At 49.0% G+C, this 59977-nt stretch overlaps 2 protein-coding genes and 1 long non-coding RNA gene across 4 annotated transcripts; 2 read left to right on the top strand and 1 right to left on the bottom strand.

The window, feature by feature from the left end:
- The first annotated feature begins 1929 nt into the window (after window positions 1–1929).
- Window positions 1930–4132, top strand: LOC148813789 (uncharacterized). The gene is made up of 2 exons (XR_016086175.1): window positions 1930–2006; window positions 2289–4132. It is a non-coding gene; the product is annotated as an uncharacterized LOC148813789 (long non-coding RNA).
- A 16568-nt stretch (window positions 4133–20700) lies between these two features.
- Window positions 20701–26400, bottom strand: atp5f1d (ATP synthase F1 subunit delta). Of its 2 annotated transcripts, none has more exons than XM_088907790.1 (5): window positions 26115–26400; window positions 24942–25095; window positions 24033–24121; window positions 21555–21696; window positions 20701–20837 (listed from the first exon to the last, which is right to left on the bottom strand). In XM_088907790.1, exons 1-4 carry the CDS (start codon window positions 26232–26234, stop codon window positions 21574–21576), a joined length of 486 nt encoding a protein of 161 aa, XP_088763916.1. In that variant the 5' UTR covers window positions 26235–26400; the 3' UTR covers window positions 20701–20837; window positions 21555–21573. The 2 variants fall into 2 exon arrangements, with proteins under 2 accessions (XP_088763916.1, XP_088763917.1); XM_088907791.1 differs by having other exon boundaries at window positions 21560–21696.
- Window positions 26401–28721: 2321 nt separating this feature from the next.
- cbarpb (CACN subunit beta associated regulatory protein b) lies at window positions 28722–53912 on the top strand. Its single transcript, XM_088907764.1, has 10 exons — window positions 28722–28802; window positions 37751–37823; window positions 42508–42653; window positions 44214–44275; window positions 45241–45403; window positions 46410–46581; window positions 46766–46918; window positions 47092–47338; window positions 49610–49799; window positions 51039–53912. Exons 2-10 carry the CDS (start codon window positions 37776–37778, stop codon window positions 52432–52434), a joined length of 2577 nt encoding a protein of 858 aa, XP_088763890.1. The 5' UTR covers window positions 28722–28802; window positions 37751–37775; the 3' UTR covers window positions 52435–53912.
- Window positions 53913–59977: the final 6065 nt, after the last annotated feature.

Below are 59977 nucleotides of genomic sequence, written 5' to 3'. Positions count from 1 at the left end.
GCATACACACACACACACCGAGACTCGCAGACACGGGCGGGCTGAGGCTCAGGGAGCAACCAGGGAGGGAGGGGACAGGTCGTCGTCGGCGCCCGAGTCATTCCTCACCCGGGAGACGTGTGTTGTGATCGCCCGGGAGGTGAATGAGGTCGGCAGTTCTGCGCGCCAGCATTTGCCACAAGGCACATCGGTACTGAAGCCTGAAAAAATCAATCCTGCAGCGTCCTCTCCCGGCTCCACGTCTTGGGAAAACTGAGATGCCGTCAAGTCAATGAGCGGTCAATGGCGTAATGGCCACAGCAACAGCAATTGGCTAACGTTTCCAAATATAACCTTAGTACCCGAAGGGCTCATTGTTGGCTCCGACAGCTGTAACCTTTCTTATGTCCTGTGTTCTGATGACAGGAGGTCACGTACTCGGATGTCCCTTCTCTCCCAGCTGGAGTGGAAGCCGGGTTCGATTTTGCCAGGTGTGGAAAGTCCAGGAGTGGATTCCGTATCTGAGGGATGAATTCCGATCCCTTGAGTATTCAAGTGATAATAATCAACCTTACATTCGTATGGCGCTGTTCTGGACCCTCCACTCAAAGCGCTGTACAGGTCATGGGGATCCCTCCACCCCCCACACCACACACTCCCCACACACCAGCTCTCAGCGGGGAGGAGAGCAGAGTGATGAAGGCAGTTCAGAGATGGGGCTTATTAGGACACCGGGGTAACAATCCTACTCTTCTCGAGAAACATCCTGGGATTTTTAATGACCACAGAGAGTCAGGACCTCGGGTTTACGTCTCATCCGAAGGACGGCGCCTTTTTACAGTATAGTGTCCCCCGTCACTACACTGGGGCATTAGGACCCACACAGACCGCAGGGTGAGCGCCCCCTGCTGGCCCCACTAACACCTCTTCCAGCAGCAACCTTTATCTTTCCCAGGAGGTAAAGTCTAGTCTGTTGAATTGTTGAATATTAATTTACACTGCCGCCCCTCGCGGTTGTGAGGTCAACAGATCGCCAGAACCTTGTCCATCAGTTCATCAGTTCTGTAAGGGAGGGGAAAATCCGAACTTAAAAACCGGACCAACTCCCCCGGTGCTAATACCCGTGATGGCAGGCCCGCACGCGTGCTGCAGCAGAAAACAGCGAGAAAGCCTGAAACATTACTGATTGACAGGCATCGCATTGCGAAGGCTTTCAGAGTACCCGTGCAGACGTCTGCGCATCTTGACTGCCTGCAAACGAGCTTTCGGTATCATAACAGTAGATGTTATTTTGTCTCAATATGTTCACGCTTACCGATGCTTCTGTTTTCCCAGCACCTAGAGTTCCTAAATGAAAACGCTGCTCGTGTTTTCTGCATAGTGATTGTTTTCTCGGCAGAGAACAATTAAGACAGATCAACATCTCTCTCGTGTGAGGTAGTCACACGGTGCCGGTTTTTTTTTTTACAATATTTTTTTTTTAATTAGATCGCAGCGCAGCTTCGCCCAAAGCAACACCTGAGACAAAGATTTCATGCAATCTCATGCAGAGACCCACAACAAAACAAACAAACGGACAGACACCAGGATTGCTAGGCTAGTCCTGTATATTGGCTTGTGTCCAGAACATGGGTTGAATTCGGCATACGTCCTGTGTGGATTTCATTACACTGACACAAATGTTGCTTTATTTGGTCATAGAAACCAGGCGAAGAGATCCCTGGTGTGACGTCATGAGCGCGCGTTCGTGCGCGAGCTGTGGATTATGTTACCTAGCGCGTCTTGGCACCTCGCTGCCTCTGAAGCCACGCCCCCTGTTCTGTAAGCTTGTTTTGAGAAGGAAATGCCAATTATGAAACTCTCACAGTTCTGGACGGCTGCGCAGGCAGGTTTTTTTTTGCTCTGTTTAAAGGTTCACTCTCAGGCATTGCGCAATGCATTTGCGCTCTCTTTTACACGAGCCTGTCTCAAATATGTAAGCTAATGAAATGAGAAGCAAGTGCACGGCTTAGTCAATATTGCTAAAGGTAAGTTGAAAATGTTTGTTTTTTTGAGAGATGGGAAACCATTTTTTTAAGCGAGAAATCAAGCAATATGTGATTTTCCTATTGTTGTTGTGCTGTGTGGTGCCTGTTGTCCGACTGTGACTGTAATTATTCACTATTTTGTGTTGTACTGTGCAGATTGTGCGGAGTTGCCTGTTGTACTGCGCACATCCTGAGGGAATGGTGCAGATAAGAATCCCAACGTACATGTTCACAGGGCAAATACATTTCTTTCTCTATACAGTCTGTTTCACTTTTTTTCAGGAGGAAAGAACAACAGCTTACAACAACAACATCTTCATCATCATCCTTTGCATTTTGTGCATACATGTGATGCTGTGTTCACTGTAAATCTGCAATACCCCCAACATGGAGGTCTAGTGGGGACATCTGGCTGTTTGCTGAACTCATCTTTAAATGCTTTTGAGATTAAAACAGACTTTTGCATGGCAGGGAGAAAGTCTCTGAGGGCTAGTGTTTTTCAGGGGCCTAGAGACCCAAAGACACATTTTATGAAGAGGAGTCGGGAATCTTGTGTCTGATCTCAAACAGTGCTACAGACTGTTCACCCCCTTCACTTGAAACCAGGGCTGTTCTTAATCTGGAACAAAATAGTGAAACAAGAAGATAATATATCTATTATTCACAGCCTCCTGATAATCCCCATCTCTGAACTGGCTTCATCACTCTGCTCTCCTCCCCACTGAGAGCTGGTGTGTGGGGAGCGGACTGGTGCATCATCCAGGTGGGGGCTGCACACTGGTGGTGGTGGAGGGGATCCCCACGACCTGTAAAGTGCTGTGAGTGGACTGTCCAGAAAAGCGCTATAGAAGTAAGCAATTAATTAATCTATTGACTCCTTCAGAGGAAGACATGTACACTAAGGTATGTTGACTGCAGCTCGTCCTGGCTTTCTCTGGGCTTCACCAGATGGAACGTGACACCTCAAGTACAGCGTGTGCATGTTGTCATCCCCAGTGTGCGTCTGAACAAGTGCCTGCCTGCCTGCGTCTGAGGGCGCCGGAAGTTGGACAGGGCCCTCTCTCTGTCTTGTCTCGATGCGTGTCGGGAACGTGCACGGCCGGGCTTCCTCTGAGTCTGCAGGGGGCTGTGTGTGTCGGGTGCTGCTGTGCGTGAAGAGTGCGTGGCGGGGAAGAGGGTGTGGGCAGTAAGCAGACAACAGCTGCCTGTGCTGTGAGTCCGCTGGCTCCTCCCTCTGCTGATGAGGCTCCAGCTCAGGACATCTGACTCAGCATCACAAACATGGGCCCCGTGTCTGTCCTCAGGGCCTCCTTGTCCATGTGCACATGTCTTTGCTGAATGCCTGCATGTTAGCGATGTGTCCCTGTGTCCTCACTAGCTTCCATGTTAGCAGTGTGTTCCTCTGTCCACAACCTGTATGTCTATCTGTCCTCATTATCCTGTGTGTTAGAGGTTTGTCCATCTGTCCTCATTATCCTTTGTGTAAAAGGTGTGTCCATCTGTCCTCATTATCCTGTGTGTTAGAGGTTTGTCCATCTGTCCTCATTATCCTGTGTGTTAGAGGTGTGTCCCTGTTTGTCCAGTTCATTTCCTCTCTGCAAGTCTGTCTTCTGAATCACCTGTGCTTCCCAGCCTGGCATGTTGGAAAGAATGAACATCTGCATTCGTCTCTAATTGTGTGCGTGTCTCTCTCTTTCTTCTTTCAAAGCTGAAATTCTCCTCTTTGATAAAGGAAGGATGAAAAAGAACGTTTGTTTATTTTCTCACTGCGCCGTCCTCTGATCAGAACCCTCCACCTTGTACGCGGCACAGGAAATCTCAGAAACGCCCTCTGATGGATTAGATATACCGGGCACAAATACTACATAAATGATCATTTAAAGATACCCAATTGAAAAAAATGAAAATAAGCCGATCCGTAACTTGCAAATGGTAATAAATCAAATACGTTTGCTGTGTCTGTTCCAGTGAGTGACAACACAGCAGGGCAGAGTGAAGCACCCAGAAATGAACTGCCTTTTAAGTCGGACAGTAATAATGTCTCGCTCTCCTTACAGATCAATGAGCAGGAGCTTGCAAAAGAGGAACCTCAAACTCTGAAACAATAAAACCCAAGGACAGAAAAATCCAGCGCAATGTGTGCAGAATGGGGGGTGTATGTAGGCGTGTGTATGTGTGTGTCTGCAACACATTCCAGTCCGGCTACATCACTCCCATTCTTCCCTTCCTGTTTTTTTCTCCAAAAAAACAAATAAAAATGGCCCAGCTTGTAAAATCTGGTCTAACACAGTCAACAAACAAGCATTTTTTTACTAATCCTTGACCTGGAGGATTATTATGGCCTAGTCATGGAATACAAGGCGTGCCTCGATGGGCGATGGGTGATGACCCATCGGTGAATCGTGTCTCACAAGCACAACGGCACCCTTGTAGGAGATGAGCTGTTCTGTTTTGATTCATGAGCTGGGAACTCGCTCGGCAGACAGCCTGGGAACTTGATGAGCGACTGTAGCTCCTTCTCTCATGAGCAGGTGTGGTCGTATCATTAAACAACAATGACAAAATTATTTTCGAAGCTTATCGCTCCAGAGCACGCGTTTTTTTTTTCCTTTCTGAACCTGGGACGTGAAGCGTTCAGAAGCGGCAGACGTGGCGAAGGCCGAACAGAACGAGAATATCGTCAGGTCCTTAAAGCAAAGTTTGTTTTTTAAGCAGGAGGTATAAAATGCAACAGGGTCGCAATGTGCTGGTCCAAAATAAGGTTGGAAGAGAGAGCAGAGGTGCCCGGTTTCAAACTCTGCAACCACAGGGAGGCACAGTTGACCTTTGACCTCCATGCTCAAACACCCCTAGACCTTGTATGAAGAAGCCATTGAGCCCTGCAGCGCTGTGACATATGCTCTCACATCTTGCTTCTCTGGATACTGTGGAGGAGTTGTTTTAGGCCTGAGAGTGAAGAAACAAGCCCCAGCTGTCTGTGTGTGATGGATTCGGTTTAGAAACTTGAATCACTTCGCACTTCTAGCGCTGGTAGTTTTACATGAAGTAACCCCCGCTGAGAGACTCTCAAGGTCCCCTTCGGCATGCCTGTAGACATGCACAACAAGAGCTTTGTCACACGGCAGATTTTACAAGTGGGAATTTCCCAGAGCGCCTTTGCTTCCAGGGGCATTGTTGCATGGTGACTTGAAAAAAATGGCGCCTCTCCTGATGGGAGGTTGACGTGACCTTCGCGGGTGTTTGAGTGTAAGCTTGCCACCGTCTGTCCACGCACTGTCGGGGCTCAGTCACCCAGGCCAGTAGAAGGGAAACAGTGAAGTGCAGTTAGCGCAGACTGAAACACACATAATCGCAAACCCACAATGTCATGGTGAGCACTCTGCAATCAGTTGACTTCCTGGGTAGTGCAGAGAGGATTCTGGGAATACGGATCTGGGAGAAGAACTGTAACTAAGATTGTCCTCTTAGCTGAAAACCTGACTCTAGTGGTGCCACCAGGCCACATGGCTCCTGGCAAGGTGATCCTTCCAGCCTGGTGGTGGAGAACTAGATAAGATAAGATCACCTTATTGGTCATATTAAATTTCTTTTATTAGGAATTTGTCTTTTCTCATACCCCTGCTTGTTCTCCATGAGACACTCAGGCACACAGATGGGGAGAAGCTTGGGGTCAGAGCACAGGATCAGCCATTGATACGGCACCCCTGGAGCAGTTAAGGGTTAAGGGCCTTGCTCAGGGGCCCAACAGAGTAGGATTCCTCTGCCGGCCGCGGGATTTGAACCGGCAACCTTCCAGCCACAGGCGCAGATCCTTAGCCACAGTGCCACTGCTCCAGAACTACAACCTCCAGACCATCACTCCAGTTGAAAGACGTCTGAAAGTCTGAAAGACGTCCTGAGCCAACTGGATCAAAAAACATTATGGTCCAAGACTCAAGCCTATTGGGATTTTGGGGAAGAAGAATTGCTCTGATGTTTCCATCTGCTTCCTCTTTACCTCTTAATAAAAACAGAAAGATCCTAGATGGAGAGCAGGCTGTCATGTCTTCATGAGTCCTCAGAAAAACCTCACTGTAGCAGCCCATCCCATCCCTGCCAATGGCTCAGTAATGTCTCCCCAGAATGATTTTCGGACCTTTTTCTCCACTTGCATCTTCGAGTGCACGCCAGGAGGAAACTCTTCGCGCTCTAAGAATGTAAGAGACACTCGCCTTTCAGAATTCTGTTCTGGACAAGCTGGTCAGTTTTGCCCACGTGCAACATTAACGAGCCAGGCGTGTTGGTAATAGCCTGTATGGCGAGAAGCACCATGTGGCGGGTTGACAGATTCTGTCTTTGGAGGCATCTGAGCAGCTCTGGGGAAATTAGCCTGGATGAGTTGGGGGGCGTTGCAAAGAGAGAAAACGGGCGTGTGGGTTTGGGGGTGGCGAGGGTGGGGGCTGAGGAGGAAATGAGAAAGAAGACGAGGCTCAAGGAGATAGGCAGCAGGCTCCTTGAGAAGGGTGTTTTGGGAGGAGATGGGCTCAAAAAGAGAGATGCAAAAATGAGCAACTGTAACGCCATCTCTTCTTGTTACCCTCAGCCCGGGCAGCAAAACACAGGCCTTCCGGTAAAATCCCCTGGAAAAATGACGATTTTCCATTTCCTTTAAACATGCAAAACCAGATAATTGTTAAGTCTAAGTTGCCTTCAACTCCCACATTGGCAACTGTAAGAAATCGCAGTAAAACGATATACGAGGCCCTCCCTCCCATACCTGCTACCACCGAGGTGGAATTTGCAACAAAAGGTGTTGTCCTGGAATTTCCTGACAGAACAGCAAAGACACATCATTCCACTGCGGGCTCTGGCTCCGTGATTTGTGAGGAATGCTTTTCTTGGAACGAGGAAAAGGCTGAGCTGGGCAAGCAAAGGCCTTCTGGGCAGCATTTAAAGTTCCAGGGTTTGGAAAAAGTGAAGTAACCCGAGCTTATCTACACATAATTATGTCGCAGTGAAACACGTGGATTTTCTCTCAAGGACACTGCATCAATAAATAAGTGAAAGAGGAACTAAAGGGCAGTTTACAGATTCATTCTGAAAGGCGGGGTGACACAGCACAGAGAGAGAGAGAAACTAAAGTAGCACAAGCCCTGAACAAAATTCCATAAATAGCCACTCTGCGGGGCCGTCATAAATTCTTTTCCAAAGAACATCCCGACTACTGCGCGGAAGGCGGTGCAGATCTCGGCTTCCGTCAGGAATGAGGTAATGCCGTGTTGTCTGCCCAGGCAACGTCCTCACAGGGCCCGACGATTAGACGGAGCATTGTGCAATTTGGCGCTGAAGAATGATTACAGCTGAGCCGAGCTGTGCAGGGGCTCCGGGGCTTGTAATAACAGGGTGGGCCAGAATGAAGTCACAGCTCACGCTGGCAAAGCTGGCAAAGGGTCTGCCCTTTTTTTCCCCAAGAGCCCCGTTTGAACGGTCACAAATCCCAGCCCTCCGGTCCCACACTCCAAAGCTGTTGGGCTGTATTCCGTTGTGACATGACCAGCCGCCCCCTGCCTGTGTGAGCAAATCAGACACCTGGATCACTTATTCTACCTGGTGCTGCAATTCCTACGCAGAGAAGGCATTATATATAGGGAGGAACTCCTGACGTGGCAACTTAACGTTCAATTTATTCGGTTTGGCAAGTGAATGAAGTTCTAAACCTGAGGAGGGGGGGAGACAAACTGCAATGTAGTTTTTTATTTTTATGTGAATGGTCAGAGGGTGCAGTATTCCAACGCCAAGCGCTGTAGGAGAGTAAAAAGACTCAGTGTCATCTTGAGAAGAGGTTTAAGCTTGTACATTGGACAGAGCTGCCAGACTAAGAGGAACGGATTAAGGCCAGTGAAAATCAGTCAGGCCACGGCACAAACAAGCTGCACAGGTTTTATTATGCGAGAGAGCTTTTCTGTGTGCCCTGTTCACCACCTTTTGCATTATATTCTTCCCCAACACTCCCAATCAATCAACAGCAGATGAATGCAAAACGCACGTCGTCTCAGTGGGTAAACGGCTCAACAGACGTGCACACGCAGGGCCAGCTCGTTCCCCTCTCCTTCCTGGTGAAGATCACGCCCTGCACTTGGGTCTATTCAATGAGAGGCACAGACGTCCATGTGAAGGCAGAGCAGCGACATTTGGCGCTAACACTGCCGCTCCTCTGGCTCCCAGTAATCCAATCGCCAATAAAGAAGGTCAGCACCAGTCACATGGCCGCCACTGTGCACCAGGACTCTCTGCAGGGCTGATCTCAGCCTGTGACGTGCATCTGCCCCCTGTCAGGCGGTAAAAATAACACTCCCTCTTCTCGGCTACGTCATCACTAATTCCACCCTCTGTCCACCTTCCCTGCCTGCGTTCTTCCAACACCTCCCTGCCTTTTTCCTGATAACAGCCCCATGAGTGCAGCAAATCCACAACTGTAGGCTTATCGTGTGCATTATCTAGCTCTGCAGAACACGGTGTCCTCTGAGGTGTGTGTAATTCTAGGAACAGATTTCTTTCACTCCTTATCCTGTCCCAGCGACTGGGTTTCTCAAGATGCCCTTCTGGTTTGCAGATCCTATCCTTTAAGTCGTGATCTTTGCCAAGATAGATATAAATGATGTATGGCGTGCTTTTTTTTCTCCTGGGGGATAAGGTAGATAATAATCAAATCAAAGTGATTTTGGGGTGGAAAAATCTAAAGAAGCAGATTATTGTAAAAAGCTCACCAAAGCTAACCCTGATCCAACCTATGAGTGAAAGCGACCTGAATTGGTGAAGCTGTCTTAGCGACGCCTCATCAAAACCTGTCACTGCAGTGCCCGGCAGAAGGGGCGATCTGCAGACCGTGTATTTCAGGGAAAATGTCTGCGATACCCCTGACCCTGGGCACTGGCATGTAGATTTTAAAATTAGCCAGCGTACTGCCCTCTGATTCTTGTGCAACCTTGTTTACAGGCCTCAGCCCTCATTCTCCTCAGTGGAAACATGCGGGAGGGCCTATTTTCCAGCAGCTCCAGAGACAGGCATGTGATTGGGAAACGGCAGATGCACACATGCCTGCAACTAAAAGTTGTCTGGGGTGGGGGGTATGTCTGTGGTTTCACTTTGTGTCAAGTGAGGGAAGGGAAAAACGATTAAGATTTTTTTTCGTTTTGGTTGGGAGTTTGTTTATTCGGTATGTGCTGGAGGAGGTGGGAAGGTTTCTGGGCTTTGTCCACAGCTCCAGCTCTGTCCAGCTCTTGAGACGGCTCTTAGGGTTTTGTAAGGAGAATAAAAGGCTGTAAGGAGTAAATTAAACCCGAGCTGAAGTCCCCACTCTCTTTCATCAAACCCTTGCTGTATCGGTTTAAAAGAAACCGCACACAGTTCAGGAGATTGTTTCACTGGGACCACCTGCAGGGTCGAGACAGCACCTGACAGCGTGCTAGGTCTTTGTTTGAATTTGTGCATTCCCAGCTGGAACAGAAAGGGACGACTTGTTAGCTCGTGCTGGGGCGGAGCGTGTTTTGAAAGCACAAACCAATTGCCTGCGTGCTGGAGTGAGTGAGTGAGTGAGTGAGTGAGTGAGTGAGTGAGTGAGTGAGTGTGTGTGTGTGTGTGTGTGTGTGTGTGTGCGTGCCCGGGATCGCAATGTGCAGGAGAAAGAGGTGCTGTGTGCTGGAAAATGAGAAAATCAGAAGTGCCTGATCAGGAGGCAGGGAATGGGAATCATCCAGCGTCAGCTCTTTTTTTTTGACATTTTGTGGTCGGGGAGGGAGGGGAGGAGATGTGGAAACCTGAAATCATCTCGTTGAGGAGGGATCAAACACCGGCAGATGATGGAAAAAGGAAAAGGGGGGGCAGCTGGCTGGAAAGTTTAGGAAAGCGAGAGGCATGACGAATGCAGCTGCTTCTTCAGGCATTCTGGGTAGCAGGCCCCGGTCGTACATACAGCCCTGCTGCCTGTACCAGAGCCAGGATAACCCCGCAACAAACTCCCCTTCACTGTGTCAAGACTGATGTCACGCCCTGACACAAGTCCCATGGCGACCGGGCTCACAACACGTGTGAAAAACGAGTTTCAAAAGTTTTTTAAAAAGATCAGCTCACTTTATCCTAAGCGTGAGCCTCCAATTTATTTGGCAGACACCTTCTTAACATACGTTCACAGAAGCATTTATAGGATGCAAAGACTACGCGGTGCTATGTGGCAAAACAATTCGATTTTCAAATAACAATAATCAAACTAGAGTTAGATGATAAAACGACACACCTACCTACACCTTCGTTTCTTGATCACTTGAAGGGGAACTGCGGTCCCGGTTTCTCAGGCGGGTTGATACATTTCTGTAACAAAATAAATTCATTGATGTGAGAGAAAATGTTTAAATATTTTCAAATTAAGCACCAAATCCTGAATTTTATGAAAGTTCAATAAGTCACCATGTTGTTGCAAACCCCTGGTGTCACCGTGGGCGAGGGAGAATTGTCACGACTGGAGATGTGATGTGGCCCTTCCTGCTCACTAGTCACTGTAATGACTAATGTACTTGATGTAGGAGAGAATACTGTAAGTACAGGTTGTGCAGCAGACATTTCACCACAGAAATTTTCCAATGTGATCTGCACGCAGAGATAGCAAGTATTATTTGTCAGCAAAATTGTCTTGAAACCAAGAGCAATATTTCTTTTGCATTGAAAGAGATGTCTTCGCAAAACTGCTTGTTAACAGTGTCACAGGACCACATTACAGCACTGGAAGTTTTGTTTCCTCGTTTTGAATTGCAGAACATGGCGCTGGGCATACCTGGAAATGTTGCCTATTTTTGTGATGCAAATTGGAGGTTTTACACGTTACTGTGTAAACTTTACTGTGGTTTGAAATGCCCTCATCAAAACTGATTCTTTCTAACCCTGAAATATAAAAATAGCATTTCCCCTTTAAATCAGAGGAATTATGGAATCCGGCCAATTTGATACCTGATATGACAGTTAACTATGATTTGTTCAGTGTCACTGTGCTTTACTATTCCATATATATTATATTCCATAAACATATACCATACCATCTGCTATTCTTTACTATGTTAACTTTACTATTATTACTGTACTATTATGTTATTCTTTACTATGTTACTCATGACCTTTATGAGAAGCTCCTTACTTACCTAATCTGGTTTCTGGGGCTGCTCACGGAAGAGTCAGAGAGCTCATGGATGATCCGCTCAGCTGCTTTGCTCCACTTCAGGCTTTGTGGAAAAATGAATGGAGAGAGATTGCAGAAAGCAGGCAGGATGGCCAGTGGCGGGAACGGCCTCCTCGGCACGAGGCGATGGCCAACCTGCATGTGCTTGAACCTGCTTCCCGGATTACCGTGGCAGGGACCCTACTCTCCACGACGCGCAGACGTCATGTGCTTTTTTGTGATCTGCCTCGTCAGCCCTAAGATCCAGCACAACCTTTCGGAACACACATAATTAAAATAGGCACAGCTCTGGCTGGGATCATCTGAAGGCTTGCTTTCCCAAATCATGTGGCGGACACACTATGAGTTGTCGGCAAGACGTTTTGGTCGGATTTCGAACAAACCCAGAAACCACCCAGTGACACACAAAGGTGATGCTGTGTCTCACCCCACAGACGTGCCCTCTAGAGCCCCAGGAAATGCTCTGAGCAACGTGATCACTCACAGTGAGAAATCCTCAACTTCTTCAAACTCAGAACACCTAGGAGGATTTATCAGGAGGATGTGGGGAGGACCGAGAGTTTCTGCACGCTTCTACAATCCTGGATGTAGGATGTATCTGCACAGTGCCCACAGTGCCCACAATGCCCACTGCACGGGCACTTCTATCCCCCGCATGACAAAGGGGAAATTTTCCCAAGCGCCCAGATCTGTTCTCAGTGCGTTATTATTTTCCATGACTAATTTAGGGACAGTGCAAATCTCCTCACGCAGCTCCGGGCTTTTCTCCAGGAGCACGACACTCTCCGGCCGCGGAGAGATCGAAGTTCAAGGCCGATGCGTGAGGAGAAAATATCCCCTGGGCTTTCTAAGTGGCTTAATCTCTAGGACTTGGGGCTGGAAACAGTGATTTTATTTCAATTAAGAAGCCAGGGCATCCTGACTGCAGCCCAGGGGGACTCTGGACTGTCAAAGGGAAATCCACACTTTTCTTTCCTTTACACCCACCCAACTCCTATTGACTTAATTTAACAAATTAATGGTGGAAACCAAGAAACAAAGCTTTGTTTTCTGGCAATCAGCACACAGTGTGTACTGTACACAGTGGTACTACAAAACCTGCATGATTTTATTTACTTAGGATAAAGTGCTTCCAAATACCCTTTCCTGACTAGAGGCTGTTGTTGATGCAGCTGTATGACCTTTGTGCCATATTTTCTATTTATGAATATATTCTCATTTCCCAGTATTATTCATTGTGTGTGACTTGCCTTGCACTAGTCTTTTTTCCATTCCCCAATTCTATTCTGATACACAGTAGCACATTTTTTAACCCAGCACATGACATAAATCACACATAAAAAATGGCCGATATGTATCTCCAGCTTCATTAGAAGACCAGCTTCCTCCTCTGTGAACTGTGAGGGTTTCGGTCCAAGAGGCCATTATTTAAATTAGAATTCCTTACATTTACATACAGTAGTGCTTTTCGGGGCACTCCAATCAACGCACTTTACAGGTAATGGGGACTCCCCTTCTCTAATCTTCAATGTGCAGCCCCCCCCACTTGGATGATGTGACAGCAGCCATAGTGCGCCAGTCCGCCCCCCACACACCAGCTCTCAGTGGGGAGGAGAGCAGAGTGATGAGGCCAGTTCAGAGATGGGGATTATTAGGAGGCCATGATGGGTAAAGGCCAGGGGGAAATTTGTCCAGGGACACCCCTGGGACCCTAGGACACCCCTACTCTTTACTAGAAACACCCTGGGATTTTTAATGACCACAGAGAGTCAGGACCTCAGTTTTACGTCTCATCCGAAGGGCGGCGCCTTTTTACAGTACAGTGTCCCCGTCACTATACTGGGGCTTAAGGACCCACACAGACTGCAGGGTGAGCGCCCCCTGCTGGCCCCACTAACACCTCTTCCAGCAGCAGCCTTAGCTTTCCCAGGAGTCTCCCATCCAGGTACTGGCCAGGCTCGCACTGCTGGGCTCCAGTGGGGCTGCCAGCTGGGAGCTGCAGGGTGAGATGGCTGCTGGCTATTTTTTTAAGTCACATGGGGGTAGGGGAGTCAGGCAGACACACAGGTGCCGTGGTAAGGCCTCTGGCACCGATGTGGAGACCACACCACTCACTTCACACGTGCGCAGTGCCAGACCTGGGTCTCCGGACGTCTCGTCGGGAGGGAAAAGTTAGTGCAGCCAACTCAGCCTCACCGCACGATCTGCTCTTCACAGCCCTCTCGGCTCCCCAATCCCCCTCCAGCGCACCGCGGCTCTCACTCCGCAGGAATGTCACGCCTCTCCCCCCTGGTATGTCAGAACACCGCAAATCTTATTGTCAGCAGGGAGAGGGATCGCCGGGGGTATTTCACACTCAAACTGCAGCCAAATGGGCACCATCACACCCAGTTCCAGGGAGATGAGCTGTTGCCTACACACTGTGCGTGTCATAGTTTAAAAAAAAAAAGAAAAACAAATTTCGAAACATCCTGCTGCCAGGTTTGGTTTTGCATTCGGAAAGCAAAGAAGGAACAGCTCTGATCCCCAAAGAAGGGGGCGTTTTACGTTTTAGCTTCCTTATCAGGATTTTAAAACAGAATCAAGTCAGTGTTCTGGTTTCTTCCCACAGTCTAAAGACATGCCAGTAAGTTAACCGGCCTTGAGGAAAAAACTGGCCCTGGTATCTGTGTCTGGCCCTGCGATGGACTGGCGTCCTGCCCAGGATGTATCCTACCTTGTGCCCAAAGCTTGCTGGGATAGGCTCTGACTCCCCTACAACCCTGAACAGGAAGATGTGGTTAGAAAATTAATGAATGGAATTAATAGTTCACATATATAAACAGATCGCGCCCGTATCTCACAGTAAAATAATGATTGTGTATATGCATGGTACGCTCGGCTGTAGCAAGCAAGGCGAGGAGATGGTTCATGCAAACGAAACAGTTTGAGGGTGGGGGTCGTTTCTGTCCTGTGCAGCGCATGAACACTGAAAGGATTTCATGGAGAAACTGCACTGGCTTTAACCCGAGCTCATCAGGAGGCAGTCCACAAACAAGGAGAGGAGAAGATAAATGACGCACACATGCCCAAACTCACTGAGACCGGTGTCATGTGTGGCGCCTGGATCGCGCTGGAGCACGACAGCAATGCGACAGCCGATTAGCTCTCCACGGTCAGAGTGCTGCCACAGCCTGGCCTGTTTCCTGGAAATGAGCCGGGCTGCTATTCTCAGCCATTACCTGGACGGCATTCCCTCCCTCCGCTGCCAGAGGGGTCACACAAATGGCGCCTCATGGTCCAGTAATTCAGCAGAGGCCGGAGCCCCGACGACACCACCGCACCCTCTTGAGCCTCGAGTTCGCGACCCAGAAAGGCACAGACGGGAAGAGTCCAGCCCTCTGTCTCAAGGGGGAGGCAGTGTTGAGCGGCAGTCGGGCGTTGAGATGACCAGCACAGTTTCTGGGACTGGCGCAGAGCAGGAGTGTGGTCAAACACGTTGTCCCTTTCTCACTCATGGGGAGCATTGTGTCCGTTACTGCTCTGTTGAAAAGAATACTGTTGGACGTGTCAGGTGAAGGGTGGAACGGGGGTGCAGTGGTGAGCATGGCTGCCTCGCAGACCTGGGGTGCTGTCTGCATGGAGTCTGCACGTTCTCCCTGTATTTGCATGAGTTCCCTCCCAAAGCCTAAAGACATTCTGGTAGGTTTAATTGGCTTCTGGGAAAATTGACCCTGGTGTGAGTGTGTATGTGTCCATATGTGCCCCGTGATGGACTGGCGTCCCATCCAGGTGGTATCCTGCCTTGCACCCGTTGCTTGCAGGTTAGGCTCTGGGTCACAAGTGACCCAGAACTGATAAAACAGTTTAGAAAAGGCATGGATGGATGTCTGGTGAAGTTAACACACATCTATTAGTCCCTACACAAACTGCAGGGCTGAAATACAGCCTAAACCAGGTCAGGGGTTAACGACCAGCGGCACCTGTAGACTGTGCTTGAGAAACAGGCAGATCACGCAGGGGCTCGGGTATGAAGGGAGAAACCACTTGTTTCAGAATTTTTGTTTCGTGTTTTTAACCGGGAAACACAAGCGGAAGAAATCGAAGTCTAAAGGAACGTCACGTGACAAAAATTAAAACACTGAAAATGCAGAACGCAATGCATGGGTTATTGAGCAGCAGCACTATCGGAGGACAGAGAAAGAGCTCCAGGCTTAGGACAAGTTACCACTTAGATTGACTGAAGCAGAACTTTCAGATAAAAACTGGGTTGCAGTCAACACAAAGTAACCATAAATGCAGAATTGCATTGAGGAACAACACTTTTTTAGACTTCCATTGGAAAGTTCTCCCTATTCTTTTCACCACAGCACACAATTTATGCAACGGTCTGTTAATATTCAGTTCATATATTCCGGGCAACTTCATAAATGCACAGCTCATCTGGATTTTCTCCACTGTTTCCAAAAGGGTTTTGCTTCCTCGTGTTATCTCCGGAGCTGAGATACAGGGTGGGGTGGGGTGGGGTGGAGGGGGGGATAATGACATCCTGTCAAAACATTTTCAAAAACTCTCCCACCCGTTTTGCAGAAGCTAGCCCGCCAGCAGGTGACCACAAAGCTTGTGCTGCAGTTCTGCAGGCCTGACCTCCACGATAAAGACGCAGGCCCGCCCAGCACTGGCACGGATTGCTTTGATTCTCCCTGCTCCTTCGCAAGGGAAACTGCAGACATGGTATTTCCTTGTGTCTCCTCGTGTGTATGTGTGTTTTTTTTTATTTGTTGATGGGTCAGCCTAGCAACCCAGAGACAAGACAAAGACGGACAGTGAGAGAGAGAGAGAGAGAGAGAGAGAGAACCCCAGTGTGTGGTCATCGTGCTGGGTGTGCCTTCTGGTACAAAGGTTTATCTCCCTAGTCAGGGCGGAAAAAAAGGGAAAATTCACAAAGGAATTCGTGACAAGGCAGGTCGTAAAAAAAAAGTAGGGAAAAAAAAGTAAAAACAAATGTCAAAGCTGATGCCGTATGGAACTTACGAATGTAAGAGGACAGCATTCGTATCTGCCCCAGAGCTGAAATCTCCACTATTGGTTGATCATAGCGGGTGAGCAATCCCAGAAGCCCCCTGGGTGGCGGGTGAGGAACCAGGAATGCCGGGGCATGTGGGACACCGGCATACCAACCCATGAGCTCTGCCAGGTTTCGAGCATGAGCACTCACCTTCTTCCACACACCCTCTGGGGGCGCGAGACGGGTCACCATCACCTCATAACACACCTTTCCTGCACAGTGTCATAGATTCCTGTCCCACCCGGCAGCGAGACAAAGTTAAGATTCCCTTTTGGCGTCGCTGGTAAATATGACGACCGAATTACATTATCCTCTTGCAAAACCTTCTCATGCAACAACATCCTCAAGATTACACAAAACAGCACACTGTGTGACTGCTACAACATTCCTAGATAATAAACCCCCCTTTACCTGTGCCTCCCATTCCAGGGAAGAGGGGATAACTACCTTAAGATCCTATCGCACATAAAAAACCTGGGATTTTGATTCTTTCACTGTCGGCCAAGAGTTACCAGCAACACACCAGAACACCACATGACACTTATCTGTGCCACGCTTGCATTCCACATTTCTGTTGCTTCTTTTTTTCGAGGAGAGGAGGAAAAAAAAACTTCCAAGGCAACTATTATCCATCCTCTGCTTCCCATGGATGCCTTTGCTTGTGATAAAAGAGAAAACAAAGCACACCCCGAGGAAAATCGGCATTCCAGACACTCAGCGAGGCTCTCTCTCTGATTGGCTGCGTGTCCGATGACTCGAGTTTCCCCGGCTCTCAGCAGTTACGGCTTATCATCTTATCTTCCCAGAACTCCACAAAACACTTCCTTCATGTGGATCCACAGCAAACCCCCCCAGGACATGTTAATTTGAACCCACCTCGCTTGCTCGAAAAGTACGCAGCCTTATCTCTCAGATTTCCCTACGGCAGAAACTCCTCCGCCCAGCCACCCCGGTCCATCTGTAACAGGAACACCAGGGCTGCCCAAGCCCCTCGAGCAAAGAAGTGCACAATATTCTGCGAAAAACCCCACTTCTCTCAAACGGTCATACAGTGCCTGTTACAGGCAAGAGCCTCTCTTTGAAAGACCCCCCAGCCCCCCCCAGTTTAAACTCTGAACCTTAGGGATGACTAAGAGGTCGCCACATGTCACTCCTCTTGGCACGTGCCTAGATCTTTCAGATCACGCTCTTTTGCAATCAGAGCAAGTCGAGTGCACTAAATACATTGAGAACCTAAGCTTTTTATTATGCCTCACACCCATGGTGTTTCTCAAAGGCAGAGGCGATGTTAACCGCTCCTGCTCCAAGGAAACGAAAGCCAGTCCTCCTTTTACTGGTTAACATGGCTTAGATTTTGCACTGCGCAGCATAAACCTTATTGATCTGCATTGCCATCCATGAGTAAGTGACAAACCCACATACTGCACAACCCAAGACAATGTCCTATAGGAAATATCGAAAGCTTGGTGTCTTTCTGCAAACTTAAGAGTCTTCTGACGGGTTTCGGACTCTGACAGCGGCTGCGAACCCGTGTTTTTCCCATTTTTTATTCCACGGGCTGTGCTGGTTTTGTCTTAGGTAGGAAAAATGGCCTGCAACCCCCCCCCCCGTTCCTCCGGGTTTGTACGTGCGCTCCACGCCAGTTCAAACTGAAATCAAAACTGAAACGGAGAAAACGACTGGCCTCTCGCGGTCTTGCTCTGCTCCGCGGGTCGCTGGGTTTGCTTTGACACCGCTGCATGACTGAGACACTCCAGGAACTTAAAAAGGTGAGAGAGGGAGAGAGGGAGGCGGAGGCGGAGGCGGAGGCGGAGGCAGAAAGGCATTTGTGAAAATGCACACCGTGCCCGAGAATGGAAAAAAAAAAAGGGCCAGTTTCCAGGATCCTGAATCACTTGGTAATTATTTTTAACACAGATCTCCAAAACACCGCCTGGCAGAGGATTGTTTTCCTGCTTCATTCAGCAGAAACTTTTAGTGTTTTTCCAATTTTTTTTTTTTTTTACAGCCACTGGAAAGACAGTCACTTTGCCCTGAGCATGAGACTGACAGCTCATAAAACATTTAAAGCTAACCCCAGCTTCAAGGAACTAGACTCACCCTGCCCGAAGTATATCACAGCTGAAGACGTAAAACTGTATTAGCAAAAACACTGGCCATTTCCCATCAACCCCTTCACAACAACCTCAACCAAATAGTTCTGTCCCTAAAATTCAGTTCTATTTTCACTATTTCACCAGTTAGGTTCTTAGCGACATTAACAGAACTGATTTTCTTTATAATGCAAAATAGTAATTAAACACCAGTGACCAATAACAGATTATGTACCTACCAGAGTGAATGTCGAAGTCATTTGTGAAATAAAGGATTGCTCTCAGGCGGACAGGGCTCATCTCTGCTTAGCCCAGATCACTGGAACTGGGAGGAACCCACCACACCAGACAAGCCCGCTCTATACCGGAGTTTCTCATTCTGTCCCACTGACCAAAGCTCTCCCTTGCAGCTGTCCCAAGGATTGGCTTGATAGCTAACCCATACATCCTGTTATTCACCCATCCATCCGTTTACTAATCACTTTATCCAATGTAAGGTTGCAGGGGAGCCAGAGCCTAGCGTGTTTCAGTGCTTCATCCCGGCAAGCAGGGGGTAAATTCTGGATGGGACACCAGACCCACACTCATATCAGGGCCGGTTTTACCCAGAAGCCCTTTAACCTACCAGTATGTCTCTGAACGGTGGAAGAACGCCCATGCGAATGTGGGGAGAACATGCAAACTCCACACAGATAGCAAAGCCCACCACTTGTGCCATCATACATCTTTATCCTTCATCTCCTATCAGCCAGCTTTTAAGTCCTTAACCCAACTACTCTTGTTATTCTCAAATTTGCTTCTCTTGTTGGCTGCTATTTAGAACATGACTATAAAGCTCTTGTTTCCAATGTAACCAGTGAACAGTGAATGAGGGCAAGTTACAACAACTACAGTCGTCACGTATGGGGACTTGGGGTGGGTTGAAACATTTTAGATGTGAGCAGGAAGCCCTCTTCACAGTGCAGTGCTACGGTGCACACAGGGCCTGCAGACTGGGGTCATCGAAGCCCCCTCTCCCTGCACACGCCGAGCGACCCGTCTCGACAACCGCGATCGCTTTCCAAACTGCGTGCCGGCATCCTTGTAAAACTCAGACGCTCCTGGCTCTCAGCCCTTCGCCATCCCATGATTACAGCTTTTAGAAATCTGCAGACGCCACCTATAGTTTATAAAACCACTTTCTTTTTCTCTTCTTCTTCCCCTCCTCTCTCAATTCAATTCAATTCAATTCAAGGTGCTTTATTAGCATGACCGATGGGTACAATCAGTGTTGCCAAAGCAAATGAAAGTAATGATATTTACATGAAACAAAACAAAAATAGAAGTAAAATAAAATCTACAGACATTTACAACAAAGACATATTATACAATATTGACATATTCTGTAGGCGGCTGGAGCATTATTGGGAGACAGACTCACTGTTCCTCAGGCTGTGACAGGAGATCTCTCTCTCTCAAGAGGTTTTCCTGGCACTGCCACAAAAGACTTGAGGTCACCAAATCGACACTGGAGCTCAAAACTGTTAACGCCCATGCCTGAAAAGAGTGCGAGCTACTGATTAAGATCAGCAGCTGAAGCAGAAAGAGCATAACGCTATTTGTAGAAATTTTAGTGAAAATAATATAATAGGACTATGCCACTTAAAGGTTCAGAACCTAGGGACAAATACTCACAAGCTACGGCCATTTAAGAAAATAAGTGTTTAAGCTAATCACATGGCTTTTCTTTAAGGGCCTTTAAAGACTGAAGCTAACCCCTGTAGCAAACACAGTCACCTAAATGTTACATTACCATTAGGTCATCTTCCAAACTAATAGGCAAGCTTAAGAAGCTTCATAATTTTCCAATGCAGGCTACAGCAAGCCTGCAGATCCCTTCCAAAAGGCACCACACTGCCATCTTGTGGGCAAAGACAGTACAGCATTTTGTATGCTGGATACCAGAGTTCACCACACATCAGCTAGTGTCCTGAAATTGGTCTGGAACAGATGCCGACTGCTGTGCAGGCTAGTATGCTCCCATGAATGTGTAATTTGCCCCTGTGCTCACAAGTGCAGGCACTGATGAGGGTGACTGAACAGGTGGATAAGACACGCAAAGTTTCACTCATAATTGCATCCGTGCAAAGCAATATGATTAAAATCTACAAAGTTTTGCCTGGTTAGTACTTGTACAGTCTCTTTCAAAGAAAAGAACAAACCCGAACTATTACAGCTCTATAAGTTCAGTTAGCATCAAGCAATGAATTCACAGCATGGACAGTAAACTTACATTTTAAAGCACAGTTACAGTTCTCTACAGTGAGGGGTGGTTTGTATTCAAGACTAAGAGGGGAGAAAGAAATACACCAGTAGATTATTCCAAATAAATTTATTGGTATTAACCTTATGCACTGTACAAAGCAAAGTTGTTTGACTTGACCGGGCAGGATATCAGGACTGAGATGGGTTGTTAAGTCCACTTTTACATCAATACAACAGAGTTCCTAAAACAAAGAAATACAACCACAGATCAGTGAACTGTTAACCAGATTTTATAATGTGTTTCAATCACTCAAGGAGTTCGAAGTATCATGCAATTTTGACAGAATAATACTGTAAGAAGTATTCTGTAAACTAGTCTATCGGACGGTGCGGTAGCTCTGTGGCTCAGGATCTGCGTCTGTGGCTGGAAGGTTGCCGGTTCAAATCCCGCGGCCGGCAGAGGAATCCTACTCCACTGGGCCCCTGAGCAAGGCCCTTAACCCCAGCTGCTCCAGGGGCGCTGTTTAAATGGCTGACCCTGCGCTCTGACCCCCAGCTTCTCTCCCTGTCTGTGTGTCTCATGGAGAGCAAGCTGGGTTATGCAAAAAGACAAATTCCTAATGCAAGAAATTGTATAGGGCCAATAAAGTGATCCGATTTTGTAAATGAGCCCATGCTAACTGAAGGAAAATCTTTGAGTTGGGGGGGGGACGACAAAAAAACCTACAGACCGCTCATTCGGGTAACAAAAAACACTTAAGTGGGTTACACAGGCGCGGTCTTTGCCCGTGAACTTTGACGTCTTGAAAGATTCAGAGTGGACTAAAAAAACAAGCGATGCTTCGGCATCGTCATGCTTTAAAAAAATTACCCACAAGGCATCGGTCCAAGGCTGCCCTGGCCCCTGTCACTGTAATGGCAGCGGGTTGTTCTCCCAAGGACGCAGAACCATGACGTACGTTACCCTGTGACCGGCAGCTACTCCAGGGCCTTCACGATGGCCTCGTTGGCCTCTATGGTGATCTGGATCTCCGCCCGCGCCGCCTCGTCAGAGGTGCCCAGCAGCTCGGACTGCGCCTTCTCCAGGTTGGCCTTGGCAGCCTGAGACAGCAAGAGAGAGCGACATAAAGACGGATTCCAGTAGGAATGCCTTTAAGGGCACGCGTCGGTCAGTGCTCCGTCATTCCTGCTCCAGTTACCCAGCGATTCCTTCAGAGACAAGAAGCTCAGCCCCGCCGAGCTCGACTTGCGTGGGTCATACAAACAAAGTTCTAGGATGTGAATTTGTGGGAGAGAGAGGGAGGGCAGGCAGGCAGGTGGTGGCGGAGGGAGAGTGGCAGGAGGTTTCAGCCGGGAGAACAGCCAATCCGGACACTTGCTGCTCCTCAAGCAGTGGCTCTGCCAGCTGGCTGGAGCAGCTGGATCTTGGGGCTCCAGTGAGAAGGAAAGGACCTGGTGTGGAGGCGAGCTGGTTCCCTTAAATCTGACGAGGCTGCGACCAGGACACCAGTGCAGAGAAACAAAGGCACCAATCTTTGAAGAACACCTGTGGGGGGGTTTGGGGGACACCTGAGCTGCAGTATTCAGACAGCGAAGACTGCATGCACCATAAGAAAGATCGGCCTATGAGTGTAGGTTCTGGGTCATTTGAAAAAGCTCCAGATTCCGGCTGTCGTTTTCATCTAGGACACAATGACAGTGGTCTACAACACCAGAGTGCCGCCAGGAATGCTGTGATTGTGCCACGTGATGTAGGATATAACAAACACAAAAATGACAAAGGATTAACGCAAAATTCTGGTGCTATTGTCTTTTAAATGTTAGCATATGGGATGTAAAGGGCATTGGAAAATGTAGGCTGAAACTGATTGGGAAAACAGACGTGGAAATGGGGCTTCTGTGTGGAGTTTGCATGCTCAGTTCCATGTCTGCATGGGATTTCACAAGGTGCTCTGGTTTCCCCACCCTCCTGAAACAGCGCTGGCTGGGTTAACTGGCATCTTTAAATTGTCCCTGTGCGCCTGAATACGCGCATGCCCTGTGATGGACTGGCATCCCTGAGTGCCAAGGATTGGCGCCGGAATGCCTTGACTATTAAACCCAGAATAAGAGGCTTTGCTAACAGGTAGATGAGTGGAAAAAAGCCCAGAGGCTCTCTCAGATCTCTGAAATCTAAGCAAGACCACAAAAAGCTCCCATCTAAGAGATCTATTATCTGCAGTGCAGATAATGGGAGTAGAAATGCCAGGAGTTACTGGGAATGAAAGGTCTTCCATCAGGGGATTTAATGCTTCTGCTGTTCATCCACAGGGAATGACCTTTAATTCCTTATTAATTGCGTGGGCTCTAGAGTACTGTAACCAGAAACATAAGACGTCATCTTTTAAATATACAAAGGGTATGACAACAGTGACACAATGTTTGCATTTCTGAGGGCGTGTTGCGCAGCGATACTGCTATGAGACAGAATTACCAAGCATCAAATGGAAAGAGAGAAAAGGAAGCTCAAAACGCTCTCATAACTTTCCTTAGTTCAAATTTAATATTGAAATGACAGTATTCTGTCGCTGACTTTCCCCTAAAAACAGGTTAAATGTTCAGAACTGATAATGATCAGACTTTGGGTTCTGCCCTTATCCACTGGCTACTTCCACACAACCCTCTGTGTATTTCCCTTGATAAAACACCAGAGGAAACTATGTGGCATCACTTCACATGATGGCAGGTTGAGCTCTGTAACAATTATGTTCATACATGATCCAGTACAGATGTCATTGCTACCACCATAAAAGACTATCTGTGAATTTTCTGAAACGGCATTGCGGGGCATGAACATTTATTAACTTTGTAAGCATTTCTCTGCTGTTACAGGATGTTTTCTTAACTTATGTGGATGTATTTCCTATTTTTTTTAGAAATGTTTCCTGCTTGGAGCTCTTTCTGCATTCCTCTAAAGGTGCAAAAGAAAATAGTTTAACGGACTGATACTGTCACATAGTGCATGTACCCGAGTGTGACAGCTGGATTAAACTCTGAAATTAGTTAGCTCGGGCAAGGGAGATCGGCTAATCACTTGACTACAGGATGATCCACGGTCTACACGTTTTCTCATGCTTGAATTTGTATTCCTGTGTGTCTCAGCTACTAATAGAATTTGGCCATGTACTGCTCCTGAGGGACACTCAAATTAGTTTCACCCTAAAATGCTACAGCTACTCATGAAATTGGCAATCACTGAATTTATCAACATATTGTTTGGTCGTGTGCATTTAGGATGAGGTTTTGGGGGAATCAAGGCAAATGCAGAAGTCACAAAGCTTTTCCCAGCTTGAATTAGGTTTATACGTGACGAGAGGCATCAGAAGCCCATAACATCTGATCAGAAACGGCTTTAATGAACGGGGCTCAACCCAGGCAGAGACACAATCAATACTTACAGCTAGATCCAGACTGTCGAGAGGAACGGCTTCTTCGGCCAGCAACTGCACAGAGGAGTCTGCGTTCACGGTGACTGACCCACTGCTCACTGTCAGACAAACACACAATGTCAGGAAACCCGGAGCTCCACCTGAGAGGCCAGCAGCACTGACATCCCGGCACGGGCATCTTACAGCTTACCCTTCACTCAAAGAATTGCGTCTTGGTAGGAGCTAAAGACTCAATACAAACCTGAGCACAGGAGCAGATCATTTCTAATTCCTACATTTTTTTGGAAATCTGTCTCTGTGCGAAATTCCCCCAAATTTATTCCTGCCAGAAGTAACTGCCAGTAAAAACATGCAGTAAAGCAACCATTTTCACTTATTTTCTGTTATGAATTTAGCTATTGAGGATTAATACTGTTGAAAGTCCTTGGATGCCTGTGCATTATTACAGGTTAATAAAAATCATTGGGGTATAATCATTGGGCCCTCATCCATAATGTCTGCTGGGAAAGCATCCCGAACAAGCAGCAGGGGGAAAAAAAAATACGGTAGATACACAACTCTGGTGTGCACTTGTGCTTAAACGTGTGGGCACATACACGCATGGATCAAAGACGTGTATATGCACATTCAAGTGTGTACTCACACCTGTGTATGTGAACTCTGGAAGAAAAGAGCCTGCACTCCCAACTAAATCGGTCATAAAACACAACCACACGAAATAAGACGACATTTACTGACGGTATGCATTCCTGATAAATAACCCAGGTTCAATTAGGGTGGACCGGAATGGGGATCCCAATCCAGCAGGATTTGCGGCTCCTGCAAACCAACGACAAGAAAACCCCTGGGAGAACCCCAGGGGCACGGGCCAGGACCACCCGCCCGGCCGGCCGGACCCCAGGAGCAGCCTCTCCTCACCGAAGTACTTGGCGGGGGCTCCGTCCTCGCTGAAGACCGTGACCACCCCCGGCCGCAGGACCTGCAGCGTGGGGACGTGCGCGGGGAGGATGCCGAAGGCGCCCGTCAGCGTTGGGACGTCGATCTGCTTCACGTTGGCTTCTTTGAAGAACACCTGCGGGGGGGGGAGGCAGGGAGGCGTCACTGGACTGAGACTGCGCTGCCCTCCGCGGCGATGAAGGGCACACGAGGGGGCACCATGGAGGGCATTTAAAACTGAGATCAGGAGGCAATTCTTTACCCATAAACAATGGGTATTTACCCATATAATAATGCTCTTTGAATACAGATTTTCAAGGGGGGGCAGGCAGGCAGCGGGGGGGGGGGGGGGGGGGGTCCTGACACTTGCCAGCAGTGGCACTGCCAGTCAGCCAGAACCGCCCGATCTTGGGGCTTCATCATTCTGCTCTCTTCCCCACTGAGAGCTGGTGTGTGGGGAGCGGACTGGCGCATCATCCAGGTGGGGGTACACACTGGTGGGGGTGGAGGGGATCCCCATGACCTGTAAAGCGCTTTGAGTGGAGTGCCCAGAAAAGCGCTATATAAGTGTATTATTATGATGACACACTCATGAATTTCAAATCGCTACAATAAATGAATTGTTGTTGTAGAGAAACGAGGACTTGTTTGAGCTGCTAATGGTCAATGAGTATTTACCAGATGACCTTATCCAAAGCTACTGAGACACAGTCTACATGGCGTGACAAGAACATATCTTATGGGTAAACCGAGCTTCGTGTGTCAGTGTAGCAACCAGTCCCGTCAGGAACTTCAACAGATATTAAACCCAAAAGTGAATAAACGACTTACGGCCAAGAAACCGACGTGCTAAAAACATCCGTGGAGTCTGGGCCCATTCTCATGGAAGGTAAGATAGATAAAAGCCGAGTCTTCCAGGTAACGAATGACCCTCCGGCCACTGGTGTTAATACAACCGAGAGAACATGCTAACGTTCAAGTTCACTCTCACTCCTTATCCTAGCTCTGAGCCCCCTGTTAGCATGTCACCGGACTCTTAACGCCGGCATGACCGACAAACCCCTTCCCATCAGTGCTGCGATTAACCTCGCGTTTTAAGATCTAAATTCAGAGGCGCGGCCTGCTCCCTCCCCCTCATCCCCGGGTTTTCCTTACCTCATTTGGGGAGGCAAAAGTGAAGGACATCTGAGGCGCTGCGGATGGCGCCTCGGCGTAACAGCGAGCATGGCGCAAAGCAGGGAGGGAGCGACGGAGGAAAAACCGAGCTGCAAACATGACGTTGGAATTAAGTCTAATTTCAGGTGGACAGGAACTTAAAACAGACTGGGGACAAATCGCTTTGACAGGAGCTGCACAAGCCCTTCAGTCAAGTCAGTCGGCCTGAGTGCCGGATAGGACAAGGACACGGGCAAGCTTCCCAGAAATCCTGCGCCACAGTATCAAAGTCTCACGGGAAATGTAGTTCCACCCGGCCTTACTACAGCATTGTGGGAAGTGTAGTTAATCTTCGACTGTATACCTTTCGCAAATACAGTACAGTTCTTTTCTTGAACAATCTATGTTGCCTTATATAAAATACATAAATAAAGCCAGCTCTGCCAATAAGGGTTAACCACAAAAATTGGAAAAATAATGAAAAAGTGGGTAAATGATTCACTTCACATAAGAAGATACATTTCTAGAAAAATGCAATTTTTAAAATAAACTCCAATAAACTCCAATAACTTCACTACCCAGTAAAAACAAATTTAAAAAAAATGAGAATGTAGTTTTTAAGACTAAACCAGCCAGAAGGTGGCGCAACGTGAATATCAAATGGATACAATGAATAATCCAACATTTGTAATCGGTAACAGCTACGGCAATACATTAAAGTGCAATAATTGCAAGGAATATTCACTACAAATTACAAAGAGAACTGAATTTCTAACACCTATAGATCCATTGAACGTATCGAGGTATTTAATTTAAATGTGTTTGCTGATGACAATACAGGTGTTCTTCCATATTTAGCGCTGTGGAAAATCGAATCGATTGTCACGTAGGAAGAGGGTTCCGCCTGTGCGTCGCCCGAGCAATCACAAGAACCGTGTTTTCTGTGACCCCCGCTTCTCTCGACAGTCAGTCAGCAAATATCCCCCGTCTCCCAGTCTCCATCTCTCTGTTTTTTCCAGCATCCTTAAACTCTTACCCCCCCCCCCACACACACACACACACACACACAGACACACACACAATCCCTTCTCCCGAATCCCAGTTTTCACGCTCCGTCAGTGAAGACCCGCGGAGGTGTCAGAACGGAATCGCTGAGTGGGCGCCATGACGTCAAAGGGGTGTTGACGAAGACTCGGGCTCAATTATAGACCCTACAATTTAATGTTTTTTTTCTGTAAAACAGTTTTTTTTTGTTGTTGTTGTTCACACTGACACCAGCTCTCTCTACCTTCCTGATCTCCAAAAAGGAAAGCACGCACACGCTTCCAGAGCCAGTACGTTAGGCGGGCGATAAAACCAGAATCTTCTGTTATGTCTTGCAGATGAATATATATGTAGGACTAACGCTGCACACTTCATCCATCGAGCGATCTATACAGCTCACCGATGATCGTGGGGGAATTTTCGCCAGCCCACGCCGTAATCAGCTCTGTTCGTGAACATTATTGATCGATATAATCAATTCATCCACGTCGTTGTCTCTTCAATAGAATGTCAGTGCAGCTGCTACACAAATATTAGAATTTCCCTGACCATAGGTATATGACTTTGTCGCAGTTTATACTGGTCATTTTCTGTTCGCTTTACAGGCACGGCAGACAGAAGTTTGTTAAAGTATGATTCAACCTCCTTATCACTTATTACTATACATCTATTCCTGTCATCCTCGCTCAGCGCGATATTCCACTGTTCTCTCTCTCTGACTCACCAGAGAAATGACATAATTTGGCAATAAAAGTCTACTACAGAATTCTGTTGTACGCTAAAGGGAACAATCACTACAGTTCCAGGCACATCTCCCACGATACTTTATGTCCGTTAGCTATCATTTCAGCCATAAACCAGGCTTCTACTGTATAAACTTCCAGAGATACTACAAAATGTTTGAGGGGACATCATACCAGGCGGAAGCTGACTCTTTTCCCAGCGGGGATAAAACGACAAATCTTCCCGCAGGGGGCGATTGCTAAAGCAGTGAGTAGCAGCCCAGTGAGTGACCACGGTCAGGGGCATCTCCAAAATAACGTTTCCGTGAACATTTCCGCTTTTGTTAAAAAGGATCACAACATATCTCGACGGTGTTTGTCCACGTCAGTCTTCTTAAAGTGTTTTAATTCACATTTAAACACGCATGCAAGAAAGGTGAAATACACCGGTAAAGTAAAAATGCATGCCATTCTGACTTAAATCTACTTTTTTGTTGTTGTTGTTTGCGGTGCGAAAAACGAAATCTCTATGCGCCCGTATAGAACATTAGTTTCTAGCTCGTGTCCGTGGTCTTTTTGTGTGTGTGTGTGTGTAATTGAACGGATCTGTGATTAATATGGTTCTACACTGATATGCGTAGTAGCAGATGTACAAGCGCATGGACGAGACCCCGACGAATCCGAGCAGGCTGGCACGACCAGCGCGATCAGCTCTCTCGCGGCCGCACGCTGTCACCGCGCGGAGCGCCTCGCGTCACGTGGCCCCTTTCCGACCGGAGTGTGGGCGTGTCCTACGGCAGAGGGTTTTCATTCATAAATCCTTTTTGGCTTGCTAAATCAAAATTAAGGTGTTCGGCGAAGGTTGGCAGCCCATTGGTTTCTGCCTAAATACCCCTGCATGGACCACATGAATTGCAATTAGGTGAGTCTTCCCAGTCGGGGTTGCTGTTACTGGTTAATATATATATATTTTTTTTAATCCTGCATGTGTGCGCTCACCGGCAGAAATGCCATTTTTCAGCTCCGTTCGCTCGCTCGCTCGCTCGCTCTGACAGGCGGCTCTCAACGACACTTTCCGCCGGACCGGCTGAATGCGCAGCGTGTGTTCTGCGAAAACGCCACAGCACGCATCGTGTAAGCCGGGCGGCTTGGCCGTCTGCGACCCTCTCTCGACTCTACCGACAGCGGGGCACAGCGCGGCGCGCTCTAGCGGGCGGAGTGGACGAGGCGACTCCTAGCCCGAGATGATCACGGCGCCGTAGCGAGGAGTCCGGCCGCCGTGTAGGATTATGTCACCGAATAAAAAAAAAAAATGAAGCCAGGGCAGGGTAACTTCTGTTAGTGGCGGCATCTTCCGTGCTCACGATCAGACACCATGAGGTAGATTTTGAGAATCGTTCCTCTTTCAATCACGTGCGAATGCCCTGACTTGTATATTTTCGATATGATTGAATCCACCCTATGGCGCAGATGCTATTCTGTAGGAGCGTAGTGAAGTTTGGGTTTATTTCTAGAACCCGACGGTAAAGCGGAAGGGATACCAGAGTGCTCGTGTCCCGTTTATTTATTTAAATTTTTGTTTCTTGTCATTATCCCCTTTTCGCTGTAACGGCTGAGGAAATGTCATCGATGTGGTTTTAAACGCGAGGTGTGATTAGCACTGACGGAGAGGAGAGGACTCCGTGGCGTTCGCTCCTTGGAAACCGCTGCCCTAATTACTGCCCAGTCGCAATGCTTTTCGTGCTATTTTGCGCTCAGGTTCCCCTTGGGCTGGCGGTGACGGCTCGCGCCACATTTCCGTGCAAAAACGATGCTATTGGCCGGGGGCGATGCAAATCGCCAAGCAGATCAACCTGAAGGAAACAACACACTCTTAAAATTATTTGGCTAGGGTCTTAAATCTGCGTAAAGGGGCGCATTATCCGGTTTGCGCTTCGCTTGTGAGGAAGAGAATGTGTGCGCGCTTAACACATTTCTTCGAAAATGAATGCTTCGCTTTTTAGGGGTTCCGTACAGGTCTGCTTAAGGACACTCTGCACAATTTGCGGGGAACGCGGCTGCCTCGTTATTACATAACAAAATCGTACGTTCACGGAATTCTCTGTTTCCGCTCGGCTGCAGCTTGCGCTGAGCTCATCCGAGGTGGCAGCGCACAGATGTGAGCGCCGAAGATCGGTCGGGCGCCTTCTCCGGAGACAGCGGCTGGAGCGTTCGTCGGGTTTGTCCGGGCTCCCTGCAGGTAGCAGCCGCAGTTTATGAGGGTCTCTACGCGGTTCTCCCCATAGGATAAGAACGGGCGTACCGCGCGGGTGCAGTAACTTGGGACCTCAGGTCCGGTCCCCGGCCGTAACGCTCCCGAATGAAAACCTCCTCATTTGTCTCGAACGGCGAGGCTCCTTCGGGTGGATGTGCATTACTCTGGTGAAACATACCGGGAGAGCTAACAGAACCGGGCTGTTATTGACTACACGGGTTTACAGAAATGGGAATTGTGTGATCGTGTCGTGCTTAAAGATCGCGGGTTCCTCACCCGCGCCGCCTTTGAGAGTGATAACCAAACGACCCGCTCAATTCGGGTCTCTCACGACCTCCTTGGCGGGTCCGATTCATCACATGAGCAGCAAAGCAAATATATATATATATTCTACGCGTGTCTGATTTGTCAAGCCTGCCTGTGCATTAGCGATCTTGCAAGACTCCACAGTTTGCCGTATTGAACCTGATGATTTAAAAGGCGATATTTATAAACTGGTTCCCGTCCTCTTCTACCGTGACCGAGCTCATTTTTATGAATTGTGAGACTGATATTGACAGAAACGCGAACTTGGCACGAACGGTATCGGTGTGCGTATGGCGAGGAACTTCTCTGAGCTTGAATGCTTAGATCGCAGGAGGAGAAGTGGGAATAATCGGAAATTATAGCCCGCAAAGCGACGTTATTTTGTTTTAATGTGGAACTGAGCTCTTCAGAGCACGGTTGGTCTTTTAAATATGGGCTCAGGTGTCGTTCTCAAACCGTGACAACAATCTGTAGTTTCCAATCACTTCTCAGCGCCGCGCTAACTGACGGGCCTTTCCGGCGAGGGCCGGTATAAAAGTTTCAAGCACCCCCAGCATCTATCGTAACTACTGGCAGTCAGATATAAACCACTGTAGGTAGTGCGTGGTCCAGGAAGGATTTGCACCGTAGACCAAAATGAGTCTGGCAGCCTTAGTAGAGTACAGACGTGTACCAGGGAAAAATCGCACCTCAATGAAGAGTCTGAGATAAAAAAAAGACTACCTTTCTGCTTGAATTTGCAATTCTATCATTTTATCCCTTAGTTATAGGAGTGTTAATTCTAGCAATTATTAGAAGCCATTGTCTATTTTACCACCTTCGCTTTGTGATTCATTCCATAATATGGCAATGCAGCCGAGCACGTTTTCTAGCAAATCAACAGCCAGATATTGCGCGTCCAATTGGAGCGCGCAAGAGGAGTGCTGCGCAGACGTCTGCCCAGCCAACGCAGGAAAGCGGCTCTCGCCGGCTAACCTTGAGGTTCCATCCACATGACGCGCTCCAAGAACGCCGCCCTGCGCATTCTAAAGCGCACCTGCGCAGGTCATGGACTCTGGGAGGCAGAGGGAACTTGATGATCGATGTGTTGTTGTTTTTTTCTCGTGTGCGGAGTTTGAATTGGAGTTACGCCGGGCTGGCGCACACGGTTAGGAGGAAAATGTCAATTTCAAAGATGGACGCAGATTTCACCGGTGCTCTGAAGCTGGTGAAGCTGCTCCACAGTGAGTCTGCTGAAAGTCAGGCTCCAGTATGGATTGAAACAGCAGTGAGTTTCCAAAAGACAGGACAGGCCAGTACAGTAATAATGGGGAAAAAAGACTGTCAACGTCATCTTTTCTTCCGATTTTAACTGTTCATTTACAAAATTCCCGTAGTTCACTATAGTCCGTACGGCAGAACAGGTGCACAGTATTTCAGATCCGCTTTGACATTTTCAGCTTTTTCACAAATAACTTGCAAAGCTTAAAATACATCGCCTGGGACTGACACCTTTACGCCAGATTGGGTCTCTGTGTGTACTCCTCATTGATATTTCAAGCTTGTCCAGCAGTCGGTTGTGCTGTGTGTTTAACTATTCTGCTGTACCGTAGGCTGCTTCTAACTCTATTAGAGATGACTTTTATTGAGTATTTCTAAGATGGTGTTCACCGCGAACAGTAACAGATTCTAAAGTATTTACGGATATACAGTGTCGCTGGTTGTGGAGAGGTAAAATCTCCTGTTTTTGCTTTCACACCGGAGTCAAAAGGTTTAGGTTGCAGGTAGAGCCTTGATCTCTGAGACCCAGACCTTCCACAGTTCTGAGTCCTGGGTCCTGACCCAACTGACTCCACACAGTGGCCTCTCTGCTCCCTGTGACCTCTCAGGTGGTGCCTGCAGTCTCATGGTGGTGACAGAGAGGGACACGCCTCTCTTCCACTCAGTGGTGAGCCATCCGAATGCTGCTGTTCCAGGGATCAGCAGCAAGCTGAGACACAGAAGACATAACTGGCAACTGGACATTGGTTGCATACATACTGTATACATAACACATTCAGGTGGGGAGCTGTGCCAGCCTGCGTAGGCTGCAGGGGAACAGGTAAAGGCTCATTCCATGCTGAAAGGTAAAAAAAAAGACCCTCGCCTTTCAGCATGGAAATTTCTAAATTTAAACTGAATGTAAAAAGCGTCTAGCTTGAATAGTGTATTCACTGGGAATAAAAAGATAATATCATGAGCCATAATAACCCCGTACCCATTTCCTTTGATCCTGGTACCTTTTTTAAGGTTCAAGTGTTTTTCAGTGACAGGCAGGCATTTGGGAACATTTTACAGTACAAAGGAACTGATTTCATTCCATCTCTAATCACACACTTGTGCCAAAAAAAAAATCTAATTCAAAAGCCTCTGTCCTGCTTGCCATTAAAGCTGTCTTTTTTTGGATATGTATATCTAGATCTAAACTTCTCCCTTGAGGCATCTCTGTACTCTGCTATCAATAAACAGGCCCAGATCGCCGGTCCCCAGAGTCTTGTCTGTTCTGCCTATTGTCTGATCCTCCACAAGCATCTCAAGCAGATGTGTCCTCCTATTTCTGTCGAGCGCTTTGAAGAGTCCTGTTTACAAAGGGGGCTTTAGAAATTTCCGCCTGTGTTGCGCTGAGCTGTAGACAAATATGGATAAGAGAGGCCGACAGACAGGAACTGACACTGTACAGGGAATGGGGTGACTGATAGGTGGCACTAATGTTCCAAACAATAGTATCCATAGGGAATCAAGGACGGAATTATCTTGGGCTGCACAGCTGTAGATCCCTCTCTAGGCTGACATTCTGTCTGAGCTTGAACTTTCTAATATATAGTATATCGGCCAATAATTGCCCTTATTTACCAAGCATCAGTGCCGAATTTCCCATTAGGCACTGCAGGCACAGTGCCTAGGGCCTACGAAATTCGTGAGGGCCTACGAAGGAGGGATACACTAGTGACTAACGAAAAACAAGCTGAAACAACACGCTTGCGATCGACTCTCGGTGCTCCAAATCAACAATCACGCACTCTATCAGCTGTTCTAGAAACCAGAAGTATGGAGGTGATGGTCGCTCCATCAATCACCTGGTTTAGCATTAGAACAGTTTAAAGTGCATCTTGTCAATCGACGTCATTCAACCGGCGTTGACCCCTCTTCTGGCACATTTTAGAGGGAAAGTGCCCAGGGCCTACGAGCACCAAAATCCGGCCCTGACAAGCGTATAGTAAATAAATATGTGGATTGGTACTTTCAACAGCAAAGATGTGCATTTCAAAGCTATTCCAGCTGTTAGTTGCTTGTGTGGTTTAGTGACAATTGTGGAATTGGCTTTTTTACATCCGCCCATTTTTTGAAGGACTAATATTGCCCTTACCTCTGTGTTCTGTGTATCGTCTGGGGGCTGGGTCATAGATCGCTCAGTTGCCCCCGGCGCCTCACAGGTGAGTTAGCCAGGACAGGGTACAGCACTGCCAACAAGCGCACACAAGGCAAAGCAATGGCACATTGGGTGACATAACTTTACTGAACTTTACTGATGTTTTACTGATGTTCAAATGTACAGAAACTGAAATAACTGTCAAGAAATATTTTAAGATGTTTTTCCCGTTTCTGAAACTACCATGTCCAACCTTAATGATAATTCCATCATAACTTAAATATCTTCGTATTTATTGCGTGTTAATGCAATTTAAGCATGCCGATACAAGGAACAGAAAAAGCATATTGTGGAGATTACATTGTCTTTTTGTCATTTTTGGGCATAGGGAGTGGAGTAGGGGGCAGTGGCATACTAAGAGAAAGTCAAGAGCTCATAGCAGTTCAGGGAGAGCAGTAACATAAATTCACAAAGCTCGTCTTTCACTTAGAGACACAGCGATAAGCAGTAACAAGCAGGCTTAATGCATTTTCTTGTTTGCTTTCCATCAGAATTAAAACGATGGCCTCAGTTACACTCCATCTACTGTACGTGTTTTATAATTCTTAAAGTTTATGCGTGTTTATGCCTTACAAGGTCTGTTTTGCGCAAAACCCAACAGATGAAGCGAGTGTCAGTTTCCCGCCCTGTAATTCTGCGGCAGTAGCATCCCTCAGTGTCATTTCACACACGCAGAAAAGTTCTGACTTGCACCACCCTTTAGACCGCAGGTTGTCTTAATGTGGTACTAATTGACAGTTAAAGCGATTAGCAGAGTGAGAAACAGGTCAGCAGGCCTCAGTAGGTATTGAGCTGGTGGACAGAGATTGCAAGCCACCCTCTGATCCCCGTCCACTCGTTTCCCAGTGCTCCGCCAGTGCAGAAAGAGCAAGCAACGTGCCGTCAGGCCTCTTTGACAGTTTGAGGGCTGGCGTGTTCCCCCCTTTGCCTGTCTCCTCCTCTGTCTCAGCCTGTCACTCTCTTTGACGGAGCGGCATGCCTGCGCAGTCCCAGAACACAGCCAGCCAGCCCTGGGGCACTCAATGTACACACTCCCTGAGAATAAAATGAAAGGAAATAAGTAAATGGGGAGGGGTGAGGGGTTGGGGGGTGGGATAATAATAACAACAATAATTGATTCCACTTTTATAGCGCTTTTCTGGACACTCCACTCAGAGCGCTTTACAGATAATGGGGATCCCCTCTACCAGTGTGCAGCCCCACCTGGATGATGCACCAGTGCTCTCCCCACACACCAGCTCTCAGTGGGGAGGAGAGCAGAGTGATGAAGCCAGTTCAGAGATGGGGATTATTAGGAGGCCATGACTGGTAAAGGCCAGGGGGAGATTTGGCCAGGACACCGGGGTAACACCCCTACTCTTTTTGAGAAACGCCCTGGGATTTTTAATGACCACAGAGAGTCAGGGCCTCAGTTTTACATCTCATCAGAAGGACGGCGCCTTTTTTACAGTATAGTGTCCCCGTCACTATACTGGGACATGAGGACCCACACAGACTGCAGGGTGAGTGCCCCCTGCAGGCCCCACTAACTCCTCTTCCAGCAGCAGCCTAAGCTTTCCCAGGAGGTCTCCCATCCAGGTACTGGCCAGGCTCACACCTGCTGGGCTCCAGTGGGGCTGCCAGCTGGGAGTTACAGGGTGATATGGCTGCTGGCAGGAAGAAGCCTACAGAAGTGAGGGGAAGGTTTGTCAGTGGTCTCTGTTATAGTAGCGCATAGTAAATCTGGCAAGGACTCTTGATGCTCAAGTCAAACTTGTCCCTTGGGGCTGCAGAAAACCCTAGGTATCAGGTTGCACTCCCCCTGCCCAGATGAGCCAGTTTCCTCTCCTGAGCTGCAGTAGCAGCTCCTGGAAGTTAGGGATGGGGGTGGTGTTTTGGAGAGGAGATTTCTTTTCAGGTGAGAGTGCATTAACGCCGCCCAGTATTATCCTTGCATTCTTTATGCTTTGAACATGCACGTCTTCCTCACTGCCTCAGGGTGTCAGGAAACTCACCTTTGACCAAATCAGTCAAATAAAAAAAAACTGACTTCTAAAAAGAATCATGTGTTGAATGGTTTTCAGCTACGTGGAAGTGGCTAATGTGCTTAAAAGCACTTTTCTATTAATGGCGTAGTTTGCTCTGTACGGCTTCTCTCCTCCAGTGTGCTAAAAACTCACGTCATTGTCGAGCTCAGAGAACGACTAACCCCCCCCTCCCGTGCTGATCATGACCTGTGACTCCCGACTGTTTCACCCGAGAGGCTCTCCAGATCGCAGAAGGAAACCAGCTGTCAGTTCAGGGTTTCATCAGCGCAGTCTTCCTGCTGGAGACTAGATTAGTTTTTGCTCAGCTGTGTCAGAGTTCAGTACCAGTGAAATAATAAAAAAAAAAGCAAGCTTCTAGAGAGAATTCTAGAGAAATGACTTTGAAGGAGGTAATGGGCTTTGCTGCCTGGCAATACACTCAGCTCTCTGCAGAGCCCAGGCAGTGCTTAGCTGTAGCAGGCTACATTACAGCAGTCAGGGAGCAGGCGGAGAGCTACAGGGAATCGAGACAGCGAGCTGTGGTTTTGCAGACCGTAGCCTTTCGTTTGGGTAAGCCCAGCACGGGAGAAGAGCATCCTAGAGGCGTTGTTGCAAACAGAAAAAGGAAAAGGGGGCCCAGGGCTGTCGGTGTGGTTTCCTTGCGGCGGGGGCAGATGCCAGCTGGTTGTCTCACGCAGAAGAAAAAATGAACACATTAGGTGTGGGAAGAGGCTGCAGCATCATCCTCCTTACGGCTGGTGTACCTGGACCAGAGCCGCCGGATCGGCAGTCATGGGATCGCGGCAGGAGCCCTGAATGGGCTGGTCCACTCTGGGTCAGGGCAGGACAGAAGAGGGGAGCAGCGTTTCCCCCCCCCCCCCCCCCCCATCACCATTGCTTCTCCCTGTACTGGCACACTTTAATTCAGGTGTCAGACTGTGGGGGGGGGGGGGGGGGGTTGTTGGTTTTCAGCGGTAGCCTTCAAAATACTGCTGTCGGATTCTGCATGACTGCAAGTATTGCTCCTCCCCTGTTGTCTAATTTTATTTTTGTGCATTTAGGCCTTATCTCACGTGCGGTTACATGTTGTGTTAATTCTGTTCGCTGTCCTACCCGAGCTCCTGTACTGTGGGAGCTGCACCGTTTTCACATTTGCAAAAGAAAGAAGACTCCCATAGTATAACAGATTAAATCCATGTTTTTATGTTTAAATGGATCTGCATGCTCTTCTATAAATGTAAACAGCATATATTTATATTTACATCTTACAAGGAACATCTACCAGAACCATCGCGGATAAGGGCAAGCAGTCGCTTTGAATTATGGGTATATATATTAATAGATTTAAGCTCTTATGGTTAATGTTAGCTGTGCCGTACTGATGAGCCCTAATAAGGACAAAACGGCTGTGCGTGGCTACTAATTCTGACTTCTATTTGCAAAATAAGGAATTAGATCAATTCAGCCGCGCAGGGTGTTATGATAAAAGAGCTAAGAGCTAATTAATATTCACAGACATTATATGTATTATATGAACACATAGCATGGTTGCATTTTTAATTTCTCTCAGTTTGCGTAGGTTAGCACCTGACGCTGGTTATTTCTTGCCCGCTGCATGAATTTGTATTTATTTCATGTCATTTAGTGACAAAATGTGGGATTAACATTAAGTGATAAAATCAGTCTGATTAGTCTGATATTGTTTAAGCTCCTGCCCGTAATAACATCTGAAAGGGGTCGAGGTGTTAAGCTGGGGGACTCCATTCCTGTGACCGGCGAGGGGTCCCGCCAAGCACCTGTCCGGCGCAGGTGAGGGTCTGCGCTGGCCTGACCTCCACGTTCTCCCCTTTTCCCAGGAGGACTTCCCCACTGGCCTGGACCATGAGCAATGATGTACCCGTCTGGAAATACCTAACGGAGAACACTACGGTGAGTACGCCGCCCTCCCATCTGTTCTGCCATCTGGGACAAGCCTCACGCGCGCCCCCGTTCCTGAGGGTCCGCTGATGGGGGGCAGGGGCTGTGCTCGTGTCTGGGGCGAGAGAGGGGCTCGGCTGGCCCTTTCTTGTGCCGCCTACTGGGTTAGGGGATGAAAAGCCCTGTGGCAGGTGGTCTCACCGTTGCTGGTGCTCACCGGTGGGGGCAGGAGTTTCAGAGTTGGGGGGGTTGGGATTCAACTCATCCTTCTGTTCCAGCTGCCTGCTGCTGGCCCGGCTCAAACTCATTTAAGCACGCAGGCTTTGCGCACTCAATTCAATTCAATGCGGTTTTTTATATAGCGCCTTTCACCACGCGGTCGCCCCAAGGCGCTCAAGCATAGCTGTGTGACAATCCGCGACGTGTATCGTCAGCTCACTCGGGAGCGCCTTGGCGTTCCCAGCTCAGAGGAAGGGAAGGCTGCAGAGGCGAGCTCGCAGGAGGCCCTGGCCAGACGCAGGCTGTGGTCTGGCTGAGCACTTGCCCAGACCGCAGGCCTGCGTTTGCTCCCCATTAACACTCACCCCCCGTAGCCAGGGGGCTGGCAGGAGGCTAATCCTCGCCTGTCGAGCCTGCGGAGGGGCTGACAGCTGGAGCTGGAGCTCCGAGACCCCCAGAGGACAGGCAGTCTGCGTGGCATCTCTGCCATGCGTGCAACAGTGGTACAGCTGCAGCCCAGGCTCTTCGCAAAGTCCCCCCGCAACTCCAGCAGCACTTCTAGGGCGTGTGTGTGAGTTATGATTGACGGGGCTGTCAGGGCTGTGCTTCTGACATTGGCAATGAGCATTTCTGTCAAGGTTTTAGCAGGTTTCTATGACCTTCTGACCCTGGTCATAAATGAGTAATGTACAGTATGCCTCACGCTGTAAGTATACCTTGTAAGGTACAACAGTATTCATTAATCAAACTGTTTTTCTTTAATAGAGACAAGTTTATAATCGGTACCCATGTTTAAGTGTCAATAATTCCCCTAGATAACCAGCTATTATTATTTTTATTATTACAACAATGTTATATTTAAATTAGGACTCTTGTTCTGCTTTTCACTCAAGATGCCATCAGTCGCTTTCAGCACAGTGGTAATGATGGCCTTGCTGAAGCCACAGAAAAGAGTAGAATGACATCTCTTTGTACCCCGTATGGAACACAGCAACCAATAATATGCTGCAGTAAGAAAATACCATGTAGTTCTCTGAAAGCTATGCATCAAGACAGCAGCCCTTCACTGACAAGTACTTAGTTAGACAGAACTGAGCATTAAGGCTGACTGTTGTAATTAGACAGCAGGGCTAGACTGCTGCCGATCTCTCCCTGAAACCCAAACCATCAAATTATCCCTAATGTTCAGAAAGAGCCCTTAGTGAAGCCCACCAAGGACCCACCCCTTCTCTGCTTTTCTCTGTCTTGAAGCTTTCAGTGTTACAGTGCGTTTATTACTAGATAGCCTTGCAAACACTACAGAGGTGCTCTCTATCTGTGGTCAGCGACGTGTACGTGTGCTTCCCATGTCTCATTTGGTGTCTCAGCAGTAGGATATACTGTGCCCCACTCCTATCTGTCATTAGATGCCATGGACTGATCACACGGACACTGTGTTTGGAAGGGGGGGGGTGGGGGCTGCAGAAAGGGATATTGGGGGATGGGGCTGAGGGGGGATTGAGGCATTTCTGAAAGTGCTCCCCCACCTCCCTTCCTCCCCCTCTCGCACCCTGTCACCCTCTCACCTGCAAAATCCCCTTCTCAGGCACGGAAAGAAGCAGGCAGTAATTAAGTCTATCAGCAAGCTGGAAGTAGCCTCAGCCTTTTGATGTTTCAAAGAAAGGCCCGTCTGCCTCTCTCTGCCCCCCCCCGTCTCTCTGTGCCTCTGTTCCTGTGAGCCCATACAAGCTCACTTAACTCCTCTGTGCCGAGCAGCACAATATGCACACCTGCCTTCCTCACCGCTCTGAATAAACAGCCTGCCAGCTAAGTTTACTCAGTCATCAAAAAGCTTGTAAATATTTTATTTCGGGTGGTGTTTAATTTCACTTTGAGGGATGTGTGATATTTGTGAATCCATTTGCTCCCTGGATGGAAAGGAAATCTTGATTTTTTTCAGCAATCCCACATCCCTGTCATGACCTTGAGATGTTGCAGAGACATGTTTTGGGGGATTTTGAAGTGTGTATCAGGTTGCAAGACTAGGGGCTGTACAGTCAACTTTTTATCCTCTGACAGGCGTGGCCAAATGACACACCTAGTCTGCAGAGCTTTGTTACTAGGAAACAGCCAACTGTACTTTTCAAAGGGTACAGTGGTAGACAGTGTGGGTTATCTCAACTTTTACTGAAACAGTGATTCCTGCCATCACTCAGAGCCCAACAGCTCTGCCAGTTGGGACTTCTGGGGAATGAGTAGCAGGACAAACTGTGATTGGCTCCAACAGGTGGGGCATGTCAGAGGAGAGTGTAGCAGGTCAAACTGTGATTGGCTTCAACTGAGGGGCGTGTCAGAGGAGTGTATAGCAGGTCAAACTGTGATTGGCTTCAACAGAGGGGCGTGTCAGAGGAGTGTGTAGCAGGTCAAACTGTGATTGGCTCCAACAGGGGGATGTGTCAGAGGAGTGTGTAGCAGGTCAAACTGTGATTGGCTCCAACAGGGGGATGTGTCAGAGGAGTGTGTAGCAGGTCAAACTGTGATTGGCTTCAACAGAGGGGTGTGTCAGAGGAGTGTGTAGCAGGTCCTCACTCTCCCTGTGCCCTACAGGAGGTGCTGCTGGAAAGCCAAATTCTAAACACCTGGCAATATTCATTTTCCTAAAAAAAGTGAAAAAAGAGTAAAAAAAAACCCTAAATGGATGAAGAGGAGTACAACTCCTAAGAGGTGCCAAGATCTATATAGAACAAGTCCATAAAACACAGTTAATAATAATAATGACTGAGGTTCTGACTTGCCCATTGCAAGCAGGGCTGTCAGACCCAGTGACCTGGCTAAATTCCCCTCTGGGCTTGAAAGATCTGCCCACGCAATCCCTTAATTGAACAGGTGAATTCAATCACTCAGATAGGGGCTGCATTTCAGGGTTGGATAAAGTGGGTCCCCTCCTTCATCAGAGGTGCCTTGAGAATTCCTTTGGGATCAGTATATACTGTAGATGCAAGGAAATATTATTATAGAAAGTGCTCTTCTGCAGCATTCTCCTGTTGGGATGAGAGAAACCATCGGATAGACTGTTCAGCATCTGCACGTGTGACAGAAGATAATTGATTTACCTGTCAGATGTTTTTTCACAAGCTGGAGGCCTGAGAACGCGCGTGCTAAAGCATACAGACGGAAGTCTCCCAGCGACACCCGTATTGAAATGCCAGCCCTCACTTCTCCTCCATTCTAATTTTAGACGTCTGCGCCCTCATTTTCCACTCAGATGGCTTCATAAATTGAATTTAGTCTCTCTTTTTCTTTCCGATAGTTTATAACCCCAGACAGACTGGCACAGTGTATTAGAGAAAGCCATTGCCTAATGATCTAGGGAGAGTCTGCAGTGAAGCGGTGACTCCTGTAGTAGGAACTGCAGTTCTCCTCAGTGTGGCTGGTGGGGAGGGGGGAGAGTGGGGTTCAGAGGCAGGCCACCAAGTACGCGTTTGTGACGGAGGTAACCTATTGTGTGACTTTAGGTATAGCGGGGGTGATTTGCCAGGTCCTCCAGCCAGATCTCCTCAATGAAAGAAGTTACTAAAGCACATTTCAGTTAAAATTGACTTCCTTACACCCAACCCCAGATCTAACTGTGGGCCTTAATTGAATTCTGTTTCAGGGTCAATTTAAGAATCAAGCGAAGGACTTTTTAAAGGGAATATTTTGAAAGACTTGCATTTATACTAGTAATGTTGAAAGTGAATTTGAAGTTATTACAGGGTTGGTCAAAATGCCCTCGACAACTTTGACAGTTTAGTACAAATGAATTACATGGGGTACTGTGACAGGAAAGGTTTCAAACAAAAGGATAAATATCAAAGCTTCTAACAGTTACCTTACAATCCTTCACCATCTGAGGAGGAGAAAATAAAACTAGTAAAATAATTGCCATTTAAACTTGTCGACAGCATTTTGACGAACCCTGTATTGCAGCTTTCTAAATCACACCATGCTTCACCCACTATGCGTCGTACTGCAACTTAAGAGTGGGCCCATACATAAATTTAGGGAACCCTTTTCAGGGGTTGTGGGGGGGGCTGGTCTAGTCAGGTGCACCCCCAGGGTTTTACTGACAATAACAGCAGGAGTGGGGAGCAAGGAGTCAATACTGACCTCCGGGGGTCATTTCTGAAATCTGTTCTTACATACGACTGGGTTAATTCTGTCTTAGGCAGGATGCGGCCCCCACCGTGTATATAAGGAGTGTTTGAAAGATTACGAAGAAGGGGCCATCTCTCGTGTCCCAGGTGTTTATTGCTAATTTTACTCATCTGATTGTCTAATTTGTTGGCCTGAGGAAGGGGCTTATTCTTCCGATCTGCAGGTGTGTCCAAATGGTTCTGAGTTGTGCCCGGTGGGTCAAGTCTCTGCATGAGCCCAGCTGTCCCAGTTTGATTGGAAAAAGAAAACTTTAAACGAAATCTCAGAAGCACGTACCTCTCTGTCCGCTATTCCCTCACAGGACGTCCCGAAAGACACTGGGAAGCAGGACGGCTATGTCCTCCTGCTGGTCCTCCTGTCCATCTTCATCGGGGGGACGCTGGTCCTGCTCTCCGGCCTGCTGGTCATCTGTCGGCGGTGCTGTGAGGGAGACCGCCGCTACTCCAGGTGCGGTGCCTCGCCCTCTGTCCGCCATCCTTCCCAGCATGCCCTGCACTCCTGGACACCTGGGAGTCTGCCCACTTCCTGGGCCGACCAGCACTGTCCATTCCAAACCTTCGCCCTGCCTTGCAAGCACACACCTCTGTGCTGCAAATTTATCTTTAATAATCCCAAATCCTGCAACTTACAAGTCAACAAGATCCCGAGATTTCCGAGAAGGGCAGTAGGAATCCAAATTCGAGGTCCAAAGAGGGGATTCTCCCACATTTTCCCCATTAATCTTAGATTTTAACAATTATATATTCGTTTTCACTCGAGTTAGGGGTTTTAATGCGTGTTGTACCATGGTTTGCATTAAAAATCAAGGATTGATAAGGAATGCAAAGGAATAGAAAAATAAAAAAAAGTCACACAAAATTGCATTATCAGACCAAACCCATTAAAAAAACCCAAACACTGGGTGTTTGCTGGGATGGAGGTGGGCTCCTGTCTAATTTAGTTCCATCATTAGTGAAAAAAAATCAAAATCATTTGTCCAACTTATTAATGTCTGCCGTGTAGCTGTGTGGACGCAGGCACAAACACACTCCCTCTCTCTCCTCCTCCCCACGCCTGTGAGGCAGCAGGGTGAGTCTGCAGTCTGCCAGGAAGCAGCTATCTTGATGCAGGCCTTCTACAAATGACGATAGTAATGAAATTTTATGCCACCCATCAGGGTGATTAATCGTCCTGTGGCAGAGCAGTGAGCTGAGACTGGGAAATGCCAAGACCGAGAGAGCCGGGAGAGAACCCCCCCCCCGAAAAAGACCCTTTATTTAAAAACAGCCTCCTTCTGTGGCCTCTGCAAAATAAAAAATGGACAAATTTGATTCCTTTTCAGACATTTAGGGCTGAGCTTCCCGCAAAGTATTTTATCTTGCTCAACGTGGGTGGAAATAAAACAGAGGAAATGTCCTGAGAGTTTTAGGGTGCAGTTTAAAACGGACCATGCGGAGCGCGGAGAGCACTAATGAATGCCTTGCAAATTGAGTTGTAACGATTTAATTATTTAAGGGCAACACAGGCATAATATTTATTGAATGATAAGCTCACGCAATCCTCAGGGGCCTTTAACGTAATTATTTAAATGAGAGCCTTATAAATAATGTACACCTGGGCATTACGTACACCCTGCTTGATCTCCCTTCGTTTCTTTTCTTTACCGGCGACACGGTTACAGCCGTAATCACAGCTGCAGTTAGGGATGAAATGACCCCGAGCCCCAGCCAGGTTCCACTCCACGTGGTGATGAGCCTGTGGAGCTGAGCTCTGAGAAGGTCCCCTCACTCCCGCTGCAAAGCTGTTCGAGCCGTTTCAGGTTTTCCAGGCCGCGCGCCACACGGGGCTGTTCTAATTGAGGGCGAAATCCATTTAGGAGTCAGTCTTCCTTCTCCGCGAGGCTGGCCCTGGACTGGGGGCTCATGTGCTCTTGCGACAGTAAAAGAGCATCGCCTGTCCCCTAGCGGGGCTGTAGATCGGTGCCCCTTGCAGCCTTGGTCACCAACATTCTCTGTGCGGCTCTCGCAGGGCCAGCGATGATCCTGAGAAGACCAACACCACCTACCTGGAAGACCTGCAACCCACCCAGGGTAAGATAGAGGGGGCTCTCTGCCCCCGCTCATGTTGTCAGAACAACACCACATACAATGCCATACCGCCCTCTCCCCCTTCCCCACCACCAACTCATGTGCACGCCAGAACTTCCAGAATGGCATATTTAGGGACCCTCATTCCCATCGCCAGGGTGCTGTGGGTTCAAGCCCGTGCGTGGACGCTGGTGCTGTAAAGTCAAGAACAGTCTGATTGCTCGGATACCCACCCAGCTGGGTATGTGCATGAGAGTCCCGCTGTATGTACTTCACTGGCACCTGGGGTCTCACCTGTAGTGGATTAATAGAGATTAGTCTGCTGAGTGCTACAGGGTCTCAAGGGCTTCTGACTGAAGTGCACGCATAGCTAATGTTTTACCATTTTTGGCAGAAGCCAAACTTCAAACATTAGATTCTCGTAGTTCGGTTGTTTCTTAGCATTTTTAGTTTTCTGGTGATGCCAAGTTTAGCTATCATTTTGTCTTTTTTTTTTAGAAGGAATGAGTTTTTTGGCGACGTTAAGTTTAGCTGTCAGTTTGTCATTTCTTTTTAAAAGAAACGTTGGTGCATCGAGTAGTTGGTTTGTTTTTTTATTCTGCTGTAGACGAGCTCGGCAGGGCCCGGTCCCGTTTACCTGCTGGCGAAGGGTAGGGGGTGTTTGCAGGGAGAAAGCCGACCGCCTGGCAATTTTGGGAATTCACGCTTGGCGTGTCAAGATAGACAGGGATGTCAAATCCATGAGAAAAACAGAGAAAACGGAATAAGAAGAAGGAGGCTGTGCTTCTCCTGTCCTCCGGGACCCTAGCAGTGAGAAAGGAGGGCAGTGCATTGTTTCTGGAGGGCCTCTGAAGGTTGGTGCCCACCGAGGGGGTAAGAGACAGACGTCCCAGGGCTGACGAGAGCTGGCTGGGTCCAGATGGGAGGTTTACCTAGCCTTGGCTTGTTGTCATCCCCCTCTCCCCCAGAGATCACCATCAAGGTGGACGAGTCGGACTGTCTGTCCTCCTCCAGCTGCCATGACAACGAGACCGAGCGCTTCCTGTCCACTGCCGCCACGGGCCGGCGCGTCTCCTTCAACGAGGCCTCGCTCTTCGACCAGGGCAGGAAGACTCAGGAGAAGGGCCGCAGGTGAGACTCAGAGCAAAGAGCGCCCCCTACTGCCCAGATCCCCGATCTGCCTAAAAGCGCTGATCGCCATCCCATGCTGTTCCCTGCAGAACAACATCGTGTTGGGTCCAGACTGGGGAATGACCAGTCATCGGATTCAAGATCTCTTTATGCAATTGTCCAAAAATACTACAAGAAACCTGCAAAAGCACTTATGATATTCCAGCCTTCTCATTTTACGTTCTATTGTGATTATGATCATGTGATCTTCTGTTTAGATTCTGCAGTCATTGCCTATGATACTATCTGTTCCTGGTCATGTCATGTCATTCGCCAAACCGCTTTATACCATGCGGTGTCGTGGGAAGCCGGAGCCTATCCAGCAAGCAACAAGCGCAAGGCAGGGTACACCCTGGACAGGGCGCCAGTCTATCGCAGGACAAGTACAAGCCAATCATACATGGGGACAGTTTGGAGGCCACAGTAAAGGCCGAGGGAGGAAATTTGGCCCGGACACTGGGATAACTCCCTACTCTTATTGGGAAATGCCCTGGGATCTGACCACAGAGAGTCAGGACCTCTGTTTAACATCTCATCTGAAAGACAGTGCCCACTACAGTACAGTGTCCCCGCCACTACATTAGGACCCACACAGACCGCAGGGTGGGCGCCCCCTGCTGGTCCCACTAACACCACTTCCAGCAGCAGCAGCCTTAGCCAGAGGTCTATCTGTTCCTGGTAATGGAGTTAATTAGTCTTGTGTTTTTATTAAGATACATTTGGATGCTGTTACAGATGGACACTGGTCCATGTTTATTAAAAAGATAGTCAGAACTCATAAAAATGGTGCAGTAAGTGCCACATGGCTTAAAGATCTTTTCCATAATATGGCCCCAGTGGTCCACAAACCTACCAGAATGGGACAGTGTGTGTGTGTAAGATAATGTGTGTCAGACTTCCAGACAGGGGTACTGTACAGCTGGAGACTCTGGTTGTCCCCCACTGACTCCACCCCCCTTCCCCTCAGGTACACCCTCACAGAGGGTGACTTCCACCACCTGAAGAACGCCCGGCTCACCCACCTGCACCTGCCCCCGCCCACCCTCAAGATTGTCACCATCCACGAGTGCGAGTCCTCTGAGAACACTATCGCCACGGCGACGCGCCCTGCCTCCAGGTCCAGCCTCTCCATCTTCCAGGTATCACGGTGCCTCTTCCCTGAATTACTGTCCCGGCTCGACATCACGATCTTCTTGAACTGGGTTATCGGTCGTTCCTCCTGCGTGGCTCTCCTGACGTAGTGCTCTCCGTCTGAAGGCGGAACGGAGGCATGTTCTTTGCTGCACTAATTGATTGATTGCTTTTGCCTGTCTGCCCTCCCAGCCCTCGGTGTGCCCACTGCCCCAGACTGCCCTGACCAGCCTGGCGGTCAGCCCCAGCTCAGCCCTCCCTGGGGACGCCCTCAACTCCGTCGTGGACACCAGCTTCACCGAGAAGCCCCCCTCTCCACGCGCCGAGCCCCCGCGCCCCAGCACGGTGAGAAACGGCCTGCCCGAGTCTGCCTGCCTGAACGAGCGGGCAATCAACAACCGAGAGCAGGCGGACGAGTCGATCCAGTCATTACTAATCCCTCCCAGATCCATGAATGCGGAGGATGGCCCCTGTACAGCGTCGTGTTGTTCATTGGCCCGTGTTTTCTGCCTTTAAAGATCGAGGTGATGGGGGCGGGCTCTTGGAATGGCGGCAGTCCCCTGGGCATGGGCGAAGGGGCGTCGGCGGCTCCAGGCGCCACCTTCTCCTCCGGCGCCGCCGCCAGCTCCAGCGGCCAGGGCACCATGCTGCAGTTCTTCTCCAAGCTGCGGCGCCACGCCAGCCTGGAGGGCGCCAGCCCCTACTTCAAGATCAAGAAGTGGAAGTTCGACAGCAGCCAGAGGGCTTCCAGCCTGGACACCCGAGGTGAGAGGCCGCCAGCCAAGCGGGGTCTGGGGCACCCCGGAATCCGACAGAGGATCCCTAGGGCCGGCTTGTCAGCAACTTCTAGTCTAAATAGCTGCACTGAATTCTGGCCTCCTGTTAGATCTCTGCGGACATGTTGCATACTGCCTTTTCTCTCCTCTCTGAGCTGACCATGTGGTGTGATGAGTGTCTGAACCTGTGAGTGACGACACCAACGCATCAGGTCAGAGAACCCCGAGCGGGAGACAAGATTTTCTTTTGCTTGTCGGTTTAGCTCATGGGTGGACAGTCCAGTCCTGGTCCTGGAGGGCCGGTGCATCCTTAAAGCACAATCTCTTAGTGATCTGGGAGTACTACACTGGTTCACTACGTCAGTGAACTGATTGGGGTTGTTAAGAGCTGATGGGAAATAAAAGTACTCAGACACACTGACCCCTCCAGGACCAGGACTGGACACCCTGCAGACACACTGACCCTCCAGGACCAGGACTGGACACCCTGCGGACACACTGACCCATCCAGGATCAGGACTGGACACCCTGCAGACACACTGACCTTCCAGGACCAGGACTGGACCCCTCCAGGACCAGGACTGGACACCCTGCAGAAACACTGACCTCTCCAGGACCAGGACTGGACACCCTGCAGACACACTGACCCTCCAGGACCAGGACTGGACACCCTGCAGACACACTGACCCCTCCAGGACCAGGACTGGACACCCTGCAGACACACTGACCTTCCAGGATCAGGACTGGACACCCTGCGGACACACTGACCCCTCCAGGACCAGGACTGGACACCCTGCAGACAGGTCCTGGACCCAGTCCTGGACCTGGGGTTCAGTGTGTCTGCAAGGTTTCCAATCCTGGTCTTGAGGCCTGTGTGTCTGAGGACTTTTAGTTCCCATCAGCTCTTAACAACCCCAATCAGTTCATTGACCTAGTAAACAGTAAAGTGTCAGGTCATGTTTAATGTGATCAATAATGTGGAGGCTGGTAGTACATCAAAAGGCTGGTTCTTTAAAGTCCAGTCCAGTTGTATTTGATTTTAATATTTGCTAAAATGGGATTTATTTTTGCAAAGGCACTCACAGAACGTCTCTTGCGTGGGAAAGCTACAATTTGCATCCCACTGCGTATCAGATAACGAGGGAGGTAGACTGGGGATATTTCCCAGACCCCACCTGTGCACGAAGGACTCCGAACTGCCCTTCTGCTCTTGCACGGCCCCAGATCATTCGAACCTCCTCCCCCTTCCTGTAGCCTGTTTTCGCTGCTCCCTCGAATCCACCAGTGTTTCTGTGCAAAAGCATCTCTGGGAGTTTTTAGCGTCTGGGGACTGCCAAACCAAATTCTCGACAGCAACAACAACAGAAAAAAAGAAATTAGAGGGGTTCTGGTTTATGCAGTGGAGTCTGGCAGCTTTTAATCCCAGGCAAGAGGTTGACAACGGCTCCCGCCTTTAGCGAAGGAGCACAGCAGCTGTCACGGCCCTGCGCCCTGACAGATGGCTGGCGAACACGGGGCCCGACACCAGCCCCCCGCCCCAGGCCCCTCCCCTCCGCAGGCAGCACGGCGGCCCGCGGGGACGAGGAGAGGGAGCACAGCGAGCGGAAAGGGCCTCTTCCCTCTGGCTCCCCGGGCCCGGCGTTACGCGACATCAATGTGTTGCTTTTTAAAGATTCCCTGAGACTCACTTCTAATCAATTAATCATCCCGCGTGAGCCCTGAATGAATCACAGCGTGCAAGAGGAGAGAGGGAAGTGGTGGGGGGGATGGTTTCATCTCCCTCTCTGCTCCCTAGAATCTACAGTATTGTCTATAACAAGAAACCCAGTAAAGACCAATGCAATCAAATTAACTGCCGATGAGCCTTTGTGTTGTAACCTTTGCATTTATCAGGCTAGGCAGAGGCCACTGTCTCAGAATAGGGGGACACAGTGGGGTAGAGGTTTGTTTTTAACTCCTCGAGGAAATGCGCTTCCTACATACTGCGTTACTGAATGATGGCTCTCAGAGGTTTAGATATGACAAAGGGTCTGTGACTGTGTGTGACCCTGCGATGGACTGGCGTCCCGTCCAGGGTGTATCCTGCCTTGTGCCCGTTGCATGCTGGGATAGGCTCCGGCTATCCAGAGCCTGGGCTATCTGGCTGGCTGGATGACCAAGGGCTGTAGCTCCTTTTCCGAAACCGTGTGCCTGCAGCGGTTAAACGCCCGCCTGGGTGAGAGCGCGGTCTGCTTCACGCGGCGCCCGCCCCTTTCCGCAGGGTCTCCCAAGAGACGCCAGTTCCAGCGGCAGAGGGCAGCCAGCGAGAGCATGGACCAGGAGGAGCACGAGGCCCACCACATCGACATCATCCAGTACATCGCCCGCACGCACAACGTGGCGTACCGCCCCCCCAGCGCTGGCGCCGGCCTGCTGCCGCCCTCATCCTCGCCACCACCCTCCCTCGGCAGGTATCTTTAATACCCTCGCCATTCATTCACCACTGCCACCACATCTCCGCGCCCATGAGGTACTCCCTCATCGCATTGCACTCCTCCACAGGTTCTCTGTTCCAGCTATGCATTTCAGTGATCATCCGCAGCAGGGCCAATTAAGCCATTAAGGGTCAATTAAGCAATTGCATAAACCATTCAGTCTTGATAGAGGCCAAGAACAATGATCTGAGGCTCGTGTTTACTCTAGCACGAGCTCAATGCAGCTTGAGGTAAGCTGGCATCTATTCCTTTAAGGCGCAGAGCAAATGTGCAGGTTCTTAGAGTAGGGCAGGCCTATCGGGAGAAGGTAAGTAGAGACAAAAACTTCAAAGTGCAGCCGCCATCTCCAGCTCTCTTCGCCCCCCCCCCCAAGATTACTGAAAAGCCCTGGAATGGAAAAGTGCAGTCCCAGCCTGTACACTGAGAAGCGAGGTGTGCAAATCCACATCCTTCCAGACCTCAGCCGCGTCTGCCAGCATGCCGTGTGGTCAAACTGCGCGAAGAGCTGAAGAAGCAGAGATGTCACAGGGCCTCGTGACATCACACAACACCGGCTACAGGCCTGGGCGGTCCATTCGGCACACCTAGCCTGTTTGGTAGTTAGAAGCTCATGGATCCCGTTCAGCTGTTTCTCCAAGGAAACCACGATATCAGCTTCACAGGTAGCTAGCTCCATAACTCTCATGGCATTGTGTGTGAAGAATGACCCTATTCTCACTCGTACATCCATTCTGCGCATGTGTCAGTGTATACATACCACACCATGGGCTCTTTCTGCTAGGACGTGCGAGGTAAACATCTTTTCATGCCGCATTCATAATACACGCAAAGCTGTGTTCAAATCAGGAAGAGCCTCTGTCTTTTCCAGCGGTCCCTGGACTACGCCATCTTAATTCCCACAGGACGCAGGGCTACCGGAAAAGCATTCCAGTCCCCAGGACGGCGCTTTACAGAGGAGCGATTAGTTTTCGAAGGATTACAAAGTTGATGCGAGTTGTCCTGCCTGACCAAAAACCATGTGTGCCATGTGCGCTGTAACGCACAGGACGGGAAACAGCTTCCATCAGAGCGTCCGTTGTGACCCTCCTAACTCAGGAGCTCACCAGCCTTCCATTTTGCGCCACGTCCTGTGAGGGGAGGTGTCAGATGCGGCTCTTGTTGCCCTGGGTGGAGGCTGCAGGTCTTAACGGCTGTGTGTGGGTGTCCTTGCTGCAGGTTAGAGATGGTGGAGGTGGTGCTGGAGGCGGGAACCGGCGTGATGGCCCCTCCCCTGACCCCGCCCCTGGCCCCGCCCCAGGGGGAGGAGGGGGCGGGCTGTGGGCGGGAGAGCTCCGAGCACCAGACCATCTACCGGGACATCTGGACCCTGCGCGCCTCGCTGGAGCAGTACGCCTCCTCCGACCAGAGCAGCAACAACGACAGGGATTCCGTCCGGAGCGACGCGGATAGCGTGTGCTCGCTGGGGGGCGGCGGGGACAAGGGGGGGCTGCCCAGCTACCCTTCACAGGACATCGAGGACGAGCTGGAGGCGGACCTGGAGCCGGGGGCGGAGAGGGAGGGAGGGGACGCGGGAGGCAAGCAGGGCAGCGTGGACTCGGAGAGGGGCAGCGACGGGGAATCGGGGAACCGCAAGCTGCTGCAGATGGACAGCGGCTACGCCTCCATCGAGGCCCCCTCCCGGGCCCCCGAGGAGCTGCGGCTGTTCGGCAGCGCCGGCGGCAAGGACAAAACGGCTTCGGAGAAGAGGCGTTTTTTCACCAGCGCGGGGCGCAAGGGCACGGTGTGCGAGAGCTTCGAGGAGCGGCTCTTCGACGAGGAGCTGGAGGAGGAGTCGGCGGGCAGCGGCGCCGAGCCGGAGAGCCCACTGGGGTGGTCCCCCTACGGGCGGATGTTCGGCGCCCGGGAGCAGGCCCAGTCGCCGCCGCCGCCGCCGCCGCCCCTGCCCCGCCGGGACTACAGCATCGACGAGAAGACGGACGCCCTCTTCCACGAGTTCCTGCGGCACGACCCGCAGTTCGACCAGCCCGACTCGCCCCTGCGGGCCAAGCACCGGTCCCGCGCCCACCTGCGCAAGTCCTGGCAGCGCGCCAAGCAGTACAGCGACCCCGGCGTGCGCTTCCCGCCCGCCTTTGAGAGGCACCGCACCCCGCTGCGCCGCGGCGACAGCGTCAACTGCCCGCTGGACGCCCGCTACCACGGCACCCTGCCCCGCATCGTCAGCGCCGCCGACGAGGAGGCCGGCGAGGGGGGCCCGGGCTCGGGGGGGGCGCCCCGCGGGGCGGAGGCGGACGGGGACCCGCGGGAGGGCAGCCCCAGCAGCGGGAGCGGCGGCAGCAGCCGGACGATCAAAGAAGAGGAAGACCCCCCCCCTCCTCCTCCTCCCCCTCTTCCGTCGGACGGCGCCCCCGAGCCGCCAGAGCCCCCCGAGCCGCCGGACGACCGCGTGCACCCCGGCGTGGGCTACGGCCCGCAGACCCTCGTGGCCGAGCTGACGGACAAGCTGGCGGCCGGCCTGGAGGAGCGCCTGTACGCCGGCCTCCGCGGCACCCGGGAGAGCTCGGAGTGCGCGGTGGCCGTCGCGCACGCCTCCCCCGACCACAGCCCGGTGTAGCATGACTCCAGCCCCCTCTCCTCCGCTGAACTGCCTTCCAGACCTACCGCACGGGTCCCAGGAGCCCCTGGGCTCAGCCCCTGGCCTGGCCCCGCCCAGGGAAAGAGGTACGACGCAGAGCGCCTCCAGACTCGCTGCTTAGACACTGACGGCTGTACAGAAGCCACCTAACTTGGATGAACTGCTCTTTAGTTTAGGGGTTGCAAAACGGCTTACTCCATAAGTGGATAATAGACCAGCTGTTCTTGCGCTGAGAAAACTTCCTCCTGCAATTGAGGTTGGGGCAAGGGGAGCAGCTCAGGCTGTGGTCAGGAATAGGGCTTTGTTACCAGCAGTGAGCTTACAGCAGGAGTTGTGCAATAATCACAATTCCGTCACTCTGTTCGAGAAATATTCCATTGAAGGTTTAGGAACAGCTTTTGCCACCCCTAATCTAAAGTGGTACCAACTAATTCCTTGTCCGGTTTTCTTGCCTGCGTTTCTGTTAAGTCACTGTTTCCTTCCACAACCAATGTCCTCCACTGACTTGTACCTGCACTTACCGCGGTCATTTGCCTTGACAAACGATGCCAACTCCTCCTAAATTCTTATTTCTGCATTCCGTTTTTTCCAGTAAGGTAATCAAGGCTTTCTAACCTACGTGCCTTCTGCACTAACAACCCCACTGTGAAACAGGGTGCTATCAGTCCTGTCCACACTACTTTACTGGGTAAGACGAGGTGCAAAACTCCTGTCCTGGAGTCCACAGGGTCTTTGTAATGCCAGGTTAACATACTCCCAATTTACGCCAATGGTGAAGAAAAGAAATCCTTATTTTTAATGTCCTACTGGACACAAGTGCTTTAGGGGAAACTGAGTGTGTATGTGAAATGTGTGCAGTTAGATACAGGCTAAGTCTCATGCAGTAGGCACCCCTAGGGGGGGAGGGGGGGCAGGTAGTTCTTAGTAGTCTGTGCAGGCTGCCAGCAGGCCCTCTCGGGAAGACAGATCCGAGTTGCACAGAAATCAGAATGAAGAGAGCAGGTCCAGGGGCCATGCTTGATGCAAAACGCACTGCTACAAGGACCCAGAGGACATCCACTGGATCCCAGGGCCAGGAGTTTGGCACTGCCTCCGGGCTCTTCTCTTCGTTTCGGTGAACACGCTGAGTCAAGCGACTCTTGCAAACTGCTTGTGTTTGGGTTTTAATTTCCTTTCCTTTAACAGCAAAAAAAAAAAAGTTTTCAATCCCTGGTGGTTTTTTTGGGTGGGCCAATTTCAACAGGGAACTGCAAAGGCGAATGAAAGCCGAAATAAATTTCTTCTTTATGGGTCGTCTTATCCTGCTTTGAAGAAATTCTGCCTGGATGTGTGGCACCAGAGTCACATGTGTCCTGTTGCGGCCGCATGGCAGGCTTGAATAGTTTCTCATGAAGGTGTCGCCTTATCAATTTTTCTATGCGTCTCGGTTTGAATGGAAGTCTACCAAGATCCCGGGATCGAAATCAATTGATCAATAGGGTTACAGGAAATGTTTTTGTGCTCCCATTCAGCATGGTTTGTTTCTGTTGCTCGTTGAGTTCTAACTGGTTCTTTTTTGTGCCAAAAATCTCTCCCCTACATTTTCTTAAAGACATTAATTAATAGTGTTATCTTGGCTCGTCAGTTTTTTCTGCATTTTGATATGCGTCGTCTTATGCTGTATGTGCCAACAATAAGCATATTCTGGAAGGAAAGATTATTATTACAAGGGATATGTTCAAATGTTTTAAAACCTGAAAGCTTTGCACTCATAAATGCATTTTTAAATATCAGATCCCCAGCTGTTACAAAAAGTTGGCTGTATAGTAGGTTACTCCACCCTCCTCAGAAACCCACTCCCTAGTGTATAGTTCTGGCTGGAGAACTCAAAGAAGCTCATGACTTAATTAAGTGCCCTTGCTCTTTAATTGTTTGGTGAGGAGGTGGGTGGAAATAGATCTGTCTTCTTGGGAACTCAGACAGGCAGAAAAACAAGACCATCTTTGAATCCCACTGAAGCAGTACTTGAATTGAAAAATGTCTTTCCCTGAAGTTGCATTCCAATGGGAATTGTTTCAGTTTCAAGAGCTTGTATGGCACATTAAAGCTACTAGGATTAACCCGCAACAAGAAAACAATCCGTAACATTTCAGTGCTGGTAAAATATTAGTGAGGGTCATTATACTCATAATAAGATGCATAAACCCCCTCATCTCTTGCTAGATGAGCTGGCTCTATGGCACAGTTACTAGGGCTTCCACAAAGGCCGAGATCAGGTTGGTGCTGCCAAACATTTTTTCCAAAAAAGGGCAAACATTTCACATCACAGGGTCATCTGCAGCCACAGAGCGAGACCTCGTTTACAACACTGTGTACAATTTCAGTCACCACATTACATTACACAAAACACTGATGCTCTCGGTACATACCCAGGCTTAGGGATATCTGTGGCACTAAAAAGCTAAAGAAGTTGAGTCCTTCTAGACTATGGGGAACTTGGTCTAAGTATTTAAAATCCTTAAAGGCAAAGGCAACTTAATGGACATCAGAATCAACAGTGAAACAAACCAGCGGACACAAGCTCATGCATAGGAAGTGCATTTAAAACTGAGCTTAATGGGAGACTCTTCTTTACACAAAGGGTTGTGGGAGTCTGGAACGAGTTACCCAGTCATGCTGTCAAAAGCTGCTACCTTGACTTTTTTCCAAGAAGGGCCTGCAGGAGGTCCTCAGATCAATAAGTAATTAGCAGCCAAAACGAGCTAAATGTGTCAAAAGGCCTCCTCTGGTTTGGAAAGTTTCTGATGTCCTAATGTGAAGACTCCTAAGCTCCCAGTAAACATATGAGAGAGAAACTCTCGAGCTTTCCACTGCTCACCATTGGCTCAGACACAGATCTTAATTCGGGCTAAACTGCACAGCTTCGTTTCTTTGTTCCAGTGCTGCTTGTTCTTGAACAAGGCTAGCTGTGCTCCCTAAGAAACTATAGATTAACGCTGAATAAAATGAAGAGCCCCCTTCAGATGCATTATGGCACTTTAAAACAAATCTCAGCTCTTGAAGAGCTGTAGGATCACTGCTGCACTTCAGTCAAAAAAAGAATGTGTTATATTCTGAATTAGTCCCAACTGTGATGCCTTATACAAGCTCTGCAGCACCATCTCTAAAGCAATTCAGTTTCGTGATCTGTGTCGCTGTCAACAGTCTCTAATACTATCACAAATGGCTTTAGGGATCCTTCAGGAGACATGCTGAATAGGGACTGGGAAAATTATTTCTAACTGCAAGCTTCAGCAAAGTTCTTATTCATCACTGTGTTCCTTAAGGGCAACGTAGGGAAGAGGAGCAGACTGATGTTCCTAAAGTTAATAACAGACCTAGCATTTGGAGAGATGTCTGTTCGCACTCTTCAAACATTTTTGTGCTGAAAAAAAACATCATTCTTTTAAACATATCTAAAATGCCCTTGTTTTGCTAAGCAGAAGGAGACAATTTATGAATGTACGAATAGTATGGGAATTCAAATTCCCAGTATAGTGTTTTTTTTTTAAAAAAGCTCATTTTCACTGTATTTGGTTTCACTTTGAATCACTTCATATTGGAGAACCACTGTTCTGTCCTTAACATCATTCAAATTTCTTACACATTTCAATGTAACAATACCACCTAACTCAGCTTTGAAATGGCCTGTTATCAGCCTGACCTAGATCTGACCTCGCCCCTAAGTACGTTTTTTTTTCCACGCACATGACCTGAAACAAAACCACACGCTACGCTGATTAAATTTAGCGTCCTCGGGTGCTGTTTCTGAGATCACGGTACTGCTGGCTCTGGTTTGTGCCTTTCAGTACGGCAGGAACAGCACCGAGGCCAGAGTCGTGCCGTTGGGAGAACAGGGAGTCGTCCCGTCCTGGAAACTTGTAAAGACAGCACTTGCACTCTGACCGAACGGTTTCATCCAACAGCTGCAGAGAGATCTTCCTTCTAGAACCCAGTCTGTGCTTCCAGTTGTGACTTTGGTTCCAGACAGCTTCATGTTACCATCACGCAGTCTCAAGAGGAAGGCCTGCTACACAGCTACAGCTGTGCGCACCAGGAGGACAGCACAGCTCCAAAGTACTGCAGTGCTCACGAACAGCACCAATACTGCCGGCCATTATTCTGAATGTTTTTTTATGACAATAAGGGGGGGGCGGGAGACATGGCGTGGGGAAACAGTTTCTTTTTCTTGACTGCGCAAATAGCATTCAGGGTGCAAAATGGCAGCTTTTCAGATCCCTGCGAAACTGTGAGAACATGGAGAGGAGCTTCCTCTATCTTCCTTTTCCAGAACATTTGACAGCGTGCTTCCCCTTTCCCCCTCGCACACCCAAAGCCAAAAAAAAAAACAATTTTTCTTTTAGAATTTATATCCCTCCCAACGAAGAGGAGGATGAATTCATGAAGGGAACAAACCCATCTAATGCCTGTTACTGCATTCGTCCAAACCCACTCGCTCTGTGTCCTGATTCACGCTCTTACTTCATCACATACAGTATCTCCTCTGAGCTTCTGGTCGGACGTCTCCCCCAGCACCTGGTAACACAGACAGTTCAGAGGACCCCTGTTATATCGCTCTCGAATCATGAGCCTGAGTCCTCTTGGACATCCAGCTCTCCACAGCGACAGGCGATTCAAGTCTCAGTGGAGCCCAGCTGAGGGGCCATTCTCTAGGTATGGCTGACACTCTTAACAGAAGCCCAATAACCACTTATCAATACACGACGTGTAAAGATTGATTTTACTCCGTCCTGTGATATATAGCAGTGGCCTGCCGCAGAAGGTAAATTAGATTGTTCTCATTAGGTAGACTTAATTAGGGACCGGCTGCCCGTAATTAAGTAGTAAAATCAGTTTTGTCAGAACTAGCTAGTTTTTTTTCTAAGATTTACAGAACCGTAATATTGTTCAAGTGATATTTTGTATGGAATATATATATATGCTATTATTTTGGTTATATACATAGAGATATCCTTGCTATATATACATATATGATGGTTAGCATTGCATACCGAAAGATACTTTCTCCGAGACATGAATAGATTTATGTGAATTACTGTGTATAAGAAATATAGACAAAAGATTTTGGGCATTTTTACTTTTCCATGATCACTGAGAAAATTCCAGACAACGTAGGGCATTAATGATGCAGTTCTTTCCATGTAAAAAAAAATATCCGTACTGGTATCCTTAGATTTTAAATTCTGTTTGGTTATTTTTGTTGGTGATGCCGGCTGATGAGATTTTGTGGACATTTTATTGGCGTTTATTTTCCGTTTCAAACCTGTCTCTGTGTTCCTGCTTGTGAAATTGACTTGACTGCTCGTTTCTAAAAGGAATTCCTTGGGGGGGGAAAACAACAGAAATCTCCATTCTTTGGAAAAACAAAAAACAAAAGTCACTGCTGAACCACAACCCACAGAACTTTAAGGGACCAAAAAATGAAATGTACTTTTATTTTCAATCGGTAAATAAAAGAATGAAGCATTAACTGTTGTGGTGATTGTGTTGGTTGTAAAATAAATGCTGTAACTACTGTGGTCTTGGGTCTCTGGTGAGAATGACGAGTTCCGCCAGTTCTGATCCAAACATTGGGATTCATACCTGAGTCACTGCCCATTCCCAGGCACCAAGCAGATAAACGAAACATCACTGAAGCTAGGATCTGGGATGCTTTACCTGCTTTGAGGACAAACAAAAAAAAAGGGAAAGGTGGGCCCTCCCAGGAGGATCACCTAGAAAAAGGCTGAGCTCTAGGGTCACGGGTTCGAGTCAGGGTCACCTGGACTGTCACCAGGATTCACCTACCTGAGCGCTGGTAGGTGGGCTCTAGCTGTCCCGCCCTGTCCTGGTGTCTGCAGGCTGGCAGTGCCCCAAGGGGACCCCCCCCACCCCTCCGCAACAGGAGGTGGGCGCGCAGCCCTGGGGTGACACGCAACGCACGCAGCGGCCATACGAAGAAGCGGGCGGGGGTCTAACGAAAAGAAAAGCTTTTTTTTTATTTAAAAAAAAAAACAGGAACGGGGAGGCGAGATGGTGGTGGCGCGAGAGTCTCCCAGGAGGAGCCGCGCCCCGGAGGCCAGAGGCTGGAGCCCGGCAGCGAAGCCAGCGAGAGAGCCCCCACTCCCGCCTGGCACCCCAGAGTCCAGCAGCAGGTCAGATTATTCCCGACCCTGCTGACCTGAAGGTCTTTCCATTAAGGCAGGCCAGGCGAGGGCTAACCGAGTCCTTCAAAGCAGCTGGAGACTCCAGTGGGTTCTGAAAAGGTGCTGGAGGGGAACCTTTGCTCAGGACAGACTTTGATCCGAAGAGAATGGGAGTTGCTCAATTGCTATCAAGACTTGTAAGCAAAATCAGCTCAAGATCCAAGGCTGCTTGCCTGCAAGTCCCAGCTCTTGCAGAACGAAAGTGAGCAGAGCTCGTTGGCACTGACCACAATACAACCTTTTCACAGGGGCAGGATAGAAGAAGGGCGGCAGTCATAGTGGTCGTAAGTGGGTGGCCTTACAGCAGATGAATTGAATTCTGCATATTATTTACTTGTAATCTGAAGCAGAAACCCTTGCTCGGGAAGACAAAGCACCTCGACGTACGCTGGCACAGACATCCACGCACGCACGCACGCACGCACGCACGCACGCACGCACGCACGCACGCACGCACGCACGCACGCACGCACGCACGCACGCACGCACGCACAACTCTCCGTCTCTGGAAGAATGATGCAATGCACTGGATCTTAAAAAAAATCTTTACTGTTCACCCATAAAAGTGAATAAGTCACATCCATGGATTTTGTTGTCGAATTGGGAAAAAAAACAGCAGCTTGAATTTCCATCTTATTTCTGTAGTGGCGGCGTCACGTTTATTAAAAATACCTTTTTCAACAAGCAGGGCTTTAAGTACTGCAGCATAGAGTTCTGTCAGCAATATGAATTCACACAGACAGACCCTTCCCATGTCACTCAGACCACACAAAAACAAAAGGAAGATGAGCTCATGGGCTACAGCATGAACAGTACAGACAGCCCTACTGTCATCACCAGAGCCTGATAATGACAAATGTCTTGTGAACAGAAGGTATTTTTTTTTTTCTCTCCCCCACATGTGCCATTAAAATCAAGTGGTTACCAACTGAAACAACAAATTGACTGAAGCCACCTCAAACCAGCAAAGACACAAGGCTGTCATTTCCAAAGCTCTGGAGATCAACCACCATGCTTAATAATAATAAAATAATTCCTTACACATACTGTACTGTATATAGCGCTTTTCTGGACACTCCACTCGAAGGGCTGTACAGGTAATGGGGATCCCCTCCACCACCAGTGTGTACCCCCACCTGGATGATGCGCCAGTACTCTCCCCACACCCCAGCTCTCAGTGGGGAGGAGAGCAGAGTGATGAAGCCAGTTCAGAGATGGGGATTATTAGGAGGCCATGATGGGTAAAGGCCAGGGGGAAATTTGGGCAGGATACGGGGGATAACACCCCTACTCTTTTC

This window comes from Atractosteus spatula, chromosome 28, assembly GCF_055471065.1.
Source record: "Atractosteus spatula isolate fAtrSpa1 chromosome 28, fAtrSpa1.hap1, whole genome shotgun sequence".
In the NCBI taxonomy this organism is placed as follows: Eukaryota; Metazoa; Chordata; class Actinopteri; order Semionotiformes; family Lepisosteidae; genus Atractosteus; species Atractosteus spatula.
The sequence above is the reverse complement of the archived record's forward strand: the minus strand, read 5'-3'. Positions and strand labels throughout refer to the sequence as shown.

What these genes read in the sequence shown, in the direction of transcription:
- cbarpb (XM_088907764.1), top strand. Translation starts at nt 37,776, where the DNA reads ATGAGCAATGATGTACCCGTCTGGAAATACCTAACGGAGAACACTACG. An exon ending in ACCTAACGGAGAACACTACG is followed by an intron (nt 37,824 to 42,507) that starts GTGAGTACGCCG and finishes ATTCCCTCACAG; the next exon opens with GACGTCCCGAAAGACACTGG. An exon ending in ACTCAGGAGAAGGGCCGCAG is followed by an intron (nt 45,404 to 46,409) that starts GTGAGACTCAGA and finishes CCTTCCCCTCAG; the next exon opens with GTACACCCTCACAGAGGGTG.
- atp5f1d (XM_088907790.1), bottom strand. Translation starts at nt 26,234, where the DNA reads ATGTTTGCAGCTCGGTTTTTCCTCCGTCGCTCCCTCCCTGCTTTGCGC. An exon ending in CTTTTGCCTCCCCAAATGAG is followed by an intron (nt 25,096 to 26,114) that starts GTAAGGAAAACC and finishes CCCCCCCCGCAG; the next exon opens with GTGTTCTTCAAAGAAGCCAA. An exon ending in AGCCCCCGCCAAGTACTTCG is followed by an intron (nt 24,122 to 24,941) that starts GTGAGGAGAGGC and finishes TTTGTCTGACAG; the next exon opens with TGAGCAGTGGGTCAGTCACC.